Genomic DNA, 72,089 nt, shown 5'->3' on the forward strand with positions numbered 1-72,089 from the left:
CTTTGAAAAAGGACAAGTAAAGATTAACGTCAGGCAAATTTATAAGTTGAATTTGACCATTATGTTTGGGTTCATTGCCCATACGATTCTTAATGTTGGATTGCTGGTTATTAAATTTTGGATTGAGCGTTACTGATGAAGGTAAATCTATCTAAATTCATTGGCGTTACCGTAGGAAGTCATTTGTATTAAGGCGGAAAGCTTTTATTCCAAAATGTGTGCACGGTAAACGCTTTTACAACCATATAAATTAACTAAAAGAAGCATTCAATACTTCAAATACATCTTTGTGCTAGGATCATGAAATCACGATTTTATATCAAGCTTTAATTTAATTTACCCGTGCACTTAATTGTGGAAGCTCGTGTCATCATGAATGTTACATTTCATTTTGAAATGACGCAAAATTGCTGTAAGCCAATCAAAATAACGTATTTGTTGAAACTTTAATTCACTGAAATATAAGTATTTTGAAATGAAGGTTAATTTTAGAATGATGTTTTGTTTTACATTGTTTCGAAAGATCCGCCTTTAGGTTGCATTTTGTAAATACAGCTGTTTCTCAAAACACGCCTCCTTTGGGGAGATCTTGAATTTTCATAGAAAATTAATTTTGTTTACATACTGGTTCCCAGTTATGCTCTCTGTGTTCCATCTCACAGAGACATAACTTGGGAAAGTTATACCAGTAAATTTACATGTACATATTGTTTACATTGAAATCTGTGGTAACCGTTCATTCGAGGTAGGTGTAGTTAAGAAAATTAGTGTAAGTTTAAACTCTGAGAAGATCAGAGCATGTAAACGTTGAAAATATGCCGCACAGCCCTATATTTTGAGCCCCCAAGGGTGACTGGGGAATAGAAATATGGTCACTTGGTCTTCTTCCGACCGGCAGTAAAACGCTTGCCGAAGTGGGGCGTCCGTTTGGCTGTGCGGGATGTATCAAGTTCGCAGTCACGTCCGGTCAGATTGGGGACGTTAAATCCGATGCCTCGTGTAAAGAGAGTGCCACCCTCTTTGCACGTTGAGAACCCTTGCAACAACTCTTTGAGGGGTCCGTAGGTGGCCTGTTGCAAGGCAAAATTTCTGTCCCTATCCAATATACCCTCATTTTTCAGTGGCAGTCCAAATTTCCCCAACCATCATCCAAGATGGCCTCTATTGTGACAAGACCTACCTATTGTATTTATTGTGAACTTGTTCTCGTCCTGAATATGCATGAAATATTTGCCACTGGACGTTAAGCAACCAACAATCAATCAATCAATCAACCTATATTTTGACCTTTAAAAAAATGGTGGTGCATATGAACTTTCAATTGTAGGATAAGATTTTTTTCAAAACTTCATAGTCAAAATGGTACAGTTTTAGCCGTAAAAGGAGTTCCTATGGGAAATTGCCAATATTTACAGAAATGCAACCTATAATATGCAGAATAAATGCGATTTACGTAAGAATCATTTCGCTTTGAATCTAGGTGTGTACAGTAATATATGGATTTATATTCAGTCAGGGATGTCAAAAGATCTGAAATTAAACATGTTTTAAATACTCGATTTCTCGGTCCTGATACTCGCGAGTACTCAAGTACGCGAACAAATCTTTAACGTCGACACATGAAAAATCCTCTCGGAAGGAACGGACTATGCTGGTACTGCTAAAACACGTTTAGCGATTATAGATAAACCTGTGAATAATTTATAACATATAGAAGTCTAAGGATAAACTTCTATAAATTGTGATTAGATATTATTAGGTTTTTTCACTTTTTGCGGAAAGACCTTTCGTTTTTCTTCTGATTATTTTTTTTTCTTCTGTCGTCTGAGATGCTTTTTTGTCTTACAACATTTCGAATGGATTTTTGACCAATGATGTTGTACAGTAATGGGGGTTTCAAAACTCACCCTGTGTAACCGAACACTAATTCTTATAAGAGTTATCCCCCCGCGTCCCCTTTTTCTTGTAATCGCTATATCTCTAAAACTTAAAAGATTTTAAAAAACTGTTTTCACCAAATTGTTCGTCTACTCTTAAGAATCATTTGGTTAATTTTGACTGGAGTTATCGGAAGACATTTTATGGCAGTTATTTCCCTTTGAAAATTTAAGATAGACGATTTTTGATCAATTCATACGTTGTAAGTCGGAGAGGTCTACAGTCTTTTGATATGAAGTTCTTGGTCATTTTGAAGGAAATTGAGGTAAAGGTCAAAGGTCAAGATCATGTTATAAATCTAAAATTTTGCTTGTTATCGCTATTCAAAAGAAACTGTTACAGTAGATGATATAATGTGTTTTTCAAATAACTGTTTACAATAAGGCCTAACTGCAACCTATTTAAATCGAAGAGTTTTGATTAACCCTTATAGGAGTTTTCTCCCCTTATGTATTTAAAATCAGTATTTCTCCACAACCATACAAGTGATTGACCTGGGGTCTTTTGATTTGAGATCACTGACCTATGACCTCAAAATTGAGGTCAAGGTCAAAGGTCAATTTGACGTTCTAGATTTTGACCGTTGCTAAAAATTCTTTCTAGTTCATTATAAAACAATTAAGTCTACTGCATAAACTTATTAATCTTTTTTTTTATATATACAAGTTTGATTTACCACATAACATCAACACGGAGTGACATTTTCTAACATCGATTTTTAAATTGCATTCTTATTATCGAGGTGGAAAGACCTTCAATTGTTCTCTGAAGAATTGGTTTTTTATTTGTATTAGTATTACGCCGGATATTTCAATGGGATCCTGCATGTTTAACTTATATAAATAAGATGTGTTATTTGTGCCAATGAAACAACTCTCCCTCCAAGTCACAATGTATAAAATTTTAACAATTATAGGTCAAAGGTAAGGCCTTTAACACAGAGCTTTGGCTCTCATCGAACTGTAAAGGGCCAAAAATAAGTAGAGTAAAACAACGCCTACGCTGCATCCATCGCCCTATACCACTGAATATGAAAATATAGCGTTCAGTAGTCGATGTTATGTCTTTCCTCGTCGGCTTAATCTAGAATTGTAACACAGTAAATGATGTACACTAATAGTGTCAAGTAGATACTGTACAAGTTGTAATCATCGGGACGTAGACTTTTACATTTGTTATTAAAACTATGAAATGAATTTGTTGGCCAAAATTACTCGTCAAATGTGTCATAACTTGACCGCCCCTCACTAAGAGATGGTCAAGAAATGAAGTATACAGATGGGTGTGGTCCTAACTTGTACATCAACTAAACTTGATTACCAGATACTTTGACAGGTCTTTTAACTTGCGACTAGCGGTATTGTATGGAATCTTTCATTTCCTGTTTAACGAAAAAGCTTTACTAAAAGCATCTGACAATTTTGAATTAATAGTATATATATATATGTTGACTTTCCTTTCTCAATTTTATTGAAGAAAGGTATCATCTTTATTATGGAACGTACATTTGAAGAATAAAGTCATGTTCTGTTCGTTTCTTCTTAAGAAGTACAGAATAATTGCTCCTACAAAAGATTATTTTAAACCGATTGTCCTTAATAATTTACCCACAAACATTATATAACACTAACATACGACAAAATCATCAATAAATGCAAATTAACTGCAAATGAGACGTTCTTCACATTGTAAATTATCCCGCGATGAACAAAAATTTAAAACAGGAGATACAAATTAAGGAGCAGTCATACGGAAGCCGGTTAAGGTCTCAGTGAAAAAAATGTCGAAATTGCGATTTCCGTTCAATCAAAACAGAAATTTCGTTTTTGAGTTGATTTAATATAAGCATATGCTGTTCAATCTTAAAGCTATTAGAATGAAATTCAAAACAGTGTGGCTGTGGCCATTGATTGACACATTAAAATCATCCATTGACTGGGACAATTTACATGAACGTTTGTCTGTAACGACCACCGTTCACGACGTACCTACGATAGACATTTAAACTGTGGGGTCACCAAAGGTTTCTTTACGCCTTTAATTATAAAATAATTCAAAAAATTAATCAGGAATAACCTTTATGTTTTGATTTATATAATTGATATAAATCAAAACATCGTGTTATTTCTGATTAGTTTTTCGAATTACTTTATTAAGGTGTTGAGAACCTTTGGTGACCCCATAGTTTAAGTGTCTTTAAAAAGTACATAGTGAGCAGTCGTTGTTACATACAAACGTTCACCTAAATTGTCCCAGTCAATGGATGATTTTAATGTGTCAATCAATGGCCACAGCCATACTGTTTTGAATTTCATTCTATATAAGATGTTTAACACGTGATAAGTTTTTATGTTTTTAATCAATACAAATGATATTTGTTAGCTTATTATAAAGCAATGAAAGGCCAAAGCCGTAGGTTTTCAACCGTACAACATTATATATATATTTCACTTCCCCATCAATTTATAAAAATCTCATTAATTCAAGCTTATGGTCGACCACCCGGAATATCAATAATTTAAAATATTTAATACATATCTCTAGAGCTTATCAATTGTATTCAGATATATAATATTATATGTATTTTACATGTAAAAAGAATATAAAAAATAGACCTTCCCACGTGTTCTGATACTACACGTCTATCTTTAATCTCAAAGAAAGTTCTATCTGATTCTATAGATGATTAATGTTTGCTAAAAGTCCAGTGGCAAATATTTCATGCGTGTTCAGGACGATATAATTCGGAAGTATTCACTTATGCAGGCGCGTAGCTACGTTTACGTCAAAACGCCCGGGCGTACACTTAAATTTTCATGAAAAAATATTTTAATCTAATAAAATAAAAAGAACTGATTAAAAGCACGTTGGTACAGGCACTTGTCTCAGAAAAAAAAATTCCTATATACCTTTATATGTTATAGTAAGGTATATAAGAAGAAAAATTCTGAGACAAGTGCCTGTGATTATTACATACGACGGAATGATAGATATATGTTTAATTTTCCCATATTTTAGGGATAAAAGGATTTCTTTTTGCAGTTACATGTAACAAGTAGTTTCAGTCTGGGGTTAAAGTTTATTATACGTCAGTTTCTTTGGCAAATCTTCATCGAATTTTATGAAATTTTAGCAGAAGCTTTTTATGATTTTATGTCTGAAACAAAATATTAACCGAAAAAAAAAAACCCGAAAAGTTTTATTTTTTTTTTGCGTTCATTTTTCAGTATCATACTGACAAAGGGACTTATCTTTACGCAATTAACAGACGGTGTGGGATGTTTTTTTTTTAGATAAATTTATAAACCTTCATAGAGTGTCATGAAATTTTGGCAGAAGTTAATATTACAAATCAAAAACATGTTTATTTTTATTTCAATCCTATAATGGACTGATAAATGGATTCACGTTTTTAGGAAAGAAATCACCAGCGAGAACCAGGGTTCCACAGAATCCTTTGGAAATTCTAATATTGCACCTGAACATCTCCAATTTCATAAAATGTTGCTTTTGTCGATTGATTCTTTTATCCCATTGCTCCTTCTAACATATGTTAAAGTAATTACTGGTTTGGACTTTTTCTATAACAAATGACCATTAGATTCAAAATTAACACAACGAATAAATTAAACATAAACAAGAATGTGTCCATAGTACACAGATGTCCCACGCGCACTACTCGTTTTCTATAAAATTGAGAATGGAAATGGGGAATGTACCTAAGAGACAACAACCCGACCATAGAAAAAAACAACAGCAGAAGGTCACCAACAGGTCTTCAATGTAGCGAGAAATTCCTGCACCCGGAGGCGTCCCTCAGCTGGCCCCTAAACAAATATATAGTAGTTCATTGATAATGAACGCCATACTAATTTCCAAATTGTACACAAGAAACCAAAATTAAAATAATACAAGACTAACAAAGGCCAGAGGCTCCTGACTTGGGACAGGCGCAAAAATGCGGCGGGGTTAAACATGTTTGTGAGATCTCAACCCTCTCCCTATACCTCTAGCCAATGTAGAAAAGTAAACGCATAACAATACGCACATTAAAATTCAGTCCAAGAGAAGTCCGAGTCTGATGTCAGAAGATGTAACCAAAGAAAATAAACAAAATGACAATAATACATAAATATATATAACAACAGACTACTAGCAGTTGACTGACATGCCAGCTCCAGACTTCAATTACACTGTCTGAAAGATTATGATTTCATCATATGAACATCAGGCACAATCCTTCCCGTTAGGGGTTTAGTATCATACCATCATAACATATAAGAGAAGAACATAACCTGTGTCATGCCAACAACTGGTTTTTAAATAAATGTGTTTAGTTCCGATGCAAAGACCCTATAAGTGAATCAATATTAACGCCAAAATATGCAATCTTTAATGACCTGACAACAGTATCGTAACTATATCCCTTCTTAATAAGTCTATTCAAAGGTTTTGTTAGTTTTTGAGGTGAAAACTGACACCTTTGTGCTTTATAAAGAATATTTCCATAAAAAATTGGATGTGAAATACCTGAACGTATAAGAAGTCTGCATGTTGAGCTATATTTACGAATGATGTCCTTATACCGATGATAAACTTTAGTAAATGTTTTGACTAGTTTGTGATATCGAAAACCCTGGTGTAATAATTTTTCAGTAATACATAAATTTCTCTCGTTAAAATCTAAAACATTGTTACATACACGAGCGAATCGTACAAGTTGAGATATATAAACACCGTAAGATGGTGACAAGGGAACGTCACCATCTAAAAATGGATAATTAACGATAGGAAATGAAAAATCATCTCTTTTATCATAAATTTTAGTATTCAGCTTTCTGTTAGTGATATAGATATCAAGATCGAGGAAAGGAGAGTGGTCATTGTTAGTATTAGCTTTATTTAAAGTAAGTTCAGCAGGATAAATTTCTTTAATATACATACTGAAGTCGTTTATGTTTAGTGGACCGTTTCTTTGGGATCAAAACTCTAATTTGGTATTAAAATTAGAATGATCATATCATAGGGAACATATGTACTTAGTTACAAGTTGATTGGACTTGAACTTTCTCAGGAACTTTAGCAAAAAAAACCTTGACCACAAACTTTAGCCTGAGGCGGGACAGACGGACGGGTGGACAAACGGACGCACAGACCGAAAAAAAAACATAATGCCTCTAGACTGGGCGTAAAAATATACCATTTAGATTCTAAAGTATGTTACTATTGATGATTTTTTAATGACAGGAATGGTATCTCATACTCAAAAACTCGTTAGCTTTCAGGGGCTTCGCCCCCTCGAACCCACTACCAGTCGTTGTTTTGACCTGGATCCACTTGGGGGCCAAGTTAGGGCGTACACGTTAAAATGGCCTAGCTACGCCACTGTTAGATAGAGTGGTTATTAGTGAAACATAATAATACAGATGAACATTTGTTTCCTTTAGATAAATAAATTCATTTTTACATTAAACATTAAAATCTTAACTTGAATATTTAGCTTGTATATAACATGTATAATACACCATGCTGCACACGTTTCATTTATGGTTTGAGAACTTGATTTTCCTTCGAAACCCAGAATTGCATTTTACAATTGATTTTTTAGGTCTGGTTGTTGTCTTTTTCTAGGTTGAAGTGTATGTAAATCATCGTTTTATCTGTAGAAGGGTGATTTTTGTGGGGGTTGATCAGGCAACAAAATGGTTATTCCTGGTTGCTCTATTGTTTCACTTGTCAATGTTAGCATTCTTTTCTTTTTGATGAATGAGCCATACGATGACCAATGAGCCACATGGTGAACATTAAGCCATCTGGTGACCTATCTCCTCTAAAGGTCAAATCAAAAGGCTGCATGAATATAGATTCCAATGAATTTAAAAATTTACCAGTTTATTGAAACGAAATTGAACCAAATTGACTGTTAATAGTGAAATATTTTCTTTTCTTAAACCACTTTATAAATGCTTGAGATAAAAAGATATTATATTTTATTTTGTGTCGAATTCGTAGCTTATGTATGCCCCTTTTATGATTGTCACTAAAGTACATAATTATAGTCCGAAAAGCAACTATGGTAACATGTTTGTAGTTGAATTTTTATTGTGTAAAAATGCTTACATACATCTTAAGAATGCACCTCCCTCGTGCATAACTCTAATTTCTGGTCTGATATAATGTAGGTGCTAACTGGTTAAAAATATAGCCACAAACATCACTCAGTGAAGTAAGAAGAAATATACAAAATGGATGTTCAAACAAAATCTGAAATTATTATGTCAAAAAACGAAAAATGATCAAAACAAAAATAAGATTGAAAATGGAAATGAAACGACCATAGAGCAGACAACAGCCGAAGGCCACCAATGGATCTTCAATGCAGCGAGAAACTCCCGTATCCGGAGGCATCCTTCAGCTGGTCCCCAAACAAATAGGTATACTAGTTCAGTGATAATGAACGTCATACTAATTCCGAATTCGACACAAGAAGCTAAAATCAAAAATCATACAAGACTAACAAAGGTCACAGGCTCCTGACTTGGGACAGACGCAAAAATGCGGCGGGGTTAAACATGTTTTTTGAGAATAACAACATTATACAAAACACGACATAGAAAATTAAAGACTGAGCTAATCGAATCCCACGAAAACCTGGGTGACATCCAGTACTCCGGAAGATTAAGCAGAACTCGCTTGACATGCGACACCAGTGGCGTGCAAAAATCAAATGAAAAAAATACATTGTGTTCATTATGTATAAAAAAGAAAAGCACAAGTTCACATATATTTACGTTTTCTCTCTGATATAAGATATAACCATAGATTCTAAATTCAGTCAGGACTCTACTTCGTCAGAATTATCTCCCTATTACGCCAGTTCATTTTCACAATCGTAGAAATGGAAGCCATTGTAGGGATGACGCGCTACCAATTTTGCTCATGGAAATCGATAAATTTATCCACATTGCACCATTACGATCCTTATATGTCAGTTGTATTTTAAAAGACAAATGTATCAACTAGCTAATGAGCATCAGTTAATGATCTTGTCTGCATTGATTCAACTTAAAACTATTGTCTGATCGGTTGTCAGGTGGTATTTTCGAAAATTCATAAACATTTAAAAAAATTCTAATTAAAAATTTCGTGGAAGGGCAGACTAGATTTTTTTTAGTGTATAAAGACTATAAACCCTAGTTTTCACACACAAACAAATATATCTTTTCAAAGATATGCATTTTCATCATCCAACTTGAAAGACTGTCGTCAAGTACTTTCAGTACAAAAATAGCTATTCGAACACCCCTTCTCTGTTTTTGTGACTCATTAGATAGGTATTTCACTTGACCCATATATTTCATCTTTTAGTATTGTTATTTTTTTGTGTTATAAAGTCAAGCTGTAGCTTTGTTATATAAAAATAATAGAATCTGAAGCGAGACGATGTATGAAATAATCTTACTTTGTACGATATCAAGACAAAATATTCAACTCAAACACGCCCTAACATAAAAAGGTGCACTCGATTTTCTCTTTTCGATACAATTGTGACCCATTTTTTGGAATTTTTTCATGAGTCACATAATGGAAGGGCAGACACGAAAATTTTTGAACTAATTGATTGGTATGTTTTCCGTCCGTGGTATTGTTTTCAAAAAAAATCGGAGGTTATGCATTTTCTTCATCCAACTTGAAAGATACCCATGTCGTCGACTTGAAATCTTATTGTTCTGCTTAACTATGTACTAGATAAATTGGAAACTTATGCAAATGGTGTTTTTAAAATAAAACATCTCGTAATTGAGAAGAAAATTGTAATTTTGTTAGTTTCTATTAACTTTTAAAATTTTTGTCACTATAGTAAACAATACAGTACACATTTATCGCCTTCTCTAACAAAGAGCTTCGATTCTTTTGTTCTATTTCAACCGGGTTTCCGACTGACTTGAGAATATCAATCCTTTACATGCAGACTGTAGCCATCTTGATTGCCTCCGGGTTAAAGAAAAAAAAAACAACAAAAAACACGTGATATCTATAAACCACACAGTACCAAACATAAGCAGGAACTAACATAGTCGTCAAAATATCTTGTCAATCGTACGGTTATTTTACCCGAGAAGATAATGACAAACACACAGTTTTTTACAGTTTCACTAGTCTTAAAAGTAAAGCCCTGTTCTTTCTTAAGAGGCATAACTGATCGAACAGCGGTTCTTGAGTGTTGTCTCTTGAAAAAATTATACCATCAGGGACTATATTCTGGCACTCACTAAAGGTTTTCAACCGCTTATTTCTAATGTATATGATTCTGATTATTTTTTGTTTTAATCTTCTAATAAGACTTGAAAGTGATATTGGCATAAAATAGTCATGCCCTTTTTCTCTATTTGAAATATAGTCATGATTTAATCAAATTAAGGATCTCACTATACATATCCTTGATCAAGTCATTTAGTAAATTAGATTAAAGGAAAATCAGAATTGTACTTTTAGAATTCAACAAGGCTTCCATTCTTTGACAGCGATATGATTATTACGCTGGTGATATTGCACCAAGCATAAGAGTCACCGTTTAAAAGTACATAGTTTCATGTTAATGTCAATTACATTCAAAGTAAACCTTATAAGTCAAAGACATTTAAATCCTTATAACTGATGGCCATGTTTTAATAACATCTATAACATAATACAAGCAAACTTTTATACTGAAACTCTAAACAGTATTTATTTTGGAATATTGGAAAATCGACAAAATCGTGGTTAATATCAAAATTGAAGTATTGTGCTTTGCTGCAACTCTAAGTGTAATAAAAATGCTCTCAATACTTAAGTAATTTCTTTATTACGCAGGTATAGGGAATATCATATGGCTTTTTCAGCTCGAGGTTGCCTGATGCAGTATGATTGGAGTTGATTGCTTTACACATCAAGTTCAATTTAGTTATGTTTACTACTAAATATGATAGATATATATACAATGTACATGTATATATAGAGAGTATATATGATTCGTCTAGACATCAGCCCAAAAATATAAGATCCCTCGCCGGGATTCAAACTCATGCTACTGAGATATCGTGACACCAAATCGCCTTGCACTGTATCCGACACGCTAGACCACTCGGCCACCTAGGAGAGAGTATATATAAAATTCATAAGGGTTCCGCTGAACCCAGTGAATCGCTAACTTTTGCTGTTAGTCGAAGGCTCAACAATAATGGGGGGAAATATTTTTTTTTTAAATCCTCTAGATACTATCATTTGATTGTAAAAAAATTCTGTCCAAGCTAAGTAAAAATCCAGAATAATTTATGAATCAAAAAAAATGTTTTAAAAAATTTAACTGCAGACCATATGTAGAAATGTAATGTTAACTGGAAGAAAAATTAAGTCAATTTATAAGTTATATACGGAAAGCAGGAAACATTTTTTTACAAAATTTCCTTTTAGATAATAGCTTTTGATCATACACAAGTTTCTGTCTAAGTTTGTTAGAAATCCAGGATATTTTAAGAAAGTTATTAGAACTTCAAAAACTTCAACCACGGAGTGGATATTTGTGGACGCTGCCGACGACGGAATGTAGGATCGCTATGTTTTGCTTTTTGTGACAAAAGTCGCAGGCTCGACAATAAAAAAAAACACACAGCCCGCATTTAACACTAGTACATATAGGCCATAATGACTGTACAGCTAAAACAAGTAAAAGATATGTCCTTGTGAGATGAACCTTACTTAGCCTTTTAGTAGCAAATTTACCTGACGATATCTGGATATGGGTATTTAGTCAGATCTTAACACGTACTTGTGATTTGTTTAAAACCGGTTTTAACTAAGAAATGTCGAAATGTTCAGAACTTAATTAAATCTGTTTTTGGGTAAGATAGTGCAAGCATACGATTTTTATTGCGTCTTACACTTTGAGAAGCGAATAATCTTTAGCTACTTTATTCAAATATTGTGTAAAAACGTTAATTATGAGCTATTAAAGTCAAGTGGCTCAAGCATTTTACTGGAATAATTTTTAAAAAATGCAAAGAAATATTTTAACAGTGGGTTAGATTTCATTAGTCTTTACTATCTATAGATTAACAACTTTGGTTATATTTATAATTTAGAATCATCATTGAAGGTGGAGCGCGATTGCACAGTTAATTAATTATATTGATGTGCAATTTGTATGCAAGAGTGACATTCCGTTGTATTATGTGCCATTTCGAAAACGTTATGCGAGTATTGTCTCCCTTTAACAGGTTCATTATTTTATAATTAAGTTTAGGTTTCTGATATAAATTTGAATAGTTACAAAATGTATCAATTCAATATATTTCAGTTTTTGTTATTGGTGTATCAAAAACATTGATGTACGAATATAATTTCATAAATTTGAAACGTTTAAAATGATTACATACCAATATAAAGAACCGTTCATCATTTTTGAAAAATACTCTGATTGATAACGTATAATCTACCTTCCTTTCAAGATAGATTGATTGGGATATGAACCAGAGTTATCTAAAGGTAATCACAGAGTGGGACTAGTAAGCAATTTTTAATTGTATTATGAATTTTTATTACAATAGATGAATATGCTACTTTTAGTACAGAAAAATGTTAATAATAATGGCACAAAATTTTAAATAACACGTAATCAGATCAATTTTTATATAAGTTCATCATTGTATTATCTAAAATGATATCATAATTATTTGTAATTATTATTCATAAACATGATATTATCCATAGTTAATCAAATACTTCAGTCATTCTTGAGATGCTTTGTTTCTAAAATATACATTTGTTTGTACAATATCACACGCGTTGTTCATTGAGGCTCTAGAAGGTCTGCTCAAATACAAAAGAATAAAATTGAAAATGGAAATGGGGAATGTGTAAAAGAGACAATAACACGACCATATAAAAGACAATAGCAGATGGTCACCAATACGTCTTCAATCCAGCGAGAAATTCCCGCACCGGAGGCGTCCTTCAGCTGGCCCCTAAATAAATATATATACTAGTTCAGTGACAATGAACGCCATACTAAACTCCAAGTTATACACAAGAAACTAAAGTTAATAATAATACAAGACTAACAAAGGCCAAAGGCTCCTGACTTGGGACAGGCGCAAAAAAAAAAACTGCGGGGTTAAATATGTTTATGAGATCTCAACCCTCCCCCTATACCCTTTAGCCAATGTAGAAAAGTAAACGCATAACAATACGCACATTAGAATTCAGTTCCATAGAAGTCCGAGTCTGATGTCAGAAGATGTAACAAAAGAAACTAAACAAAATGACAATAATACATAAATAACAACATACTACTAGCAATTGACTGGCATGCCAGATCAAGACTTTAATTACACTGATTGAAAGATTATGTCTTTATCATATGAATATCAGGCACAATCCCTCCCGTTAGGGGTTTAGTATCATACCATCATAATGAGAAGAACACAACCTGTGTCATGCCAACAACTGGTTTTCGATGCAAAGACCCTATAAGTGAATCAATATTAAAGCCGAAATATGCAATCTTTAATGACCTGACAACAGTAACGTAAATATGTTCATTATTAATAAGTCTATTTAAAGGTTTAATAGCTTCTGAGGTGAATACTGACATTTTTGTGCTTTATAAAGAATATAACCATAAAAGATTGGATGTGAAATACCTGAACGTATAAGAAGTCTGCTTGTAGGGTAATATTTACGAATGACGTCCTTGTACCGATGATAAAATTTAGTAAATGTTTTGACTAGTTAGTGATATCGAAATAATAACTATAAACTTACAAAAAACAGAAATTGAGGAATAAATGAGCGTCGAAAGTGCCAAAGGGACACAAATGTATTTATTGGGCTTTGAGCTTTCGTGGTAAAGATAAATTAAAACAGTGCATCGGACGCATGGAATTTATAAAGTGACGTTTTCAGTTTTTAGAAAAATGAAAGATTTTTAAAAATTCTTACACAATCTAAATAGTATTCCGTACTTTTAGAACTGAAAGTTGTCATACCTATGGATACATATGGATCTTCAGAACGCTGACACTGTTGTACCATTAGTCTATATTCTGTCTCACTTCATCATCGCTGTATTTGATTGTACGTTTCTTACTTCGAAATCATGCATTAACGGTTGGTTGGCCTAAAAAAAATTAATCTTTGTTTAAACTTTTTGCTGTTATAACTTCTTCAAGGAGGCTGTTCCATATGTCCACGAATCTGTTGATGAAAAAATTCTTTCTCAGATCCAGATGTCTTCGTTATTTCTTCGGTTTCATTGAGTGGCCTCTTGTCGATTAAGTTGTGTTGTGCAACTATAGTCAACCGCTTGTTACTCTCTTGTCGTGTAATCCTGTCCACAACTTATAGGCTTCTATCATGTCACCTCGCAAACGGCGGAAACAAAGGGTTGGAAGCTTAATTGAGTTTTCGCAGGCGGTCTTTATGTGGTCGGTCTCGCATTATAGGCAACTGTTTACATACTCCAGATTCGGACTTACAAGTGCCTTTAATTAGTAATGTAAATGTGCTATTGTCTATGTGGACAAAGGAACGGCGAGATAGACAAATAATCTGATTAGATTTATTAATTTGATTTTGAATATGATTTGCAAATGATCGAAACTTTTCTCTTATTCGAACAGTGCGCATTTGGCAAAGGAAAATACTGCAGTCAATTAAGGAAATGTAGGCTAAATTTAAACTATTATGAAAGATTTATAGACTGGCTTTTTAATCTATGGTAAATTAAATGCTTCATAATCTAGACCCCCGAATAATCGTGTCCAGTATAACGTAAGGTTAATTATACTCCTTCATTTAAACATTTAATGCCAATGAAGGGGATAAAGATCTTAAAACGACTTGAACAATAAACATCAACAAGTTATTTAAGTAATTGTAGTACCTAAGATTTATTTATTTAATCAAGGAGTATGTCTTTAATTAAATGTAAAGATATAGGTCACGGGGTTTTGTTTTAAATGTCAAGTTTAAAATAATACATGCATTGACAATTGCATTTAAAATTATTTACGGCATTTCCAAAAGATTTTGGAAAAGTTCAGCTAGTATGTATTTTTCATGATAAATAAGGATGCAACGTTTTATTATAATGTAAAAATTCGTCTCGCCAGAAACGAAAAACTAATAGTGGGTTGATTCAATTAGTGTTTTAAGGGAGTCTGTGTAATTTACTACGTAAACAATGAATGAAGGAAGATTAGGAGCTGTGAAAAGACAAGAAAACAGTAATCGGAAGTACATGGTTATTATGAACGATGTTGCTAAATATAGAAAAGATGCTCTAAAACATTACTTTGACCAAGAAAAGAAAGAAGAACAACAAAGGAACGAAAGATCAGCTGGACGTGTACGTAAGAAAGCTGTTCAGTCAATGGTCCTCGAAAAATGTCTAAAAATGAGTCGAGAAGACACTTTAACTTCGCCTACTGGAAATCTATTCGGACACTATAACGGTCGCCCGATTGCATCGTTTTCTACGGATGTTGAAAAGTACATTGCAAGTAAAGATCCAAAAGTACGAAAAGAAAGAGAAATGGACTTCTTAATGAAGAAATATAAAGAAACTGGAAAAATACTTGAAGAAGATCAGATGAAACATAAAGTGAAAAAGTATTTTCAATCACGATGGGGTGTGCATTACAAATCGGAAGACAAGGAGAAAGGTGAGTCCGAGGTAGTAGAACAACCTCAAATTAGATTTAAGGATGATAAGCTGCCGGATATATTTTCTTTTTACAAGACAAACATGCAAACTCGAGTTGTAGGAAAAGCTGCTGAGAGAAGAGTGTCGAGTAGAATTGAAGTTCGAGATGAAAGTGGACAATATGTTCCTTTGGAGTCCAATAATACATTGAAAGGCCGACGTAGAAGCATGTTTCCAGCTGTAGACAATTCGCCACGGCGTCAAAGTACGATAAGAAGACCCAGCCAATTACCACAAATGTCAATGCAACAATCATCAAGACGACGAAGTGAACTAACACAATTTCCAAGTCAGACTTTACGCAAGAGGAGTATGCTTCCTCCAATTTCTTAATTGGAAAATTCCGAAATTTGCTGGTTACGTTATTTTTTTTCTTGTTGTGTTACATAGATTTAAAAAAAAAAATGACGGTGAGGAGTATGAATTAAGACAGGGTATGTTTCCCTTAACCTTTAATTTTCGAATTAATTAAGTAATACAATTATTCAAAGCAATAACAAAAAATATGTAATTTTTTTTTATGTCATGTTTTTTCAAGTATCGATCGATCGATAAACTTGTATGTTATAATATTTCAAAGTATTAGACCGTGTTCCTTTACACTTTGTTTTGCCTTAACTCGAATTCAATTTTTCAAAAGTATACATAAAGCCAGTCGGAAAAAGACTACGGGTAACATCTAAACTCAAATGATCACGCAGTCAGATTCATGCCGCCAATTTTACTATGGCATAAAATCATTATCGGAACATTATATAAACTACACATCAGTAGATTATTTTTGAAACTTCACCTAAATGATATTTAGGATATACATATGACTAAAAATTCCCTTTTAATCGTTTTCATTGTTTAAAAGATTTCTTAGTACACAAACATTTCTTGTTTGTATCTTAGACCATCAAAATTTAGGAGTAAAGGACACACGCGGACGCAGACCAAAAGGTCTTTTATTTATCATTACAATTTGTTAGTTTTACATGATTCTTGAACCATCAAAATTTAGCAACAAACGGACACATGATGACGCAGGCAAAACATCTCTTCATTTATCATCACAGATTGTTATTTTTATTTGCATATGAATTTAAAAATATAATAACTAATAAGTTCGTCTAATCTTTTCAAGCTTACATGTATCAGATCGCATACAATATATCAAATATATTATATAATTTTTTATTTTTTTATATTAAAATTATTAGTTTTTCATGTTGCTCCAAAGAGACAGTTCTCTTCATGATGATCGCTATATATTGATATACTATCTTTATCTAGTGATTTCTCGGCGAAAGCTAAATGTGCAAGTTCAAAGGGATTAATCAAAAATAAAAGCAATTTCCATTATTTATCTCATTGCAGTAGACAAAGTTAAAAATGTGAAGGTCACTTGGTTCATTTTGTTATAAATTTTCAAAAAAAAAAACAACATTCGGTTCCATGATAAACGTGGTAAATAATTATGGCATTATACTGTTTCAAACCATGGTTGAATTAGTTTTAAAACTAGTGTGGTGTTAATATATTTGTAATGTTTTTGTATGACTTGCTATTATGTTTGAATATACAGGAACTCATAAAAAATGTACTAATGATGTGTTCTTTTAATTATGTATTTCATTTAGATGAGAATTGTAAAAATAATATGATATAGAAGTGGCATTTATCAGTTTAACGAAATTCAATTGAAAACTAGTGTCATATTCATAAGTTTACATAAACCTTGACAAAATATGCACTCGCTAAACATGCGTCTACAGTTTGTCGTTCATCGTTTGTTAGAACAAACGATACATTTCTTTCTAACTTCACCCTGATTAAACGATGTATTTGTTTTAACGTTTGTAAAGAGTCTGTTTATCAACAACATGTGCATGCATTATTGAAAGTTCAAACAGGGGCAAGAAACACTAATTCTAATTTGACGTGCTTCTTTCGCTTTGTAAAGAAACCCAAGCTCTAAATCCAATAAAATTTGTTTGCACATGCGTATATTGACTTCCTAGAATAATGAATTTTATCAAATTATCATGCACTTGATATATTTCCTTAACTTTAATAAAAACAACACTCTTAAATGGTGCACATGATGTTACTTATTCATTTATTATGACTGTAATGTGTTGCATTCCGAAATTGACATATTTGAACTTGATACGACAACCGTTCATGCTGGCTGTTCAAACTCCTCCCTCTGAAAAATCATAGTACCAGCCGTTTGCTTCGTTACAAACAAAAAGGGAGGTTCATGGCAGAGCCTACACAAACGCTTTTACACTTATACTTATCGGATATAGAAATTACCTTAATTGTCCTATTCAGAATCGAAATAATTAAACGATGTATTTGTTTCTACTTTTGCAGCGTTTAGAAAACAACAACAAACGCCGCACAATGTTTACAAAATTTTGGTTAGAAAGAAATGCACTCTAGGTACAAGTCATGCACTTTCCGAAGAAAATTAAGGGTGTATTTAATTTTCCTTTTTCATTTTCGTTAAGTTTGATAGCTCTTTGCTTACCATATTGTTTTACATGATATTATAAATATACGGAATTATTGGTGCATGACACATGTGATATATAAGTTTTAACAAATATAGCTTATTATTAATTTAATTTGACCTTACTATAATGATTTGGAATGTTTATATTTATAATGTTTTAATACTTGTATTGAAAACCGTAATCACGACATTATACTGTAAATTGATGTGATAATTTATCAATTTATTTCAAATGCATGCATACATTTCAAACTGTATTGTAGGAGTCTCGGTAGTCGAAATACTAGTACTGTATCACTATCCTGAGGTTGTGATACAGTATTAGTAGTACCAAAATAGCACAATAGTACTGAAAGTGGCGTTAACCAACAATCAATCAATTAAAGAATATCATAGATGCACCTATGTTGTCCTTGCTTTTGGTACCCAAGATGAAAATGAATATTCGAATAATATACAAAAAAGACGTTAGAGTAGCAACTATTGTTCAAACGTAAAGTTCATCAAGGATTTCGGACCACCTAAGACTGAAAACTTGATTGTTTTGATACAATTTTCCATGTTTCTAATTTTGACAATAGTAACTTTTTCTTTTTCGGTGGGCATCTACCTTCTCTTTATTCAAAACCATTCAGGAGCGGATCCAGCCATTTCTAAAAAGGGGAGTTTCCAACCCAGGAGTAAGGAGGGGTTCAAACTATATGTTCCCATTCAAATGCATTGATCGTCCAAAAAGGGTAGTTTCAATCCCCGGACCCCTCTCCCCCATTGGTACACCACTGCCATTGATCCGCCATAGATGGTAAATGCTAAAAATTTAAACATCTTTTTGTATATGACGGAGCCAGGTATAATGTCTTTTGGCAAACATATGCAATGTACATTGTAATACTTATAAAATTAAATAAAAACAAGTTATATTGACTACATTTATAAATCATAAATTAGGCCATTGCTTTAATGCATGTCTTTATGTCTCTGCTTGATATTTGTCTCATTGACAATCAAACCACATTCGCTTACTAAGCACTTGAGACCTGCAGTTGTTTACATTTTGTCTCTGCTGTGTAGTTGTCTCATTGGCAATCATACCACATCTCTTGACGTGAGACCTAGAGTGGTTTACAATCCCGTCCTTTGGGCTCTACGTGATAGTTCTCTCATTAACAAGAATGCTACTTCTCCTTATTTTCATACAATGCGTAATACCTCACATGATAAACAGATCACATATAATGTACACTGCCTCACAAGACAAACAGTTGACATAATTTTTCTTTACTGTCTCATCATCTATAGTAGAAACATGCTTTGCTTAGGTTTAGGTAATAAACGTTTTATAACGTTTAGATATAGAGCGTCACTGGTGAGTCTTATGTAGACGAAACACGCGTCTGGCGTATTAAATTATTATCCTGGTATCGTCACCACGAAATGGTTGACCGTTATGGAATAACCGTTTCACAGATGATATCGGATATGTTCCTTATGTCGTTACTACAATACCCAACACGACGGATGCCACATGGGAAGCAGGATCATTTGAGATCACCCCCAGTTTGTGGTGGGGTTCGTGTTGTTTTATAGTCTTTAGTTTTCTATGTTTTGTCTTCTGTACTGTTATTTGTCTGTTTGTCTTTTTATTTTTAGCCATGTCAGTTTTTTTTCAATCTATGAGTTTGACTGTCTCTCTGGTATCTTTCGTCCACCTATGATAACTTTTTAGATCATAAATTGTAAACTACACTGGTACATACAGATACTGCGTTGGTTTTGTCAAAAACTGCATTGTTTCAAAGACAGAGCGACATAACTCTATTTTTATCAAAGTATCATCCACATTAAAAAATAGTTGCAATACAAGCTCACATGAAATTAATAATTTATACATTTGGATGGTTCGAAGCGCTTTTCAGGATTTACCTTTAAGTTAATAATCAGGTACGTTTTAAAAAACAAAGCAATTAGAAGCCAATAATGCATAGTGTTTACTGTAGAACCTTCATTGTTGAAAATGGTCTCATAAGAACAAAATTCATTTCTGAAATCATAAATTTGTCAACAGGTGTACATTATTAGGCGTTAAACAGAGCATATATATATGTGTATGATTGCCAATTAAACGACTATCAACATAGGTACTAGGATTTAATTAACTAACGGATACTGCGAAACTGAATAAAACGCATTCGATTGAGAAAGCCATTACACTGAACGAATAATTTGATCTATGACACAATGTAAATATAAAATTAATAAGATATGGGTTAAGATGTTAAATAATACAAGAGAGTCAACAATAACCTTAGACAAAATGCCACTCAATAAGTAAAACTTACACAGGTAAATAAAACTAATTTTGCTGTAAGGTGTACAACAGTCATTGAGTATGGAAATATTTTTTACAATATAGAATACTTTACACGGTCAATCATCAGTATTTTTATTTTTGAGCTAGTCTAACACTTTTGCATTTTGTGGAAAGCTGCAGAAAATGCCAAAATAGCATCTTTATATTTATTTTGTCAACAACATTTGCCAAGTGAGAGGTTTAGCTAGCTTTAAAACTAGGAATAATCCACCATTTTCTACATCAAAAAATGCATGCACCAAGTCAGGAATATGACTGTTGTTATCCATTCGTTTGATATGTTTGAGCTTTTGATTTTACCGTTTGATTAGGGACTTTCGGTTTTGAATTTTCCTCGGAGATCAGTATTTTGTGATTTTACTTTTCGATATGAGCTAAGACTTTTTCCAAAAAGATATGTTTCGACAAAAAGTGTTTTACAAATATACAAATGCTTGTGAAATGTCCTTCTATAAAGACTTTGCTGATATCTTTTTAAACAAAAAATGTCATCGTATATGACCATTCGTGATCAAGTATGGCAATGTCGACATGCATATTACGTTATTAGTGATCGTACATACGATTATATCAACCTGTTTATCAATCGGTAAAACTCGGTTGACTCTGCATACGGAATCGGCCGAGTTGTGACGAATGCCTGTTCATTTATCAGTAAACTTGACATCATCATGATCATTAATGACAATTTTATTTTTACAATCACAGCAGCTTCAACAATGCACTTACCTGATCACTTGCTATTTAATTATCTTGTAAAATATGTGTTAATTTTTCTTATGAAATACCACTCGCTCTTGTGCTATTAAACATACACAACTGAATATGATACGTTAAATACAAAGAATGTCTTTGTTGTGGGTACTTTATGATTCCTGAAAAATAACAAAACAAGTGAAAAGTGAAATAAAAAAATACCAAAATTAAAACGAAAAGTGCCTAATCAAATGGCCAAACCAAAAGCTCAAACACATCAAACAAATGGATAACAACTGTCATGTTCCTGACTTCGAATACAACTGATCATATAGCTAGTCAAACTCACTAGTGAATCATTCGTCTTCGACGGAGCCACGTAATTTACAAAGGTTTATTTTCACCGTGTATATTAAAAAATATTTGAAAGATAAAATCCCCAGATGTATGCCATTTTTTAAACAATTATTCCCTGCCTGCATTACTATTTTGATTGACAGCGAAAAATAAAAGCGATTATTTGCTGAGAAAAAAGTGTACGACAAAAGAGGTAAACGTAAAGAAAATAACAACATAACATAAATCCCTTCTATGAAAAAGAAAGCACTGAACATACAAAAGGTGTGTGCCAAATATGTTGCCCATTTAGAAATATCTTTGCACGGGGGTTGACCGTCCATCAGACAGTCTTCAGAATTACGAGGCAAAGGATAAAAAAAACATTGAAAGTATTTAGTTTATCGATTATGTAATTCAGTCAGTAAAGAACAGGGACAATCAAAAATATAAAACGTCCATGGAAAGACGAAAAGAAAAGAAACTAGTCCTCAAACACAACCAAGGAAACTAAAACTTGCCAAAAAAAACAACACCAAAATTCGTGGAGAAAACAAGGTGCATCAGAAGGTTGATTCATAATTCGCTTGTAGCACCCCGTAATCATTCCATTAAAATTTACATTCGGTGGTGTGACACATTTCATATTTTATAATGTCAACGTAATCATGATGTCAACATAATCATAAGGACGTTCGAAAAACATTTCTTGGGAATGACTTTAACATGAGGAAGTGTTCTAGTAAGTAACAACCTTCAATCAAAGGTTAAAACTCACTCGAGTAAAGTTGTATTGTTTTGAAGTTTTGGTTGATCTGTTATGCTACGTTTTTATTAATTTTTGGATTTCGTATCATGCTATTTGCTAATGAATTTCTGAATGATTGTTTATTCGTACGTTTTGCTTTTACCTTTGATAATTCAATTTAGAAATAATTTAGCTTTGGTATGATTACGACATGGGATCATCTCCTGTTTTAAGGAGTAGTCGTTTTGCTCAATTTTAGATAAATAAGAATAAAGGAATATGACAGCTGTTATCAAATAGTCTGTTTTTATTTAAGTAGGCGTTTGTTTTTGTTGCAATTTAGTGTTCCTGTTGTTCTTTTGTATTCCTCTTATAGTTGGCGTTTCCCTCGGTTTGTAACTCGAATTTGTTTTCTCTTAATCTAATAGACTTTTGAACACCAGTATACTACTGTTGGCTTATACTCATTTGTAGTGTTTTGTTGGCTGTTGTCTTTTTCTGATTTTTGTTTTGTTGGGTCTGTTTTCAATTTGTGTGATTGTCCCTTAATATTTTCTACTATTAAGACGTATGGGATCAGAGGAACAACATTTGCTTAAATTTCAATTCTGCAGTTTTTTTTTTTTTTATTTTTCTCGAGCTAAGTTAACAATATGAATTTTAGCCGTTCAGTTCAGGGCCATTGTGATTTCATCATCTAAAGTGCATTTGCTTTTGAGATCTAGATCACTTGTCAAAACCTGATACGTGATTTTCACATTAAACAAAGTATTACGCAAAATTTAACTTTAAGTAGGTACATGTATATTCAAATAGTCTAGATATGTTATTTCAATTTCAATTTGATGAAAGAACAAAATTATTAAAAAAAAGTATGAAACTGATTACATGTTCACGGCACGTGTCAATAATAACTATCTGAGACATGACGTTTCTTATCTCTGCATTTAACCAGACAAAACTGATAACCTCTATACTATCGTTCTTCAGTCTTTCTTGTAGATCAGAGTAAGTACAGTTTAAATTCTTTCAATGGTGAAAATGTGGAATGATTATTTTTTTTCCCAACGGTTTACAATACTTTTTAAACAAACTGCAACTTCAAGTTATTCGGACATGCATATGTATCAAATAATACAACACAAACAAGTCATGTAATATATAATATGTTTTTCCTGTATTCCTCACAAGAATGAATTATATGAATATTTTAAAGGATTGTACTTGTTTATTTGATATAATGAATTTATCATGTCTCCTTTTGCATTTACTTTACGCGTAGTTCAGGTCCGATTCCTTAACCATAGTTCAAATGTATGAAAATAAATTGTAGGCTTTTCAAAAGTGTTTCGTTCTAACCAAAATATTGATAATAAATACAATAGTTTGCATGAAGTTGGTAGTCTACATAATGACTTTTTCAAAAAGGGATTAATTGTAAGCTAAATGTATGCTATAACTCATACTCATTTTCTTGCAAAGTTAAGATACACCTATGTATACATTGACGAATTAACATATTTTATTTTGAGATGCTTTAATAACTTAATCAAGCTATTTCTACGAAAACTACTTAATCATATTACAATATACATCTTTATCATTATTATTTTAATGATTTACGTTAATATTTCCTACATAATGTTGATCAAATCCAATACAACATTTTCCAGATCTTAAGGAACATATAGCAAGATGATTAAAGTGCTTTGTCTTGCGTTAATGGTATGCAGTAGTCTGGCTGTTCCACTGTGAGTAATATGACATTACATGTCAAAAATACTGTAGCAAATACAATAATCCGGCTAAACGGTACAACAATGAACATTTAGACAACGAATGTCTCTTCGCTGATGCTTGAGGCCAAATTATTTAAAAGAAAAACGCGAACGGAAATGTTGCAAAGCTGATCTAATCGAAGAGGTATGATTTGGGCCCTTCAATGGCAAAAAAGGAAATTATTCAAGCTTTCCAAATGTTTGTAATTTGTAAACAAAAATGCACAGGTTGATATTATATGGACATTTGAGTGCAGATAGGTTACTTGTCGATATGATGTCATAATGCCGTATTGTATGCACATGATTTTGAACCGTAGTAAAAAGGAGAGGCCGACCTGTAAAAATAGTAGAAAAAATATAGTTGAGACGAACACATGTGTGTGTATATTAAGTTTTTTTTATACGCCAAGAAGTACATTTTTTCACACCATTAACAGATACAATGAATCTACTCAAGAGCTTTTTTTACAACTTTACATTGACAAAGATGCGCACAAGATTGAATGAGTGTATCGTATTTCAAAGACATTTTTTGTAAGATAATTGTAAAATATCGTCATACCAATTCAAGATTTGGTAATAGGAAATTATTTCCAAGCCGTGATACCAGTTGAATTTTGCTAACAAGAAATCCACGTCTTCAAGGACAATGCAAAACATATACCCCCACGACACTAACTAAAATGGAAATCCTGGATAATCAAAAGTCTGTTCTATGTTCCTTTGGAATTTTAACCATAGTCCATCACTGTATTGGATATAAAGTGTCCTTTCAAATAACGTTATATTGCTTGGTCTTCCAAGTGATCAAAGAAACCTCTTTCTAGATTATAAACATCAATTGTATCAGCAATCAAAGCCGGGCTTCAAGTGTCGTTAAACTACATATTCCAAAGGTTGCGTGAATCAGATGTAGATACTAATTCCAAAGATCTTTTAAAGTACATACAATATTAATAAAACATTGACTTTTCTATACTTTACACAAGCATTCTCCATTCATAACTAAAACATTTTAAAAGACAAGTCTAAAGTGTTGGTCCGTAGATACAAGTATCTTATCTTAGGGATGGTAGAATCCAGACTCTCATTTAATCAAATAAATCTTTGAAACCGACATTATCGAGATGCTTGCTTTCTTTCTTTCTTATGTAGAAGCTTCCTATCTTAGGAACACCCTTTACTGGGTTAAAGGGAATATTTACATAAGTGGGTAAATTGTAGATTTCTTTTAAGATGCTTTATTTCTTGATTGACAACATATGTTTAACCTTTGGAGAACGTATGTGCCTGTCCCAAGTCAGGAGCCTGTAATTCAGTGGTTGTTGTTTGTTTATGTGTTACATATTTGTTTTTCGTTCTTTTTTTTTACATAAATAAGGCCGTTAGTTTGTGGTATGGGTTTTGCTCATTGTTGAAGGCCGTACGGTGACCTATAGTTGTTAATGTCAGTGTCATTTTGGTCTTTTGTGGATAGTTGTCTCATTGGCAATCATACCACATCTTCTTTTTTGTAGTCATATTTTCAACTAACCATTGGCTTTCCCATTGAAACCAACAGTGTCCTTCTTACTTTCGACTTGTTCTATTATTCATATACAGATGACTTAATACATGAACGTCTTAGGAAGAAAGAAAAAAATAGCAGTATCCTCTGACTTTATATAGATATCACTTTTTTTTAAATAATTCAAAATTTGGAGACAATTTTGAATGCATTCATTCCATCGCACTTGAGATTGAGGACACAACGTTAACCGATACAGTCAAGTCTGTCTTGTTTTTGTCTCTCTCTTGTAGAATATATCTTTCACGGATATGTCGTATCTAGAATGCCGCTGTCTTTTCCCCCGATCGTATCACTTATAAAAAAGACTGATCACCGATTTTGTACCATTTACAACAAATCGGACGCAGACACAAGTTTTTGTGAACTGTTATGTGTTTTCGTAGTTTACCTGTTGTAATGAACTTTTATATTATTTATGTATGTATTTCTCTGTACTTATCGTTCTTGTGTGAACACTGAAACCCCACCATATTCATTATGTGTCTATCCTATACCAGAATTTAGTAATAATTTGTTGGTGTTTTTAGATGTCTGTCAAAACTGTTTTTCGTTCTTTGAAGTATCAACATTCAGGTTGTTCATTTACTCTTTTGATTTTTTTCGTTTAGTAAAACGGGATAATTTTATTCCTTAACGGTGTATATTTTTGTTTTTGTTCAAGGTTGTATGGTAACCGATAACTGCTGTATACCGGTTTGGTTCTCCGTTTACAGTTTTCTCATTGTCATTGCATCGCATCTTTAATTATCATGTTGCATTCAGTAGAAGTAGAAAAAATAGATATTTTTAAAGATTTGAAAATGACGAATGGTTATATATCATCATGATTAATATCATCATAAATGTAAGGATCGAAATTAGTTAAGCCAGACGCGCATTTTGTGTACAAATGACTCATCAGTGACGCTCCGATTTTCATAAATTTGTTCATCAATCTATACGCTATCTTACCTAAGTAAATATCCGTTTAATGACTTAATTCAAATGTTATGTTAACAGAACAAGTACTTCAGTTCCTCATTCTACTATGAGCGTACAGAATGCAGTAGCAAAATTACAACACATTGTGAAACAGGAAGTTGCTGTTTTGTGGCAAAGTGCTGACACAAATAAAGATGGGAAATTTACTGCCTCAGATATGGATGTAATTTTCACTGACTACGATCATGACAGTACGTTCATTATGTGTTATTTTTTTAATTAAAAGTATATCCATATAGTAGGAATATTTCAAATAAAAGTATTCGAAGTTCCTTTATTATAAATACTTTTTCAGTAGGAACAATATTTAGGAAGTAATAAGCAATAAGATAAACTCAAATTGAAATGCTTACTTTTGTCAAAAAATTGCGATCGAACACGATTCCATGTTAGTATGAACCTTTAACACTGAATGAAAAACATTTATATTACACTTTATTTTACAGATAAGATAGAGTTATCGCACTTTGTTCACACATTTTTTGGCAAGGCTATTTATTTGTCAGAAAAAGTTTTTCATAAGCCTCAAAAAGAACATTAAACATATTTGATTCAATAATTTCGGGAAAAAAATAAACAGTCAATATCAATGCATCTAGGACAAAACCTCGGCATAATAAAAAAAAAAAGAACAAAGCGAAACATTGCACGGAAAACAAAGGATTCAGCAATACTCTAATTTTGAACATTTTTGTAATTCTCAATTGAAAAAAGACGTATTTTAACCTCATCAACCAGATCATGCAAGCTAACGGAAATATTCTAATTCATATATGTACTTTTTTAATAGACGATAGTGTAATTACGAAAGCAGAATTCATTGGGAGATTTGCTCACAATCAACCAGAGATGAATACCATAGCACAGGGTCTGTTTCTTACATTTGATGTCAACAGAGATGACACTATAACTCATCATGACCTTGATCTGTTTTATCAAAGAATGGATACTGATCGTAAGTTAATTTTATTGTAATAGAAGTAAAAAAAATACTACTGTTGCTTTTTTTTATTGATATTGTCATATTTATTGATAAGTTTACAAAACCTTGAAATGTTCAAAAAACCTCCAGATTCCCCCTCCCCCAGAAATTGATTATATTAGCTGTAGTTGTCAAAACCTTTCGAAAGTTATGGGTCATTAATTCTCTCCAACTTCGCTCTTGATTTGGATATGTTTCCTGTTTGATTTAAGCTTCACATATGTGTTTTTGTAGACAAAATACTGGCGAACAAACAGTTATATTCTCGGATTTTATGATAGAAAAAAAGTTTCCTGGTATTTTTTAATCATTATTATTATTTCTTTTACGAGAATGGACGTTTTGTAGTTACCCAGGAAACGTATATTTTATTTACATCGTATCTCCCGCAAAAGCACCCAAACTGTCAATTATTTATCTAAGTTTGATCTTGGACTAATATATTGAAGTAATAGTTCAAGGTATGATTAAATACCTCTACATTTAATTTGTAATTCTTTTATTTGTTTCAACCGCATTTTTCACTATAAAAGCTTTTGTGTTTTTATTTTGCAGATAGCAACAATGTAAATCAGTCAGAATTCACGAAGTATTTCACAGAAGTAAGTAAGAGTTCATGATCAAGGGTTTAAAATGATTTATTCATACAAATTGCCGGCATAATCATTTCGGAACATATCCCCAGAAGACAATGACGATTTATTCACATCTAGAATAACATATAGAGATAAAAAGGAACAAGTTATATAGACGCATACATGCATGATGCAAGGTATAATCTTGAAATAGCGGTTTTTCAGATTAATTGTCATAAATGAATTGTAGAGATCCGAAGTGTCAAGATAGTTGTTTAACTGCAATATCACCGTAGTGTAAACAGAAAGTTTTTCTGCACTATCAGACAAATATTTGATGAGTTTCCAAATTGCTCGTATCGTTTATCGTTTATAAATTATTGAGTAAATATTTGATTATTCATTTCAAATATTCATCTATTTTGTCAACTTTCTATTGAAAATGTTTCGTATCTTCTAGAATGTATTTCCGTTTTTGCAGAGTATCTAGCAACAATAAACAAGTTCTTCAATTTATTAGTGATTAACGTGTATTATATTGATATATTTTAATATTTATGTTTTTATTTATCGTTATAGGTGATGACTTTACTGTTTGTTATTCAATTACAAGGAGGAAACACTCCCGTTACAACAACGGCTTCTGGATAGAGCAACAAAACGCAGAATTTATTAAAGTTTTTCACCTGTTTCTATCAAGTTGTACCATTTTCTTGTATAAATTTATCATATTGTTCCAATCATCTGCCCCTAGTCATCTGAGACACAATTATTATGTTTTCATAGTCAAACTGTATGATAGCATATAACTGACACAATTTAAATTTGTAACGTTTCCATTATTGGGAGAACATATTTTCTTACTCGTGAGTGTTATAATAAGATATCTTAAAATTTATTTATGTCTTAAAACAACCACAATTTTTCAATTGTTGTCTCCTCTGGTAACATTGAGATTTTGCGACAATAAAAATGATTATTTCTGAATTAAGAATATCCTATATAAAGAATAGATTCCAATATAAACTAAGTTTTCAACTCACTCAGCCAAATTTGACCTATGATGGATTTGAGTATTATCTAAAGACCATTTTGATCAAAGAACTTTTCAACCGTTTGATTCTTATACATCATTGTCGTTCAAATATTCGGCTTTAGGCAATGCAGATAAATACAGATAGTGCATCGGACGCATGTAATTTATACAGTGTAGTTTTACCTTTTTATATTGATTTAACCCGTATGTTGGGTGATGTTCGTAGAGCAGAACACGTTACCTTATTGACACCCACAGTCGCGTCGCAATTGGAGTTCTCGGGATTAACCAAATTGTTAATTTTTTTATCACCATTATTTGTATCATCTGAATGGATTTATATTCTTTCATAAATCATATATAACAGATATTGGTAAATACATGAAGAATAAAATGAAAATAACATTTTATTAATTGTATTCATCAGGAACGTTCAAAGTTAACTTTTCATGAGTGGAGCAGAAACATTAGTTTCTGACTAGTTCCTAAAAAAGGAAGTATGATAAGAGTCATTATTTTACAATGCAATTGCATATAAGTCTACTTGTTCAAGCCTTTTAAGACAATAAATTTTTGGGATATTGCAGAATCTAAATTCTCAGTGCCTAAAACTGTTGTGAAAGATTTGCATGTTGTTCTTCGATTGGAAATTAAAAATGCAGTTAAATGATCTCAATCCAAATTATTTTGGAACTTCAATCAAAACAAAGAAACTAATTTTTTTTGGAGAATTCCGGAATTCCAAAAAACGGAGCGAGCCATGGTGCGTCACCAAATTAAGCGTCTCATGCTATGCAAGTACCACTCACACTGCGAATTTCTCAATAGAAAATAAGACACAATTGACAAATATACAGATACATGTATGTCTAATATTAGGGATTCCAATTACATGACACATGTTGAAAATGGAATGAAATTTTGATCGTGTCATCACCTTGAATATATAAGTGTTTTTAAAGTTGCGAAATTAACTAAATGTATCCCTCTTAAACACACTTATATTTGATATTGTATATAATTAAATGTTTTATGCCATATCTATTCTTATCTAATTAGTATGTTATGTGTACTTTAATAGGTCATGGTCTTTCATTTCAAAGCTAGTAGAGTCGTATATCTTAACGTTATATGTCAAAGTTGGTGACACGATATACGATTCAGCAATATTTTTTTATGAAAATTTTAAAAATGCTTCGAAAAGAACATAAATAAAACATTCTATCTTTTCGTATTCATAAATGGGATACAGAATTTCATTCAAAAGCTGCTCGAGTTGTCTATCTTTACGTTATACAGTAAGGTGGGCAAAACACAATCTGCTCGACTAATAGTTTTCCAAATCTAAACGATTGTCACATTTGTGTACGGTTTTTATGGTTTAAGCTGTTTGGGTCTTTGTATCGGAAATATCAATTATTTACTCTTAAACCAGTTGCTCGTATGAAACGGGTAATGTTTGTCTTATAAATATTATGATGGTATAATACTAAACTCATTACGGGAGGGATTGCGCTTGATTTTCATATGATGAAGACATAATCTTTCAATCCGTTTAACTGATGTCTTGAGCTGGCAGGTCAGTAACTGTTAGTATTCCTTTGTTAATGTATGTATCATTGTCATTTTGCTTAGTTTCTTTTTTTTATCTATTCAGGTATCGAACTCAAACGTCTTTTACACTGCGTTTTACATTTGCCAAAACCAGCTGCATTTTTGCGCTTGTCATAGCCAGGAGCCTCTGGCACTTTGTTAATATTATTTATTTTTTTACGTAAACTTAAAACGTATCAATGAAAAGAATGTTAATGGCGCCGTTTTGTTAACATTTCAATTGACTGTATCATTGTATTAACGTAAATGTCCTCAATTGGAACGAAATACCGAAGGACTGTAGACCATCACTTAGCAACATATATCTGTGGACATGGGGGAAAATGTGAAATTCTACAACAGTAGCGGCAACAACGGTTGTAATGGTATTCGTCTTTTAACTTTCTGCACCTGAATAAATGTATTTTAAATGTTTTCAACTGTACTCATTGGTGTTATAGCAGTCATTATGAAAGTGATTATATATATATATATATATATATATATATATATATATATATATATATATATATATATATATATATATATATATATATATATATATATATATATATATATATATATATACTTTATGTTATCCACCTCTCCATTCTAAACTTAATGTCAAGACATAAAATGTGGGCTAACCCGTTGACAACTGCCTAAATTCAAGTTAATACAATTTAACAACTACTATTTTCGATATTTCATATCGTTGACTTAGTCGGCCTTTACTAAGAAAAACTCCTTTCTTGAGTTTTGTTTTGCCAACAATAGTCATAATGGTACTAATTTAAGCGATATAATTTATTGATAATCAATTAAGAATTATTGGTTCCTCTTTTTTATAAATCACTCTCTTCGTGTTAGCTGTTTTATTCATACCACACTCTTGCATCAAAGATTTTCAACTGCGAACACGACTTTAAATGATGACTTCAAAACAACATCTTATTGCAAATGTACACATTTCCAAGTTATATATAATACGGCTGGCTACTTCTGAACATTTCATACACATAAAATATATATACCAAAAGGTCGAAACACTAGATGCAAAGATTAAAAACATAACATTTCATTTCATATCCTGTCAAAGATTATGCCAGACAAAGAACTTTTAGAAATAAAGGCTCAACGAAATAACGAAAATACATGCCACTTTTATCTTTATAGACCGCAATGTTGGCAGACACCTAAAAATAACTCCATAAAACACAAATCATAAACACTTTCATGTTGTGTTTACATTATTATATATTAAATGATTGATTAAGGTATTAAGTATTGAAATTCAGTTTTATACTAACGACAGTGACAAATGAGAAAAACCAGGAACACTTATTTGAATGTTTTAGGTACTTTCGGAATTTCATGAGCTTAATTTTCCTTAAAAATAACTGTACCAAAACAATAGTTGTTGGAAAAATATTAAAATGATATTCTGCTAAATGTTATATCCAAGCTACCGACACAACTTGACTTGATGCATACTGTAAACTACCTTCATGAATAATTGTTGATATGATTCAAATAGATTCTGTGAAATCCCAGTTGTTTTCGTACCGTATTAATATGTCCTCTTCTTCTGTATAGTATTAAAGTAGAAATTTAAAAACTCAAGTTAAGTCTTGAAAAAAAATATCCTTCCAACTATTGGTAAATAAACATAAGCAATCTTATTTTGGATGAAAAACAAACATTGTTCAAGGAAACAAAAGTACTTTGAAAATGATATCATCAAGATGCTTTCATTTCTTACTGCAAAAAATATTTGATATGTTCTGATGAACATGTTTGTCAACATCGGTATGGGAATCAATTGTTTTCTGTTTCCTTGTTGGCTATTTATCTTATTCGTACGATTCCTTCCATGCTAAGAAACCTTGAATAATATTTAAGTGTATGTTCCACTATACAAATGACCTCGTATAAAATAATTTACAGTTTTGACAAACACTGGTCGTATATGTTCCATTCAATCTAAAATAAAGGGTACCACGGATACAATAAAGTCTACTTGATACCATGATCATGACTTACTACAGTGAAAAATCGAACGTTAAGATCAGTATAAAAGTTATCGAAACCTTTCAACTCTTTTTTTATCACAGAGTTATTAAAAAGTCTTTTGTAGAGAAAATCTAGCGTCTGCCCAATAATTCTCTATACCTGGTATCTCACTGTTGGTTTAGTATTCCAAAGCATGTAGTTCTAATTTTGCAGTTACAAGAAAAAGTTATTTTCAAGTGATAATATTCTTATTGTTTTCTTTTATTTGTTATGCAATGTTTTCAAGTGTTTCATATCTAATCAATATAAATAATGTCCTGATGACAATGTATACAACATATACACCCGCGACACTTACCATGCAGGATGTCCTGAACAATTACAAGTTTCATCTATTTTGACATATAATTTAAACCGCATATTTGCAAAACACAACAATCAAAACATGCCAAAAAAGAACAGATTGTCTTTTTTTCTCAATCATTTAGGCCTTCGATACAGGCAGCCATTGCCTTCGGTAGTGACAAATCAATTGCAAAGACACAGTACATACCACATAATTTAATTATTAAACATGTCGTAAAAATTCAACCTTCGAGCTTTTTTAGAGAATGACGTAATGAATGAAATTAATATGTATACATTTAGATAATGAGTGAATCCGATCTGGATGATATGTGCGAGTACATACATTCAAAATGTCATTATCATTTGCAATCTTTTTCAAGCATTTTACCTGTTTATCCTTTACAAAGATATGCCAAAATCCAAACTTAAAGACAAATGGACCTTTAAATGCGTATTCTACTGAAAAGATAATGTTCTCTCACTAAATAATTCAATGTTTGGTTACTATGTTGAACACATCTATCCAATCAAAATTGAGATAAAGGATACAAATAAACTCATCACAGATACCAAGATTGAAATTTTATATTTACGCCAAACGCGCGTTTCGTCTACAAAAGACTCATCAGTGACGATCGAACGTACAACGGATGTAGTTAAGGACTGGCTCATAGATTGACTTACATCTAGAAATTGGCAATGCTGGTCGGCTGAAAAGAAAACTTTACGACAAAATAGATGATGTAAGCTTTCAATTGTTAAAAATGTCATTTCTATATAACATTCCAGAAGCTCCTGCATATGGAGTATATATCTCCCAGTTGTTTTAACCTTGTAGTTTTGATGATTCTTTTCAGATATGTCTTCTTTAATAACCTGGGTAGAAATATTGAACTTTCTTAGTCAGCTTTATCCATGAACAACTTTAGATAATTCTGTTACTCAACGTAATCCATGCATAACTTAAAATGTTATTTAAGTCTCAGACTAATAGACAATCGACTGTCATACAAGTGAGCAGTTTAGCTTAGCTATAAAGTCAGGTTTAATTCACCATTTTCTACGTAATAAAATTCCTGTACCAAGTCAGGCAAATAACATTTATTTCAATTCCTTTGATGTGAAATTGAGAATTGAAATAGGAAATGTGTCATAGAGATAACAAACCGACCAAAGAGCAAAAACAGCTGAAGGCCACCACTTGGTCTTCAACACAGCGAGAAAATCCCACACCCGTAGGTGTGCTTCAGCTGGCCCTACGCAATGTGTACTAGTTCAGTGATAATGAACGTCATACTAAACTCCGAAATATATAAATGAACAAAACTAAAAAAACGATGTGCTTGAGATTTTGATTTTGCCATTTGATAATGTACTTTTCAGTTTGAGTTTTCCTTAGAGTTCAGCATTCTTGTTTTTTTCCTTTTTTTAATCATAGATAAAAAAAAAAAGATAACCCGTTAAGGGTTTTGGATATAATAGATCTTAGATTAGTGTTTGTATGGCTTAATATACTGGACTCTTAACAATGTAAGGAAGAACACTTATCATAATCCCAACTACAACTTGATACTATTTATATTTAAGATGTACCTTCTGATTGTTTATTTGAAACAGAGTAGACCTAGGAATAAATAAATGTGATATAACTATTGAAACATGAAAACTTCTTTAATGGCGCTTTAAATTATTAATAACGAAGTAATGACCCATAATTTATGCCTAATGTGTGTTGTTACGTCAGTTTTGGTCCAATTTCGACAACAAAAATAGCAGTGTTTAGCATAAATTCAGCTGCAACTCCTGATCCAGAAAATGTTTGTGTTCAGTGATATATTATAATCATTGTTTTTTCCTATGGAGTAATTATATTAAATTGTAGGTTGCAAACAAGGTTTTCTTGATGCTTTTATGTTTAAAAATGCACAATTTGTTCAAAAGGTGCTGACGTTGGAGCCTAATATATAATGTACTTTTAAAAAGGAGAAGGTTCACGAAGGGTTAAGTTGGCCCTAATTTTTTTATGTTTTTAAAATCGGGCCATTTAACATAGAAATACATGTGATAATACTATTAAGACAAAAATATTTTTTCTGGCACTTTTCTTTACAATTTATGGAGCTTTGACCACTTAAATAAATATCATAAAAAAATATGCATTATAAGGTAAATTTTAGTACTTTTTTCCATAAATTTAATTGTTTTTGGCATACTTAATATTGGCCGCCATCTACGATCCAAAAAAATATATTGATGCATTCTGTATCAAAATTGGAATCTTTTGGTTACAACACATTTTGGGTCGTAGGTGGCGGCCAAGGTATTATTATAGCTTTTAGGTCTGCAAATTTCACAATATCATCATATTTTGACAAAATGTCCAAAATAGACTTACTTTAAAGAATAGTATGTACTTTTTTGAAAAGAGCTGATATATTTAGCAATAAGACTTTTGCAATAGACCTATTTAACGAACCAAATTGAGACTGTTTGGTGTTTTAAGATAAAATTGATATTGTATGCCATTTTGTGCTATAAATGTGAACCTCTTGTCCTTTACCGATAAGTAATGCTTCTGAAATATATTCATTTTATAAACAAAACATAATCTTTTGGTGTTAAATGATACATTTGAAATGTAAGGCCTTATATGGCAAATTTAAAAGATATCAATTATAAACTAAACATTTCCAGATACTTTCATCTTGTCCCATGAATCATATTTCTATTTTGGATTCATGTGAGATCACCCCCAGTTTAACTGAGTTTCGTGTTGCTTAGTCTTTTGTTTTCCATGTTGTGTTTTGTGAACTATTGGTTGTCTTTATTTTTCTTTTTTAACCATGTCAGTTTATTTTTGACCTATGAGTTTGAATGTCCCCCTGGCACTTTTCACCCTCTTTTGTACTTTGTTAGCGTCTTCAAATCAAGTTCAATTTGAGAATGATTTTTGCCAACATTCCAACAGAGAGCATATTATTTAAGTACCACCATAGGATGATTTAGAATAGACCTATTCTTTCCCTATCATGGTGTGATCATAAATTTATAATATAAGAAGATTATTTTAGTACTTTATGATATAAAGACTTCAACTACTGAGGTAAACTATTTTTATAACCCTCTATGACACAACAAGTGTTCAAAGAACAAGAAAATAAAAGTGAAATAAAATTAAAGATATTTTTGGTTTTATTGTGCTCGTATTGTGGTCCTATAAGTATGTAGCTGACCAATTCATTGTATGTGTTCTTCACACTATTTCTTAGCAACGTTGTTGAAAGACCTTTTGTACATTGAAGACGAGTTTCGTCTTGAATGACTGCTATCATGGTATTTAAGTTAAAATCGTGAAGTATTTTTTGCAATTCAACAAAACGAACTAGCAATGTAGTGGAGGACTAACTAACTGACCGGTAAGTAATCTCAATTTCTTTACGTTTTTCTTTTTAGTTTAAAGAAGCGACTAATATTTGAATTTCAATATGATAACAACTATTCGGTGTATTTCAACATTTGTCCTGTCCACTCCATTGATTCAAAACTCTTTAATATATGTTTAATATAACGGTATAATCTTTTCCCGTCTGTTCAAGGTAGGAAAAAGTACTTGTTCCGACGTGATTTCTAATTAACATGTTAAGTTATTCGTGTACTACTGTGTTTCTCATATATGTAATGTATTTAACTATTTGAACGCCTTGCACTGAGTTGACAACTGAAATTTTAATAGGACATCCGTCTTAACTCGAGATTTTTCTTGACATGAACAGATATAAAATGTTCAAATAATACATAAAGCTGAATAAGATGTCCTGAATGCCTATCCTAGTTATACATACAACGACACGGCAGTTTTAGTTATGGCACGATTGGTATAATTTTTTCTATACAATTTTTCTTCGTGCTATATAGTTTTATTATCACAAGAAAATATTAATTTCATTCGGCCGGTGACAATCTTGAAAATAATGTTGGATAAGAAAGATTTGAAGACATTACATTTACTTTACCCACGAGATGCACAAATGTTTTGGTCTCTTGATATTTCCCTAGGAAGTGCGTTTTGCAAGTCTTAACCTTTCTGCTTAGATTGGTAGTATCTACGATTTGGAGGTTGTGTATTTTTCTGGTTCTTACATAAGACAGTGCAGATCTTTTAACAAATCTCTTCAAATCGACAAGACGCTTTAAAAAAAATGAGAAAAAAACTGGCAAGATATTTTCCAAATTACATGTCTTTCGATTTCTTTTATGATATTTTTGAAGAAAGAGAATGATTTTAAGCAGATTATACATTGTAAGCATAACAGATTTGATTTTGCTATAATAGTATAAATGCAAAAGGCAATACATATCTAGTTTGCTTTATATAAGGGAGCTACCATTTGATTTTTATGGAGGGGGGGGGGGCTATGATGAACAATATTGTCCTGCATTTTTTTAGCTGTAATCTCTGTCCTGCCTCTGTTCGGTCCTGCCTTTTTTTTTAGTTTATCCTGATTTTTTTTACCTTAATTGTCGTTCTGACTTTTTTTTGTAAGTGTCTCATCCTGCCTTTTTTTTTACTAAAAACTCTTGTCCTGCCTATTTTTTTCAAATTTCATCCTAGACCCCCCCCCTAAAAATTAAATGGTAGCTCCCTAATGTATCATCCATATGGAAATTTCATATTAAATCCATCAGACCATCTGGTCTTCGTATGAATATTTATATCTCCTATGAAAAAGGGACGAACGATACCAAAGGGACAGCCAAACTCATAAATCTAAAACAAACTGACAACGCCATGGCTATAAATGAAAAAGACAAACAGACAAACAATAGTACACATGACACAACATAGAAAACTAAAGAATAAACAACACGAACCCCACCAAAAACTAGGGATGATCTCAGGTGCTCCGGAAGGGTAAGCAGATCCTGCTCCACATGTGGCACCCGTTGTGTTGATTATGCGATAACAAATCCGGTAAATAGTCTAATTCGGTAGGTCACATAGGGATGAATGTACTTTGGTTGCATATTATATCCTACAGTAATCGAGCAAATAAAAATGAAAATTCTACATAGGCGTGTAAAATTGACTAAACTACTAACTTCCTTACAGGGCATTTAGTCATGTGTTAAATATATATGTAATGATGAATTGTCAGTGTGTGGGTTGTTGGAATGCTTTGTTTTGCAAAAAAATATGTGTGATGTCATTTAACATAATACATGAGTTGAATGTACATAAAGAAGGCAATGGATATTTTATGCAGCAATTCATTATGCGTCAGATGTATGCTGCTCTGTGAGCACACATTTATAGTTTTAATAATGCAAAATCTATCAATATTTATTTTATAATATTTTTTTTTAAAAAGGTCGTTTTCCCTGAAATTTCTAAATGAAGTTTGATATTGTACGCTACATCTATTTATTTCAGACACGTCCGGGGACCCTAAATACTTGGTCGCGCGAGCACGCCTGATAAAAGTTTACTGAAACACGTGTCGTTCGCATGTATATCAGCATCAAAATACGGGCTTTTTCAATTCTTCAAAACTCCATTTTGGTTTTCAAAATATATATATATATATGATTTTATTACAGGAATTTTAATGTAAATAAAGAAAGGTTTCATAAAGATATCACAAGTTCAATGGTGTCACCAGACATAATAACTGGTGTTACGCATGATAATGATTGCATATCAGGAGGGGCTTACCCTGTCTAAGTAGATTAGGAATTTATGCGATTCCGACCATTTACTCCTAAACTTTTCTGTTTGTACCGGATTTGGTATTATCTTACCTGACATCAGAATGTTTCCATCAAAAGTATAAAACAATGTATCACTACATATTCATTAACATTGAATTTTAGTAACCGCAAAAAATAACATTTAAAATACATGTATTTAGATAAACACATAACAAAAAACCACATGATGACGTTAAAAGTGAACATAGTCACTCTACCTATCCTTATATTGAATTAGCCCAACAGGCATGGGTAAAAGATAACCATTTAAGATGGACCATTCATACTTTTTGTAATAAGCTAAAACTAAAATTATCAAAATTCAGCAATTATCATATTTTATCCGTTACTAGATGTATACTGTATGTATTTTTCTTTTAGCTAATAAATGGAATGAAAAAAAAATTAAAATGTATTTTTTGCATCCGTCTGCTTTGACTTCCTCAAAAGACCACTTTCGAGTTCATCCGTCACCGGAAAAACGCGCTTTTAAGACGTCATTCACCAGAATGATGAGTGTCAATTTTGAGAATTAAATTTGCCGAATAATTCGTATAATATAGAATTATAGTTTTCCAACCACTCGCTCAACATACACCTTTTCGCTAATCCCGGCTGACCCGGCCGCTTGAACTTTTGACGTCAACAACAATCACTTTTCCATTGTGGCGTCAGATATTTTGTTTTGTGACGTCAAAATTTTACGGGAACCTGTGTGATATCCAGTAATGGTGGACAAATAGCGATAAGGTGTAGTGGAATGGAAGTGACGACGCCCTTAAACGCACAAATGACGTTCACTTAAACCAGAGTTTTTGATGGAAATGCATCGAACTCGAAAGTTGTCTATTAAATGTTGAATGGTTTTGAATTTATATGAATGGGAATTTTTAAAGCAAAAACCGAAAACTCCGAATATTTTCTGTGCATTTTAAAACCAATTCCTAATCGAAATGACTACTTGTAACTGCCACGTTGATTTTAACAAATAATTAAAACTATAAAGCAAAAACTATCTTTATGGAAGATTGAATATGTAGTTAAGTGAAACGACTAATATGTAATTTATGGGGCATATCTTCTGTAACTTCCACGAGAAGCACTTTGACACCAGTCGCCTAATGGTATAAGATATAACTGATTGGTAAACGGACATCAAATTTAGACTAGAATAATAAATTATTCAAGCACACTATTTATATATGTATATTTAGATATGGAAATCACGTCCGTGCAAATGTGAAAAAAATATGCGTTGTTTTTTTCATAAATACGGCATCGTCCTGAACATGCATGAAATATCGGCCACTGGACTTTAAGCAACTTATAATTAATCAATTATTACAGCAAATATCATTAATTTGACATAGTGTGCATACAATAATCAATTCTAGACATGAAGTAGCATACAATAATCAATTCTACTGAGTGTGTTGTTCTATAGAACTACACTGAACAAACAAATTACTGAACCATGTTACTGGATCCATCGCTTCACGCATGGTCTGGTATTTCTTGTCTACCACTGAGTCAGTTTTATCTATAAATTGATCTCACAATTATAGAATTCAAGTAAATTTTATTACTCTAACAAAACAAATATAACATTGGAATAGTAATGGAAAAATATTTGTCTTCATTCAAAATTCATACAAATAAAAATTATAGTTTTAAAAACGTTGTCACATTCAGAAAGCGCTATACGAAAGGACTCAACACAATGTGGATACACAAGGGAGTTTTGTTTTACTTACATAAATGATGATATATATACCAAAAAATATAAAAGGAATAACAAATATATTTGACAGTATACAGATAACAGACCATACCAACTGCCTGTCTGTGTTAGTTGCTCTCTGGTGGAGAGTTGTCTCACTGGCTAATATTCCAAATATACCAAATCTCCTTTTTTATTAAAAAAAAAAAATACATCAAGACTTGGAACAGACACCGGGCACACTTTGGTGGGATTAAATCAGTTTCACGTGCACACAACCCTATCCCTTTGACAATTCAAATCGCACGCTTTGAGGTAAAATGCACATTACGTACAGTCAAGCAACCAACACAACTACTAAAAACAAAATAATTTAATTAATTTACAAAAGTTTTATTCATGTATTTTTAATATGTTATTATTCATTTTAATTTTTTTTTCAAATATATTGCAAAACACCGCTGACATAAAATTGAACCTCAAACAAGGTACTAATTCAATCGTTCGTACATAAATACATACCTTATCATATTTATGATTTACATTATGAATCATAAAGAAAAGCATTAATGGAATATGTAACTAGTTAAAGCGGCGTACAAAAAAGTGGATGTTTTCTTAAGCAAAATGACTGTTTTTGCTTTAATCTTTTACAAATTTTGAGTTGTATGAAGAGTTGTCTCATTGGCACGCATGCCACATCTTTTTATATCTATGTGTATGTATAAATGCAGAACAAGTTCGTCTCAAAAAGTCATTGAGCTTGGTTTGTTTATTGATTATTCATTCATTATTTGTGTGTTTATATAGTTTGTTAAGATTATAACCGAATTTTGAGAACATACAGTGTTTTGTATCGAATGAAGTTAAATATATATATACGAGACAAAAATGCCTTTCGGATCTGCTCTATTTCTAAATATGTTTCTAAATCTTGATGCCTTGTCAAATGAATGCCATCAAAATTTTGATCTGAGAATTTAAAGAAAGACACTATAAATGACATACAGCAGCATCCGGAATGGCAACCCATTTAATTTGTTTCAGTAATAAGCTGACTATACTGGTTTCTGCTCTTTAGTCGGGTTGTTGTATTTTGACATATTCCCCGTATCCATTCCCAATTTTAATATTAAGCTGAATAATATTGAAGGCCGTACTTTGACCTATAATAGTTAAAAATAAAAATACGTTATACAAATTATGACTTGGATTGGGAGTTGTCCCATTGGCACTCATACCACATCTTCTTTTTATTCATATTGCATGCCTTTACAAGTTGAAATGTACTTATGTTTAAAGTCTATATCATTCCAAGTTTAGTCATGTCAAGTCAGCTCCATTCCTTCACCGTAGATTTGGTTCTGGCAGACGACAATGATAATGTGATTACTTTTCTATACTGCTTAATTTGCATATTTGTTGAGAGGTAACTAAGCAACGGAGCAGGTAAGGGTGAAAAATGTCCTAATGACTTTTCTATCTGACAATTCAATACAATAAAAAGAATTATTTATTCCAATATAAAAGAGACAACTGTTTCACATTCAGTAAAACTTTAATCCAACGATTCTCCTGCCGTTGGTGAATTTGGGACAAATCAAACTTAATCTTTAAAGTATCTGATCATTCAGACGTAAAAATATGAATATATTTGATACGGTTTATAATTTCTGCAAAGAGAAAGTGAAACCCCGCCTGTTTTATATCTTTGATAGAGACATAGCTAACAGGGACATGTTATTTTTACCTGACAGGTAAAAGCAATAGATGAAAGGTGTAGATACATTGCCGCCATGATTACATCCGTCATCTGACGCGGATCCCTTTGTCATTTGAAACGGTGTAGTATAGCTTGATGAATACACAACTTTTACTTCATTATGGCCAATAATGGTCATTTGTAATGTGATACAGAAAATCATACGACGGGCCGCCGAATGGACAATTTCAATTAAATTGACTTAAATAAGTGGAAGGATGGCGAGATTGAAGTTTCTAGCTGGTTCAGAAATTCAATTTAGATATGGTCGGATTAAGTCAACTTTTCTAGACATGATTCAGTTTGTTTGGTATAATCATTTTTTACACATCTACATGTATATATGATGATTTAGGATAATAATGGCTATTAATACTGGATGACATTTTGGAGCGGATACATTGTATCTCTTTTGAAATTGTCTCGTTTTGGTAAGTATCATCTCTTATGACAAATAGTAACCAAAAGAAGCGCGAATTTTTTTTCTTTACGAAATGAAAACCAAGTGTTACAGTTAAGTACAATCTTGTTCTTTGTTCCTTGGTGGATATTTGTCTCGTCGACAGTCATATCAAAGCTTACTTTTTTTATATAAATATTTAGTCCGTAAACATTTAATTTGTTTCCCCATTTATGAAAACTCGTATTACTGAAGTCCGAGCACAAGCCACGTGTTTTGGGATTAATTTGGGAATAGTTTTTATCTACATTTATATCTGTAAGACGTTCTCTGATCTAGCGCGGAAAGTAGACTTAATACGTGAGAGTAGGCAGAATATTATTGTACTGAAAATTAAGAAGTACCGTAAGATATTATATTTTTACTCAATTGATATTCAAATACCGTTAAAAGATGATTTTTCGCCACAATTTAAAAAAAAAGCATTTTAACCTAATAAAGTTGTTGTAATAAGTGATATTGGAGGTTTGTTTTGACTTTTTGAATTAATTCAAAGTATTTCCATTCCTATCCAATGTATCTTTTAAGAATAGGACCACGTGCAACACATTAAACATACTAGTATGTGAAGTGCTGAATAGACTAAAATAAGTGTAGTATATTCCTACGTTTAAACATTTAGTTTAATTGACCTTTGATTGTCCCAAATAGATCTTTCATATAAATTTAGTGTAGGTTTTATTTGTATTGTAACTTCAAGGCATACAATAATTTTCTAACATTTATAATGATATGTTATCAAGAAATAGAACAGATGATACTGCCCTAGGCAAAATATATATACTTCTTCCAGTACATCACATAACTGGCAATAAAACTGATGGACAGTGGTCATTGTACTATGATTACCATACATAATTGAATTCGCACATTTGTTTATATTAACTAGATACAAATCACATGATCTTGACCACAATTGTGTTTTGCTCACTTCAGGTATTTAATCTACATCCATTCAAAACGTCCATGGACGTCTCAAATAACCGAATAGGACACAATTTTACCAAAAAAAATCGCCCGTAGACATATGAGTTTGACTTTAGTTAACATTTGTATCAGTTAAATTCCTATTTTTATAAAGTAATATTAGTTCAGGGTTCTTGAATGGATTTTACCAGAATACATTGAAAGACTAGTTTTTTCTTAATATTTAAAATTTCTGCTTTGCGTCTATATATGAAGCCATTTTGAAAATACCCAAAACCTTCATTCATCTCATTTTCGTTTGTCTTCGGATTTCTTTCGCCTTTTCCTACATTTTCTTAACATTTTAATTTTAGTTTTTTATGATGACCTTACTTTAAGTTTTGTACTATTGATGTCATGCAAATGTAACAACAAAAAAAGAAATACCACCAATTTGTGTTAAACATTTAGAAAATATGTTTAATTCCATATTCCATTTGATTTTCCCTCCTGTACGCAACAACATCAAAATAACAACTTGTAACTGTCAAATGGAGAAAAAAATGATAATAACTTATGCATAAAAATGATAATAACTTATGCATAAAAATTTGGCATTTATTATGAATCATTATTCATGTGTTTTACAAGGACATATTAATATGTACTGAGTTCATAATTTTATGTCATATTTCCCCTCATTACAAATCTATTGTTTTTGTCATTTTTTAAATAAAATATCAAAACGTTTTGAGTTTCAAGTCAAAATTTGTATACTAAAATTTCTATATGAAATGGAAACCTCGTAAGTGAAAGGAAATGGAAGCGAAAAATGCTGAAAGCGCATAATTTAAAAAAAATATTGTTAGTAAAAATTTGAATAATATGTATTTTATAAAGGTTAAGGTACTATATCAATTCACACATCTCCTACTTTACATTTAAGATTCACAGGTGTAGATGGGATAGATTGATTAGTTCAATAAAACATTTCCACTTTGATGATAATATAGAATGTAGAGACGGCCTACCGCTATTAACTCACGTTTACAGTGTATCCACTGATGTATGGAGTATGTATATTAGTATAAAGATCAAAAGTACTTTGAATAAAGTTATTCCAATTTTAATAGAAAATTTTGATAATGTATTTTGTTATTGGGTTGAGAAAAATTGAATTCATTTGCGTGAACGTGTCAAATCATATCGAAATTTTTCATGAAACAAATATATTGTGGGAAGACTTCGTTTATTTATTTTGTATTTAGCTTGCTGATGTGTTCCAATTATTTTTTTTTTTCTTAAAGGATGAAAAATAGTGTTTTTTAGTATTTTTACAAAAGCAGTTATTACTTCATCATGTTCATACGTGAAATTAAAAACATTCACTTAAAACTGTTCCTCAAAATATCCAAATCGATGACCTTTTTTCATTATTTCCTTTGTTTTTTTTTTTAATTTAGTTCTGAGCCAGATGCAAATCAACTGTATACTTAGTGTTCAGCCATTTCGGATTCCTTTAGATTTATTATAAAGATGTGGAGTAAACGTAAATTAGACAGAAACCTAAAACAAAAGTCTGGATACATCTGCATATCTTCAAGGATAGATAAGTACCTCAGTACAATATCCAAGGCTCTAAATAGACATAAATTGCTAAGGAAAAAAATGAAACTTTAGAGTTACAGTTTTTCCACGCAAATTTTTTTCTAAAGGACAATATATAATGTGCTTATTGTTTGGTTAAACTATCAACCACTCCATCCCGTGAAACAAAATGGGTCAGTGAAAGACAGTTCCTTACAACAATGCACAGCTCTGGATAGGTTCTGAACTCCGAATTTGTAAAAATAGACCATTATAGATCAAAGTACGACCTTCAAATACATTTACTGACATTAATTTATAAGTACTAAATCTGCTCATGTACAATACATGTACAAGTATATTATCATATCATCAACAGAATGTAAATTACTTTCCATTATCCGTTGTAATTCTTGTTTAAACCCGATAGCCTACTGTTCATTTTTTACATTCTTTTGACTATTGCACATATGCTGCGTTTGCTTTTATACAATAATAATTCCCATTGTTGTACTGGATATCATTCAAAACTTTGCACTTGAAACTGGGCTGAACACTTCCCGAAAACATGTTAAATTCATCGTCTCTGTTTGAAATGTCGTTTATTAAATGCATACAAGAAATGTTTTGGTGCACTCCCTGTGACCTTAAATGACACTAGCATGCTTCCATAGATACACAATGCTTGAGGGGCTATGACAATGTATGATATGAAAGCTTTGTTTATCTGATCATTATTTGATTTGTACATTTGGCAATCTTCCAAATCAGTTCAGTACTAGGACCTTACAGGTGATAGTCATGTGTAGATACACATGTAAATACTTTTTTTGTCTGACAATCCAATGTTCCCTGCATTAGGATACATGAGCTAAATGAATAAATGAAAGGAGAAAATGATATCTTATTGAAGCAACATAACCATTTATTAGATGCTCATCTGCGTAACAGGTGGTGACTACACAACCGGAAATGTTCAGACTGCCGACTAATCCGAATGAGTGTGCCATATGCATTTCATGCTCCGAAAATTTTGTATTGCTTTATTTTATTCTTAATCAAAACTGGTACTCGTAGCACAATTTACAAATTAAATTTCATGGTTTCTTTAAAAAAAACACATATAGAAGCTTTTGATTTAAAAGCAACCCAATGACACAAAACACAAAAAAAAATCTAAAGGTCAATATACGGTCTTCAATGGGAGGCAAATGTAATATAGCAAGCTCTTAGAAGTCACCATTCCAGAGGACTGTGATTAGATTTTAGAAAATTTCAATATCGGACATCTATACCAAGTTTCCTAAATCAAAGATAACCATTAACGGGGTTTCTGACTTGAGACTAGTACATTCAAATGTGCCGGGGTTTACAACTGTTTTCCACAACTTTCTCTTTTAAAGATGTTTCTTTTCAATTGAAAACTCAAATAACGTCAATATTGTCAAAGAACAAAAGTAAAGCTTATTCTTTCTATCCTTTTAACAAACTGCAAAACAAAAAGATATATCATTTGTTTCTTTTTTTATAATCTTCCATAAAATATGATTCATGGTGTATAATATCGTCACAATTTTTAAAAGAAACGTTTTGCACAACTTTTTGGAATTTTGGGTCCTCAATGCTCTTCAACGTTAATCTTGTTTGGCTTTATAATTATTTTGATCTGAACATCACTGATGAGTCGTAGACGAAACGCGCGTCTGGCGTATTAAATTATAACCCTAGTACCTTTGATAAATACTTGCCATTATTTCTTGAATAGCATTTGAATTTCATTCTACATTAAGAATTATTTCGAGTCATCAAGTATAAAAGGTAGTCGTACAGAGTTACATTTTTAAAAAAAGCCTACAAAAAAGTCTTAACATCCTTATCCGAGCTTTTGACAAATGAGTACAAATTCATCTTTGTCAGTTAAACAACATAAGTAATACATTAAAGACCAGTTGTGTGAAAAATTAAAGTATAATAAAGTTTATCATTTACTTTATCTGTTTTAATATAAGACGTTAAGTGAAGACGTTTTAATGTATTCATCATATTTCAAAGAAAAGTCAAAAACTCCTGCGAAGAATCTGTACCTTCTATCATATTATACCGTTTTACTAAATATTCATGAAAAGGCAATAAAATTCGGTTTGCATTTTTTTAGAAAAAAGCTCGTAAGTATAAAACCCCACAAAAAACCATCGCCACTGGTAAATGTAAGTTGACAAAAATTGTTGTCTGATGTAGACCAATCTACTTCTGTTTTACATGGCTTTAATTTATACATTATTGATACATTTTGCATTTTTTCCCCTGTAATACCATTTGCATTACTTCCCTCTTTAACCTATTATACAATGTATTACAATAAGGCGATGTTGTATAACCATCGAAACAACTTTCTACCCAGAATACATGTATATTATAAAATCACAAAGGACTAGTTAGCTACAATGCATACTAGAAATGTATCATAAAAGTTTTTTTCTTCTTTTTGAAATAATTTTGTCTTTGGCTTCTGTTTTTTTGTTCCATGGACTAACGCTATTTGAATGGTTTCCGGTACTAACAACTATTTATTGTATTGATATCCATTTATTTTTATCGTGCATATGTAATATCTGCTTATCCAAGGCAGCTAGCTAAGGTCCACATGCAAGATCGACAGATTTGTTCATACATTGGTCCCCATTTTGAATACAAATATAATTCAACGAGATCATATTTTGAGTTCAATATTTGTAAAACAATAGTGAGGTGATTTTGCTTCAAAATGTTTAAACAGAAGTGATAAAAAACTGTTTTCAAAGAAATTGCATAAAAAGAAGAGACATTTTAGATTTTTTTTTAAAATATCTGATACTCATTCAAACTATTAAACAAAATCAGAATTGTATGAGTTCATTCATTACTCGCTTAACACAGCATCGGATTGAACGTCCCCATACTTACTTGACGTGGCTATGTACTTGTACATCACGCACAGCCAAATTGACGACCAACCTTAGCAAGTTTTTGATTACCGATCGGAAGATGACCAAAGTGACCATACTTTCATTCCCCAGTCAACCATGGAGGCATTTTATCAGTAATTCTCTGAGTAAAAATTCTGGTCATGATCACAACTCGACAAAAAAAAATTAACGAAATTTATAAGGATTAGTTTTATTTTAATTCATTATATCCACTTCCATCGAAATTCAAACATATAAATTTTGGAAGCCTAGCAAGAACCATGTTTCATTGAATTGATTTGATTGTGTAAAATGAGTTTTATAAACACCAAAAAAAAAAAAAAAAATTATACGGAACAATTCCATAATTCTGTAAAGTTTAAATTAGAGTGATGCTACCAATGGTCTTGTGATAAAACAATGTAGTAGGCTGCCATTCAGGATCATATTTCGGATTTGCATATTAAATTATTGAGTTATAAAAGTTATTCAACATTTATCATTTTCCGTTGCAATACTAGTAAGTAGCTGCGAAAGGGAGAAGACTGCACAAGTTTGTTTAACTTGTGTTTCTTTTTTTTTTATATATATATATATATCTTAGCAAATACAAAATGTTTAAATATCTGTGACTGTGAAACAGGATGTTTTTTTGGAAATACTCTGGTAATTATCGTTCATAAACCATTAAACCTGCTATTTATATATTTATTTTAAGTTTTTGACTTTCTTTCAACGATACAAAATTTAAAGATACTTAACCTGAAAAAAATGGCAAAAGTACAGGAAACATACTCTTGTTTCTCAAAAACTTATGTATGTACATATATATATACATGTAACCCTATAATGTTGTATCTGTAAACTCGGAAAGGGCGAATTTTCAAAGGTTCTGTTTGATGTCGGGGATTTAACCAGCAGACAATCAAATTCATATCTTTCACTTCAGTGAACTGGGTATAAAGATATGCTTTAATGACTAATTTATTTGTTATATGAATCAAACAATTTTGTAGTTAAAATTATAAATATAGATAACATTCTCTCCTCATATTTCAATTGACTTCTACATAAAAGGTGTTGTGTTGAAGCATAAAATATATCGCTTCCATCACAACTTTCAGGTGAATTTTATAAAAGTTGAAAGGTCAGATATCACATTTGTCAAGTTTGTGAGAGGAACCCATTAGCACATTGCTGTTTATGTATTTCTTTTAATAAAACACTTTACATGAGCTAAAGAAATCTAGCATAGATGTTAGGAGCATTACATAACTTTAGATTATTTACGGTTTAAGATGAATGAAAGAGTTCAATGCTTTGAACTTCTGTGCGTGGGAAGTCTTTTGATATAATAAAGATTGCACTGAATGTGGCCAGAAGTCCTTGAAAAAAGGAAACATTTTGACTTTACCACAGGGATATCCTTTATATAATATTAAGTAATGAGACCCATAGTTATGTTTATAATTAATTATGTATGTATGAAGTTTTATACATCTAATTCTAAAATAAAAACAAACTAAAGAGTTATAAAGACCCCATCAATAATACAAACCGGAAACGGTATATTTGTTACGTTTGTAATGTTGTGTATTGTGTCTATCGCATTAATGTTGTATGTACAACCAAAAAAGCTTTTATTTTTGTCATATATTGTACTTTTAAAACACAATAAAGTCGATAGTCAATGTGCATATTTATATCTAGCATATATGTACTATCAATAAATATCATAAAAGTGGCCTTCATTGGGGCCTTGTAACACTATGCATGAATCATTACAAACATATTTGATACTTAACTAGTTATAATAATATTCATATATCATTTATGTTTCATGTGAGTGAATACTAATTCTTAATTATATTTTTTAAAATATTTCAACTTTGATGTTATGAATGAAAAAAAAAGCTTGACATTTGTGCGTTTACATCGGAGTAATTTTAGTAGTAAAATAAAAAATAAAAAAACTCTTCATCTCATTGACATATTAATAAAAACAGCAGAAATAATAAAAATTAAGATGTGTGCCAATGTAGGCACATTATTGTGAATTCTGAGTAAATTTACAAGATGCTTCTGTAAAGGAAAATATGTATCATATTAATAGTAAAATTATTGTTATCATTAAGAATTTCATTAATTAATGTATTTATTTGACGAATGAAGTTCCATTGCACATCCATGCTACACAATAATTCAATATTTGATTGGCACAGAATTCCTGACCCGGATACGCACTAGACGGAAAAAATAAGACGGAAATTTGACTTCAAAGTCAGTTGTCAGGCAATGATTGTCCAAACGCAATTCTTGTGCTATTTGATCCAAGAACTGTGTCTGGACATCAGTGCTTGTGACGTCATCAACAATATCCAGACACTAATCACCAGACGACCGATATGTCAACACAACACAAACAGGAGTACAAATAACGATTGAATTACGCCATCTTGGTTTCCATCGGACAGATTAAATGTGTAATTTTTCAGGTGATACTAGACGTTGTTTCATATGTTCTTTTGTTATTTTTTCAGTTATGATTATTGTAGTTAAACAATCTGTATTATATTATTTATGAGTAGACGAAATAACTTTTGTAATCGCTGACGTATATCTTTTCCATCGTTAACGTATGATTAATTTATTACGATAAAAGTGATGCCAGTCGAATGCTTATGGAATTTTTTATTGATCCACTCAAACCATCTACCATATCAAAACACTTTCATTCATTCATGGGAATATAGTGTACCAACAAACACGAAGATTGTACTCATTCATTTCTTCAAATTCACTTTTGTCGTCCGTTTTATATTAATTTAACGTTTGTTAAAATAATTGTTTTGCTAATGCCGTTTTTGGCAAAGTTTTTTTTCCAAATGGAAATTGCTAAGATTTAGTGTCTTCAGGTAAAAAAGAACACATAGTAGTCAGTTAATGTCTGAAAATGTATAAGGGTCAGTTGGTGTCTGCAAATGTATAAGAATATAAGAAAACATCACATATCAACACTTTGGATGGAGAGTTGTCTCATTGGCACTCACACCACATCTTCCTATATCTACTCAAAAGAGATGGTACATGTATTTAGCAGACTTAAAACACTACTTAACAAACACTTGGCATCACTTCTGCCCTGTTTTAACAAAAACTGGGACTTTAAAATTTAAAACAATAATGACTCTAAGTATCTTAGACTGTAATATTTAAATACTTTTGCATATTTATAATTCTGCATTTGATTATAAGTTTTAACAATTATTGACCATTCAAACTTAACAAAAGTAAAGTGTACAGTTCAGTTTTTTATAACTATTCTTTCTGACATGTGCCAGATGTATTAAAATACATTCATATTCATGTAAATGATGACAACAGTTTACATAATTTGACATAAGTTTTTTTTTATTTTTAACAAAATGTGCCTTTTCACTTTTCACTAAAACATTCACAATATTTGTCAGCTTAATAACCACAAAAAAAGCATCATGCACTTAACTTGCCCCCTTAATCATGTATAACTCTTCATATGAACCAGAACAAACCTTATTCTAACTGTAGTAATTGACTATTTTGTAAGAAAACTGTCATGAAATAAAACAACTATTCAGCGTACTAGTAACTGTAATAAGAAATATATGATAGATCAAACTATCCACAAAACACTTCTATTATGTATCCAAAATCCCAAACTTTTGGTGGTGTATGCACAATTTTAAAACTGTAGCAAATGTTGACCTAGATCCAAGATTAAGCTGATATTAACCAATTATGTAAACAGGTCAATTGCAATATTTATGGTGCAATGACACAGTGATAAATGTCGTTGTAAGAAACACACAAAGACGACTATAAGCTGATATAAGATGAACATATTATGGTCTGTGTTTGCAAGTGACTTTCGATAGTTTTGACAGTCGGTCACAGTTGTTCACAGTACTTAAATGACTACCACTTATATTGACAATGGCTTTTTTGTATACAGTTTTTTCATCACAACATATTTACAGATGTTTATAATATTAAGGCTTTGATAATTCAATATTACGTAAATGAAACAATTTGTTTTACAATTTCAAACACCATATTTTTCTGGTCTGCATATCAGATATACGAAGGGTTTCAGTTTTTGCAGTTTAAATGTCGCATCATAAAGTAAAAAGTTGTGTTCCATCTTTGTAATTACTGTCAGATATTTAAGTAGGCTTGTTTACTTAAAATAAACATGTTAACCTCAGATATATTTTTAAGTTTATGACTTAAATCTCTAATACATCATCTCAAACAGAATTTGGGAGTGTCTTATTGTTTTCAGACTGAACAACAAATAGCTTTTATCATTTATGCACATCTTTTGTTTTAGGACATTTTGAACAAATACAGATTGGTTTGGTTTAGGCATATAATGATTTAAAACAAACAGACACATTATTTACATTCATGAACTCCAACATTCCGAACACAATTTTGATATAACTTTCACGATACCAGTTTAAAGCATCAAATATGCATTCCGATAACTAGTGTCCCTTTTTTGATACTCCAGGACAAACTATTTGACAACTCAAAACTTAATACAATCTTTAAAGATCAGATAGTAGCAAAAAGAACAAAAAAGCAAAACATCAATAGGATTTGAACATATTTTCTTGGCATTAATAACTCGATATGCAATCCATATCTGTATGTTATTATGTGACCTTAAATTGTATAATTAGTTTAATAAATAGATTCATAAAAAAAACTTCAACGTGACAGGTACGAAAATTTAATGTATAACATGCCTTTTTTAAATGAATGATTCAAAATTGACATTTAGTTTTAAGTATAGGTGAGTATAAAGCCGCACCCCTTACCTCCTAAAAGGCAACATATCTAAACCGTAAACGATTGATCATGTATCCACCCTCCACCAAGCTAAACGTTGTATAATCGTACAGGCATTTGCTCTCAATATCTCTACTACAATTCTTCTTTGAACATAAACTTATACTGCGTCTACTTTTAATCACAACATTACACACTATATATGAATTTCGTATTGGATTATACATGCACAAAAAGTGGTACCAACCCTACAGAGGCACGAAGAGACATGTGCCCCATGTAAATACTCTTTGCATTTACATGAAGTGAGGTCGACATACTACTTTAGATATAGACTATACACTGATGTCCTGCAATATTTAAGATTTTATATCTGTCTCTGAAAATTCAGAAAAAATATAAATTGCATCAAACTAACGTTAAATTTTGAAAACTAAAATTAACAGATGCATAGATAGTAAAACAGCAAGAAACATCCATTACTTGTCATACGATTGCAATATTTTGGCTGGTAACAAGTGTGTATTTCCAGGAAAATGATTTACTAATACTAGGTAGACGATAGAGAACAGTTTAGACGGATAACAGTTTAAAACTAATGTCTCTAGTAAGTTGAATTACAGAGACGATTAACTATTTGACCACTATAGAACTTATTCTAGTTGGTCTTCTTTATAACCTTGTAGTGATTTCGTATGGTTAAAGTTAAAAGTCCTAAATTTCAATTTTTTGTATCATGATAATGCGGTTAAATCAGCCATAAAATTGACACATTTAGACTGATATTGTGTATTTATAATATGATTTCTCAGTAATAAATACACTCATCATAGATACCATAATTCATATTTTAAACTAAAAAGTCCTAACGTCAAACGATAATCAAAATTTGGTTCAACTGATCCCCATTTATCTTTTTTCACATGTTTCGTAATTTCAAAGCGAAGCTATGCTTTAAGCAAAGGTAATGGCCACTTATGCTTAAGCCTTGTGAATTTCTTTTGTTTTTGAAAACTTCTTGTGTCAACAAACTTTACCACATGTACATACATCATCAGTGTCTATTTTTTAACTGTTTGGCAATGACCTTGTTTGGTTAGCATTAAAACATCCTATATTAAGCATTGGTGCATTCTAATCATTATGAATAATAAAACTTCACGATGTTCATTTACTAAAGAACAAAACATATTTATTCAAATGCAAATGAATTTTTAACAAATCAACTGAAGGTGCACATTTTTATATGTAAGCTTTAATTTGTATAATTTAAATATAATAATCATCTTGTTCTGTTCGTAAATTTACTATGAAGAGTTACATGTTGGATAAATGATATGCATTACAATTGTTATTGTTTTGTGTACAATATAAACTAAACTCTTATGCATTAAGATTTATTACTGTTGTTGTTATAATATACACAAATATTACGTGTTGTTATTGTTTAGCTTTTATATTGTGAAAACAACATTTCCTTAGACGTAGCAAATTATCCATATTATCAAATTTAGAACAGTATGTTAAGGTAATGAGAAAATATGCCCTTATTTAAGAAGTAAAAAAACATTCAAAGAAAATAATATGACAACGCCATGGCAAGAAAACTAAAGGACCATTAGAAAAAAAAACCAGTTGACAAAATGCAACATAGAAAACTTTAGACTGAGCAAAATTAGCCCCACCAAAAACCAGGGTGGAATCATATATATGAAACTCACATATACCAATTTTTGTTGTATCAGCCATTATTATTTTCACCTCATTGTTTAATGTTTCAAAAACATTGGGCAGGGGAACAAAAAGCCTTATGTTTTTCTTTATTTGTCTTTAAATATGAAACATATAATCATTTTTGAAACGACCAGATCTCTCCTTGAAGTCTTTAAAAAGAGCAAAATATGATAAAAATTAATGTAGCTCCGGCAATCATATATATGATTTAATCAATAATACCTGTATGATTTAACCAAGAATTCTTTTATTCCAGGGGAGTAATAGGTAAATTCAATAAGCTTTAGTGCTGCATCATATACCCATCATCTACCTTTACACATCAGGTTATAACCTTATTATTATATGTTTATAGAACAGCGGTATACTGCTGTTGCTTTTATTTATACTCCTTTTTCCTCTTTATTGATTATTTTAGTTATCATAATGTCTCTTCCTGCAAATTTTGAAAGTTGTAATCAAAGACATGCGCAACAATATCATGTTGTTCCGATGACTCTTTCAAATTTTCAAAAGGCCCCTTTTATAAAACTGTTTTATAAAAAAAAACATGGACATATTCATGCATGGTTTCACTTCTTAATGTAGCATCACTGTGTTGTCATTCATGTCTGTATTTAATACTATTAAATCGGAATCGAAATGCTTTCATAATAAGCTTATCATAGATATTCGATTTGTTTCACTCCATAAGGCTGATTAAGGTTGAATGGAATGCTGTTTCATTGAAGAATGAATCGGTTTCAAACACATCCTTACTTCTTTGGAAACAGGAAGTGGAGCCTAAAATAAGTAGACAAACATAAATTATTCGACGAAAGACTCCGAAATAAATTAAAAGCAAAAAGACAAGAGGCCCAAGACCACAATTAATGACCCCGCTTTTCGTTGTCCACGAATATAGTTCCTTTCAATTAGAGTGTATTTTTCCTTAATTTTTTTTCTTGCCCTTCCTTACTCATTTCGTAGATTTTTTTGGTGGAAATGAAAGAAGAGAGGTGAAATAAATTTTTGAATGTTGTATTTAAACTGATTTTAATATGGAATTTACAGTTTTCGGAACATCCCTTGACTTGTCAATAGGGGTATGGATGTGTATTAGTTAAAGTTGTAAAAGTGATTTCTTCAATCTTTCTGAATTTTGGATATATATTTGGACTATTACTATAAATTACACACACAAAAAAATTGACAAAAGTGCATGATGCAATTATTTTAATGATACAAAACGTTATAAAGAACTGATAAAGAAATTAATTGTGGTGTGTGGCCTAAGAGGTGCATTTTAGCAAATTTTGAATGTTACTTTGACAACTTCTCAGAATGATTTATTGGTATTAATTTGTCAAACTGCATGAGAAGGAAGGATTTTCACTTTTTTTTATAGAAATTTTGTAAAAAAGTCACTTTTCAGCTTATATGCCCAAAATGTAGCTTTTTCACTTTTTTCAATATTTTTGAAAAAACCAGCATGCCTACTTTCTCTCTGACAGTTTTTTCTGATATATATATGTGTTTGTGGTATTTATGTCAGTTGCTTTACTCATTTGTGAACACAAAAAAGTAGATAAAAACATAAAAACAGTGCAAAATGTGCTGTTTTAATAGCCTAATTAGTTATCAAAGGTACCAGGATTATAATTTAGTACGTCTAAGTCTAAGTCTAACGGTCAGCACGCAACAGGTGAAATGTGAAGTTCTATGCACTTAAAAGTTGTATTCCTTTAAACAGATTGCACTGAATCTATATCAAAAACACTTATTACTGGTTGTTTAACCTTTTTATGTTTCACAGAATACCTTCATTTTCTTCTGTTGGATAGCTAGTTGTTAAAATATTGGCCTTTTGAGGCTGAAATTTCATTCAGGTTTTAAACAGTAAAGTTAATAAACTTTGCATCAGACCATACTATCTACATATATAGTTGAAAGTGACAGTCTTGTTACATCCAGGTTCCATGTTTTATTATATTTAAGCAAAGATTTGAGCAAAAAGAAGCATATCTCCATCTCCCATATCATTTATATGCTTTTTAATATGCAAATGTGGGGAACGGCCTAAATTGACAACCTGTTTTTTTAAGCTTGATATTGCTGAAGACCATTTTATCCACATGTGTTATGCTATTTGAAACTTAAATTTCCATTAAAAGTACATTTATAACATGTTAAAGTTTTTTTGATAACTTAACAACTTCAGAAAATTGTGGTAAGTGAAAAATATTACATTTCATATAAGGCCTCACTTCAATTGAAAACCTCTATTTTTTGCCTCAGGCTCATATACAATTAACTTCTAGCCATTTTCTATAAGTCTGATACATAACGTATGCTATCTGTTGCTTTTAATAGATGATAACTTATACATAGAGACATTAAAAAGTGTAAGTTTTTGTATCTTTTGGTTTTTAGAAGATCAAATTTGATAGTTGAAATTGTTCTAATTCAAAGCCACAATTCAGCACCCAAAGTTCGGATATAAAAAATGCCACAGTTTTTTTTATTTGGTTTCATATGGCTTTGACACTTTGTAAACTGTTTTATAATACACTAAGCTTAAATCATGCCAAGTGTTATTAGAATTGGTCAAGTTTTATGCCCCTAATAGGCCCAAGATCACAACGAATATCTTTTAATTAGAGTGTATTTTTCCTTGTGTTTTTTTCTTTCCCTTCCTTACTCATTTCTTAGATTTTTTGGGGTGGAAATGAAAGAAGAGAGGTGAAATAAATTTTTGGATGTTGTATTTGAACTGATTTTGATATAGAATGAGTGATTAGGTCAAGTGCAAAAAGGTGATATTTACAGTTTTCGGAACATCTCTTGACTTGTCAATAGGGGTATGGATGTGTATTGGCTAAATTTGTAAAAGTGATTTTTTCAGTCTTTCTGAATTTTGGATATATATTTGGACTAGTACTATACATTACACACACAAAACAAGTGACAAGAGTGCATTGTGCATTTTTTTAATGATACAAAACGTTATAAAGGACTGATAAAGAATTAATTGTGATCAGTGGCCAAGAGACGAGGAACAATTCATATACACAATGTTAGATTGCTCAACACTTATAAATAATAACACCTATTTCTGGTGTGATTTGTGTTGCTCAGTCTTCAGTTTTCTATGTTGTGTTTCTTGTACTTTTGTTTGTAATTTGATCCTTTTTTTACAAAGGCGTTGTTAGTTTATGGTTAAACTGACGAGTTTTATTGTCCCTCTAGCAATTTCCCCAAAATACATTAACAAAATTTTCATTAGAAATTCTGTGTTATTGCTAGAAAATGTTCTGTTTAAACAATATGGAAATTTAAAAAAGGGGTCATCGGAATCGTTATTGCAGTAAACATCTCGAATTCTTAATGCTACACATCATATTTGTCGATGATCAAATTGAATGTATTGCAAGGAGCTCTGTATCCAAATACAATTTCATCAAATGTCTCCCCATTACATACGTTTATTTATATTTTAAAAGTATAAAATAAGATGCTGAGTACATAACAATAACACAGGTTTTAAAAATATTGCGGGAGTAAATACAATGAATACTTAAACTATGGCATTATATTTGCCTACGGGTATATTAAATATGTAAAAAAAAGTTAAAAATAAAGAATTCTTCTGCTATCGGTATGAGAGTGACTGTTTGTCATGGAGTCATAGAGTCATGGATTGATAAACATATTCTTTATTTTCCATTACTCGAAACTGCTGTAATGGTGTAGGAATGAATAAGCCTGTTTGGTCACGCATAGTTAGTCTGGCAACATTCAAATACTTAGAGGACCTGACCCCATCTACTTATGATTCATATCTATTTGAAAATAACACATCATTTGTATTACTTTTTCATTCATTATCTTATGTTATCTGAATAAGCGTATGAATAAATATCAATGATTACGTAATTTTTACGTCTGGTATTTTTGTCACTGTGGTAATGTTGAATTTTAAATCGATCGAGTTTCTAATGAAATTCCTAATTTCATCAAAGGTTTTCAGGTGATTATTTCAAAAATTCCATATACTGAAGAAGAGACCAAATACCTACTATAACTACTAATGAAATAATATAGTATTTTTAAAATCAAAGTTTTGCATTAAAACCTTTTATTGTCAAAACCCCGTCATTAATTCAGGACCACATACCAATGATTACAATGAAAATGCATTGCCTTTTCACAACGAGGGTTGTATGCAAACCACTTTTACGGACCTGATAAAATGATAAATGGTAATAATAAACGTTCTTAAAAAGTCTTTTTTGCAGATATCAAGGCGATAAGAAAATCGGAAAAAATCATTTGAATTGTGTTTTTCTGACTTTGTACGCACACAAATACCCCCAAAATCGGCCTTAAATGCAGTTTAATCTTATCAAAATAGATGTTAGGTGTGTTTATTATTAATGTTCTGAATCACAAACCCGACAAGCTTTCATTTAAACTATTACAACTGAAATTTCCATTAGAAATAAAATGTTTAGCATGGGTGTACTGAAAATTCGACATTTTTTGAAAATGACCCATATACGCATACAACTTTAATTTAAACTTGCATGGAATTTAAATAGCTGTGAGGGGACAGATTGCCATCATTGATTGACGATCAACTACCTTGAATGACAAGCTCTTACCTGCACGAAGTTTGACAAGCTGTGAAGGGATTACCATTATCGAAAGATAAGCATTTCCCTTGAATGACAGATTCTAACTTAAACGACTTCTAAACAGCTGTGAAGGCATGATCACCATCGATAGTGAAGTATCAACGTTATATTTAAAAAAAAGAAGCTTTTACTAGTACGTATTTTGAATAGCTGTGGACAATTTACCATTATCGGTAGATTATAAGCAGCAACATTAAGTGACAAGCTCAAACTTGAAAGATGCTCGACTAGTCGTGTATCGATAGACCTTTAATGGCGTCCCAAGTCAGGAGTCTGTAATCCCGGCCTGTTATTCAGTGGTTTTCGTTTGTTTATGTGTTACAATTTTGTTTTTCTTTCATTTTTTTTACATAAATTATGCCGTTAGTTTTCTCGTTTGAATTGTTTTACATTGTCATTTCGTAGCCTTTTATAGCTGACTATGCGGTATGGGCTTTGCTCATTGTTGAAGGCCGTACTGTGACCTATAATTGTTAATTTCTGTGTCATTTGGGTCTCTTGTGGACAGTTGTCTCATTGGCAATCATACCACACCTCCTTTTCATATCAATCTTTCTTTTATTGTAACGTGTCGGTACGTTGAATTTAGAATAAATGGATATCATTGTCATGTATTTATCTAATAATTTCAGCATACGATTTAAATAAAATGTCAATTCTAGATATTTTTTTATATGTATATACAGCTTGGAGAAGGAAATAATTTGTATTGGTATATTTCTTAATGCTGAGAGGTTTACATATGAATTTTTAAAAATCACCATAAACAAAAATTACAATGGGATAATATATTCTTGAAATAAAAAATGTGTATTATAATAGGCCCCGCTCCGTCTATCTTCCAAAACTACATACTGCTGGCTACAACAAATGTATATCATCACTATTAGAGTTTTAGGCAAACCATGTTTACTGCACCTATTTAAGTTTTTTTTCTTAAAATGTAAAAGAAACAGCGCAAGAAAATAAAAGGAACGTAAAACAATATAAAAATTAATGACAGAAACAAAAACCACGAACTGACCAAACTTACTTCTAAAAATTACCGTCATCGGTGGCAAAGCATCAACCTTGCTTTAAAATAAAAGTAGTCTGAAAAGTTGTGGAATGATTACCATCATCGATGGATATGCCTTTACTTACACCATGTTTTAAAAAAGGTGTTTACTGATTACCACCATCGATTGAAAAGCATTTACATTGCATCAAAAGCTCAAAATAGTAACGATTAAATAGTATACATTTGTGGGGTCTTATCTATTGATGGTGTAGGTAAATACATACTATGATATTCATCTATTTTAAGTTCAACATGTCGACAAATGACAAAATAGAAGACTGAAACTCAATCAAGTAACAAAACGATGTAAAAGCATTAACGATGCATCACAAGCTCGAAATGGTAAAAATCTAAATTGTGGATATAATCAATAGAGACGATCATATTTTGAACGCTCACTCTGTTAGCGCTTACGGACTGTATGCGCATTTCGCACCTTTCATTACATGATAGAGAACATGTTCTTCATTATATAAATTTTAACAATTACATTTTTGAACCTTTCAAAACGGTAAAAGATTTGTTTATGATAAGTGATACCTTTAAAACATTGAAAAAATTGCAATTCGTCAATTTATTTATTTAATAGTGATAAAAACAAATTATCTTGTAAAAGAGCTTGCAATCTTATTGCAGATATATATTCATTTGAATGTCAAAATTTACATTTTTTACTAATAATATCCAATTAAATTACATTTTTTGTATAATCAAATAAGGGTAACATTCGACAACATCTTCGTAAAGATGATCGGTGACAAAAAGCTTATGAGATAAGACTCTTGCTTATAGTTTTGCCCTTTGATATATATATAAAAAAGACTTGTAATAATGACTTTTGTTATTTTAATATATTTAGATAAAAAAAGGTAGAATTTCAATCACAACCATTGATGTTGGTTCAAAAGAAATAAAAAATCAACTACAATTCAATTGATAAAGAAATGACTGTTAAGCTTTTTTCATTTTAAAATTCAAATAAATACACTTTCTGTATTGAATGCTAAAAGCGTAATGAGTTTCTTTGTCATTTGTACAAATGACCACTGGTTCTTTCATGTCTTGCCCTATAGCAAGTGTGTATGGGGAGAACAACCTTTATATCTAAGTAATGATCATAAGTTAACGAACATGATAAATAAATATTGTAGGAGTTTGCTTGAGTTTCCGGTAAATGTCTTTTTTATTTTAATATTTCATACATAAAATAATTATGTATGTGTTTTTGTTGCTGCTGAATTTTTTCGTCCTTTTACAATTGAAATACTTTCTGTCCATGGAAAAACTACGACAACATTAGACATGTCGTCATAGGCTGATATTAAAAGCCATTTAAGTGTGTTTTATAATGAACTCCTTTGATTCGCATAAAAATTATAGATCATGCAGATCAATCTTATCAAAGCATACTTATAGTAAAAGATTTACAAAAGTTGAAAACAACGAACGTTTGGATATAAAATCAAACAGTTTGTCAAATTGAACTTAGGAAACACAGCTACTGATCTCGTTTTCAGATTATTCATTAAAACAATTTAAATATAGTGATTGAGGACGACAACAGATTGTTTTGAAAGGTTAAATTATCCTTTGTTCAGTATAAAATACCTAATGTTGTTACTGCAGTAAAGACTTTTAGGATTGCAAAAAGGTTTATTTTTTTTCTGAATAAGAGCATTTTCTATGTTGTGATGTTATACTATTGTTTCAGAAAAAGGAAGAAGGTTTGGTACCATTAAATGTTATTCCCACTGCAAATGTTTGCACCTGTCCTAAGTCAGGAATCTGATATACAGTAGTTGTCGTTTGTTTATGTAATTTATTCGTGTTTCTCGTTTCTCGCTTTTTTATATAGATTAGACCGTTGGTTTTCCGTTTTGAATGGTTTTACACTAGTAATTTTGAAGCCCTTTATATCTTGTTGTTCTGTGTGAGCCAAGGCTCTGTGTTAAAGGCCGTACCTTGACCTATAATGGTTTACTTAAATAAATTGTTATTTGAATGGAGAGTTGTCTCATTGGCACTCATATCACATCTCCCTTTATGTAATTATTTAAAAGATTGTTTTTTACTAGCAAGTGTATTATAGAATAACACTCTGTGAATGTTATATATATAAGACCCTGTGTAAACTTGCTTCTATAGATAAACGCTTTTGTTGAACGAACTATAAGGATTTCATTTAACATTTGGTAAATTTCTATAGAATACCAAACTGAACAAAATCGATACTTTTCAAAAGATTATTTCTGATGTTTTCTTCTGAGTTGATGTCTACATAATGTTTAATTGAACGAAAAATGTTTATCCAATCACCAGAATGGATTGTTTATTGAATACACAGTATTTTCCTATTTTGTAGCCATCGTAGTTTTCTAGTTCTTTGCAATATAAAAGAGGAATGCATAGATATTATTTAAAAATACAGATATTTGAACTACGTCAAATATAATCGACCTTTTGCAAGTGCACGTGTACATGTACATGTATAAGACTTTGGTTGGTGTTTTTGGAACATTAAAATGTGAAAAGGAAAATGAGTTTGGTAGAGTTCTTATAAACAACTTCTTCAAACCGTCACAGACTTTCCATTGAGATTGTTAAACATGAAATTGGTTAATAGGTATTTTGCTATACATTTGTATATGGTCGAATCCCATCCGATTTGTGTTTACATATTCGGTCTTCTGTTAAAATTGCTTTCATTTGACATCGTATCTAGAGAATACATACTTAATATTGTGATTGCAGATAATAAAACTGTATATGTAAGGGGACACATTATGTCATACACATTTGAAAAGATGTTATTTTCAGATCAACACATTAGTCGAAAATAGGTTTAGTTCCCTGTGAAAGATGCGTGTACGTGGTAACCTTAAACTGTCGATTGTCTTAATGGTTACTCTCTTATAAGTCCAGCGGCTACAATCATATTTCAGACGAATTGGGCACATCCTGCTATAAGCATGAAATTTGACATAAACCTTCCTCAACTTTTACTCTTTAAATTCATATAGGAGTCATTTGAAAAAAAAATGTCTCACTTCCGGTACAATTCAAAATGGTGGACATCATACTTAAAACAGCCAAATATCAAAGTCTAGTACGTGAAAAGGTTTTATAATCATGCTACTATCGTAAAAGTTGGTACAAACCTTTGTTATGTACTACTTTTGGATAGATTGTATAGATAAGATGTCTTCAAAAACCTTACTTCCGGTAAAATCTATTATGGCGGACATTAAACCAAAACAGGACTATTTTTTAGAAAGGGTAATTGAAATATGTTTTGACGTACTTCTGCATTACTTATATTGTGCAGGAACCTTTCTTAGATGCTTCTCACGCATAAAAAAAATATACGACAAAGTCACCTACTTCCGGTAATGTCCAATATGGCGGACATAAAAATATCATTTCTTTATTTTGATATTTAAGTTTTTTCAAAATGTGAAAAAAAGGATGTTTTTTTGTGCAAGTCATTAAACTTTTGGCCTCAAAATCACTAATTCTCTATCATGTTTAAAATGTTTTAATACAAAGTTAACACTTCCGGTAAAAAAAAACCAGGCACTGGTTTCTATCAATGGGAAGACCCATTATAGACGTATAATGTAGTGGGTCGTCTCATGGATAGATAGAAACTAGTGCCACAATCATACAAAGCAGTGCACAGGAGACCCGATTTTCCACATTTAGAACGACCGCTGCATCCTTTTTCATCCATAATATATAAAGCTCCTCACAAAATGATGAGGCCTCAGAAAAAGTTTATTAAAAGGGTTCCCATGGATCCTCTTTGTCCCTTCGCCGTCCATTAGGGCCTTGACTGGTCACTTCATGTGATTTTGTTTCATGTAGAAATATTTCCAAAAGGAGATAACGATACCAAATGGCAAGACAAAACTGTTTCGTAATGACAATTCTTTGTTTTCCGTGTTTTCTTTTTTTTTTGTACATACTGTTGTTCTGTTATTTGGGTTTTATTCTCATGTTTTTCGTTTTGCCCTTGGATTGTCTGTGTTTCTCAACATATTTGTTTGTATTGCATCACAAAATATTCTTCTACTTTTGACACCATTTATAGATTAACATTTAACAATTATTTCGTACGATCACGAGAAAATTAGTCAGGAATGCATTCATTTTGGTTTTTTTGCTATTTTACGAAATTACGAATTGTTTCACCTAGAAAACAATAGGTGACAACTTATACTTCTATTGATTTGTTCATTACCCAGTAATCACTTTTTTTAAATTTTAATCTATGTCATTACATATTTTAATTCGACCTTTCTTATGAGACACTGAAAAACGATGGTTGATATCCCAGTGCAAAATAATATTTATGCTATCTAACATTATACAGTAAAGTTAGAAAGTATGAGGAAGTAGTAGAAAAAGATGTCTACATATTTCAACTACAATAGACAAACTTCTAATGACATCTTGTTTTGGCAGCAGGGTTTACTTTATCATCATTTAATGTATGTACATCGGTTATTTGTCAGTTATTACGTATTGATCACGACGGACAAGACTGTTTTCCGGGTTCAGTTATTCATGCTATAAGTACTTGATAATTTTCTTATATTAACAATGCTAATCAAGTTGTTTAATTGGTTGTTTCCTTTGTTAAACTAAACAACAAATGAGTAACGAGAACCAAGTGTACAAAATAGGAAATAAACATTTTAAGTAACACAGAAGGCAGCGTATATATACTAATTAAAAATTAAAAAATCATTTAGGTTACTAGAAGTTTAATGAACGTATTTTGTCTTCTAGTCATATTACACTTAATAATTCATTGATCTAAACCTTGGACAGTTTATACAGCAATTCAATGCAAAGAAAAACACGATTATTGTCTATAATCAAACACCAGTATAAGAAAGCTACAACATTAAGTAGAAGAAAACATTTTTTAAACCAAACATATGGTTGCCACTTGCACATAACGGTATGAACAAAGATAAAAATAAAGGTTACGTTAAATAAGGCTTTTTAAACTAATTTACCTCCTACTAGCATATAATCTATACAATGAAATATTCAACGGCATGGTTCCTTCTTGGACATAATAAACATACAATGCATAATAGATTGAATAAACGAATTAATTTTTTATGATTTTTTTTTCATTACAGAACATAATTTAGACTACAAGCTGCAAAAGTATTTACATGAATATCATGCCAGGCATATGAAACAATTCACTAATGATCGAATCCATCATTATACATTACAGTGTCACTGTATTTGTTGGAGGCCTCTCATAAATTGTTATTGCCTGCAGTGTTGTATACGTTCATAATAATTAAAACTTGATGAATGTTACTTTATATATTTATGTGAAACAATAAGTTATGCAAAATCAAATATATTAAATTCCGAGTTAAAGTCATATTTTTACTTCCAGCACTGACACACAACAGAGGGATTACGTTTTCGACATTACATTATGAATTTTGAAACAACATAAATGCAAAGGTTTGATAAGAACATCCGGTTTGATCCTTTTAGTTCAAAAATAGCAATAGTACAAAAGAGAGACAAAAAATACAAGAGGGAAATTCAAATTCACAAGTCGAAGGTAAACTGATAACGCAATGGCTAAAATAGGAAGACTACCAGAAACACAATAGTACACAAAACACAACATACAAAACTAAAGATTGAGCAACACGAACCCTACCAAAAACTGGGCAGTGAGCTCAGGTGCATTTGCTCTGGGAGGGTAAGCTGATCTTGCACCATATGGGGTTTCCGTCCTGTTGCTCATGTTAGTACAAACTCTGTATGTAATTAGTTTCATTCGGTTGGTCACATTCGTGAAAAGTGGACGGGATTGTAGTTACGATATTTCGAACATATTTATCATCATCTGCGAAACGGATATTTCATGACGGTTAACCAACTCGTGATGGCCGTCCATAAAACATACGAAGGGATTATTTCAAGTACACCGCTTTTGGAACTCTTTGTTAAATAGGTTCCTTGTGAGCAAATAATGATATGAAATACAAGCTCTTGAATATCTTATCAACTGAGAGAGATATAATATACTCTGCATGCAGGCGATGCTGGAATGTTGCTATATAGGAATGGAATATTCCCAATGGGGGAGCTTAAATCATCTTTGTCTCAAAGGTTTGTTTTCAACTGACCCTCGTTTTTCCAAATTTCTATATGTAAGCCAAGATAGTAGACAGACTTAACTGTATCTGTTGTATCCTTCATCTCAAGTTCGTTCGGATTAACGCGTTTAACATAGTCATCAATTTTGAATTATTTGGTGAGAGAACACCATTTATAATGAGGAAAGTAATGTTAAACAGCTTATTTCTTTTCTTTCCTCCTGAGAAGTATTTGTATAAGGTTAGGCTCATTTGAATGAGAAACAGGTCGGCAAAAGAGGGACACAGTTTGTTCCAATTGGAATGCCGATTGTTTGTTAAAAAAAAAACAAATAATACCATTCAGATATTTAAACGACATTTGTGTTTAAAAGTTTTTAATATCGATAAATTTGTCTAAATTAGTAACATGGACTACAGCTTCAAACTTGTTCTATTAATATTCTACTCTATACTGCAAGATGTATGTAAAGTGTAAAATATCTTTCCAATACTTAAAATGTACATATCGTTTTAGCCTCGTCAATGATTCATCAAATTATCATAATTCTAGAAAACATGATTAATTTTACTATTTTAGCAATTTAGGGCGCCAAACAAGCTCATATCATACCTGCTACTACTGTGTTGTTGATTTTGCACGGGTAATTGATCGAACTCAAAATTACTTCCCAAAAATGTTGGGTTTTTTTATATACCGTTGTACAGTTTCTTGACAATCGACGTGGATATATACGTTGTTATACCGTTAATTTTATTGTTACGACAATGTTTAAAGAGTTTGTATGGTATTTAATAAGAGTGATGTTACCATTCATTTTTCAAATCTACATTTAAGTTTCTATTGTTAATAATATGATTAAATCTCTAACTTTATGGGGGATACATCCTTCATACTTGCTAAGTCTGTTTTCGTTGTCTATAGCAACCATCCAGACATGATTATTGACAATCACAGCCAATAATATTTTCCTTATTTTGTTTCAATATTGACAAAACATTTTTATTGAAAATGAATATCTAAAACGTAAACTCATTCGAGCTTAAGTCTCATAAAGTACAATTTTATTGAACAAAAGACAGATATGGTGAGTTCTGTTGGTGTGTCAAGCGTGGGAGTTAACCTTCAAGGGTAATAAATTCTTTGATATAGAATTAGAAATTTAGAAACGATTTGCAAATAGAACATAGAACAATTTTAATATTTGAAAATTAGAACAGCTCTATTCTATTGAAAGATCTGTGATTCAATCATACAAAGAGAAAGACTAAAGATAAAAGGGAGTGGCCGTGGAGAATAGTGATACACACTAGTGATATGATGAAAAGCAATTCGCATTTGAACTTATATACGACTCACGAAAATCCATTCCTTTTCAGAAGTAACTTCATCCAAAAACTATATTTAAAATCCGTATTCGACTGAGAAAAATTTGAGTCATGTTTTTTTTTCGTGAACATTCGTTTTTAAATGATCGTCACTTTCAACATTCAGAAACAGATAAAGTTGTTAATTTCTGTGTCATTTTGGTCTCTTGTGGCGTGTTGTCTCATTGGCAATCATACCACATCTTTTTTTTATATATAAAGATAGAATGTTTATACAGCTTGTATTGCAAACATAACCCCATGAAAACAAACCCAAATGATTCGTACTCTATTAAGCAGAATTTTCTAAATATCGGTTGTTTTGATTAAATTGATACATCCCATGGACATACTGCATACTTATTTAGAAATATGAACCTCGGAGTAAACATGGGGAAGAAACAAATACAAGAAATATAGGATAATAATGTGCTTCATGTATCTTCAGATGAATCAACAAACGTTATATTTGAATAGTCACTTTAACTGTAATAAGAAAACGTACTTCATTTTAATTGAATATGTTTCCAAGATGAATTGATTGCCATTTTGCCATACGAATTCAATAAAATGCTGAAAGTGAAAAACGTTTAAATGTGAAATTATTTTTTTAAAGAGTATTATAAAAGTAATATGTACATATTAGATATATAAACATTTCCTGAGAAGAAATTATCATATTGGTTGAACATGTCTATTCCTTAGGTGTTCTAGCTGAACGAGTTCGACATACACATGCATATATAATCGTCATGTCTAAAGTGCATACACTAGCGATGTTTATTCTCATGACGTTTTGTAATGTTACCGAAATTTACAGTAAAGCTCCGCTGGACATTATGCAGTCCTTTGTATCAGAAGTATTCTGTGAAAGAACATCGCAACGAGGTTAAAAGGGATGTTATCGTAATTCATATGTTCTCCTTCTGTGGGTTTGTATAAATTCTGCTTCATACATTATATTTCAACAAGTAAAGTTGAACCATAATACCCCATCGTTATACAGGCAAAATGCATGGTTTTAAACTTTTTTTCATCTATTTCAAAGGTAAACCATGCATCACAGGCTTTTTGATCGTAACCTTAAGGTCCATAAAGTATTTCATGTAAAACAAGAATTATCCTTGTAGCATTTTATAGTAATTTTTCATGTTGAAAATGTATATTTACATGTAAATTATTAGAAAGCTGTTCCTCTGGTTAGAGGCAGCTCTCAAATTATTCACATATTGTGTCTTCTGTATTTAAAATAACGATACAAACCTGTACCAAGTCATTCTGCATCTAATTCAACAGTAAAACAGAAGTATTATTTGATATAATTAGCACTATTCTTATTCACATTATTATTAAAAAGATTGAATTTTGAGATATCTTTTATACATATATTTGGAAATTTTTCGATAACTGTAATATTAAAAAAAATATGTGGTATGATTGTCAATGAGATAACTGTTACAAGTTCTTTAAGAGAAATTATAGGGAATATATAAAGGAATATAAGATACGTGTATTTATCTTCAGTATTTTTTACTTAGTTTGTTCATGTCTACAATTTTATGCAAAATACATGTACTAGTCATTCCTGGAAACCAGTACTGTAGGTTACAGATTTTATTCGCGTGTATATGGAATTAGTCACATTATTTACCTTCTGTGTTTGATTAATTTGATATCTCAACAGTAAAAACATTTTGCACAATAGACAGGTAATCAGCCTTAAACAATAGTAATACATCAAAAGAATTAATCAGAGGTTCAAACAGGAATTAAAAAACACCCACACAGCAGTCAATAATTCATATTTAAGGATTTTATTAATTTTTGTCCGAAAATACATACCCAGTATACAAGCAATTTGATAACTTATAATAAATAAAAAGAGGACTTTTTAAAAAGGTAATCTCTGGTTAAACACTTTGAAACAGGATGTCAAGTTATCCCTTTTGATCCTCAATTTTTTTTTTAGCTGATGTGTCTCGACGCATTATTTTGATGTTGCGTACTTCTCATTTGGTGATTGGCAACACCTTCATAAGAATTTCTATTATTTTTACTTTATAAGGGAGTTCACGTTCAATGAAAAATGTTAAATTTTCTATAATCTCACCATTAAACCGTTACATTTTATTCTTTCATTTTCTCTAAGCGATAAATTCAGGTCGTTTTTCGTTGATTACTTCGTTTTTAATAACATTCAATTGAAACATACACATAAACGGAGAATAAAATCCCTCACCTTATAGAAAAATCCATTCCAACGACAGCTTATTAGCATAATGCGGATATAATAAAATTGTATTTAGTTATGATATGTGAATGCACTATCCATTACTGGCGAAATAACTATACAATAAAGAGCGGAATTGATGTTTTTTTGTAAAAAAAGAAATGATTGGGTCGGTATCCATGTGACAGGAATGAATTTCTTTCCAGAACTTTTATATAGAAAAGCCATGGGATCCTTTTGTTAACAATACTAAACCTATAATTCGGGAAAAAGGCAGAGAGAAGTCAAGTATTTTTTTAATCTATTAAAACCGCGAAACCCAACAATAATTGTATCATATATCAATATATATATGATACACTTTATATAGTTGGTACTACCAGTAAATCTTTGGCATACATAGTTTTTACAAGGTTGTAAATAATTAGCCAATACATAAACAGCAGCTTCCATTTTATATTGAAAAAAATGTATAATACCCTAGTTTCACTTTACTACTTGCTAAAATTCGAAAATATTCCGATCGTTCAAAAATATGTATTACACAAATCGAAAGATCTGTTAAAGTACATACAGCCTAAGTCTTAAAACTTGAACAAATTCTAAACAATTGCATACCATTTACACAAGTCCTCTTTATTTTAAACATAAAGACATATAGAAAACAAACAAAGAAGAAGTGCATACATTTTGGAGGGACGAATCACAAATAGTCAAATCCATTCTGATTGATAGTTTCCCTGCGTTTTTCATGATTTAAACCTTTCTAAACTACTGTCACCTACCATAAGATTGATGCTTGAATGGTTTGATTGTCCAAAAAAAAATGTTACGATTAAAGGGCTTTTGTTCAGTAAAAATATTACTGAGTGTGGATTCGCAAGGTTTGTGCTGCATGCATAACACAAGAAGCTTACCATGTCGACAAATCCGGGTTCTTTTATAGTTCATTCTCTTTTCTTCGTTTTTGTTTCGTTTTGTTTTTATCTTTATTTGCAACTTTTAAAATTGATTTACTAGATTTGATAAAATTCCTACCTTCTCTTTCCTAAAAGTTTTAATATTTATCAAAGGTTTAATACGCCAGACGCGCGTTTCTTCTACTTATAATTAGACTTATCTTTGACGCTCAGATCAAAATAATTTTGAAGCCAAACAAGTTCAAAGTTGACAACATTGAGGACCCAAAATTCCAAAACAGTTGTGCCAAATATGGCTAAGGTTATCTATGCCTGGGATAAAAAATCCTTAGGTGTTTTTTTTAAATCAAAGTTTTGAAAACAGGAAATTTATAAAATGACCATATAGTTTATATTCATGTCAACACCGAAAAGCTGACTACTGGGCTGGTTATATTCTCGGTGACGAAACGTTCACCAACAGTGGCAGTGACCCAGTGGTGTAAATAGTTATCAAAGGTACCAGGTTAAATAATTTAATACACCAGACGCGGGTTTCGTCTACATAAGACTCATCAGTAACGATAAGATCAAAATAGTTATAAAGCAAAACAAGTACAAAGTTGACGAGCATTGAGGACCCAAAATTCCAAAACAGATCGTCGATATCCCTGTGAACGCCAACTGTATAATATTTTTTCCCGATTAGTTCACATCCAGATATTGTCAATGAGAATAAGATTTACTTGATTTAAAAATTTTGAACTGTCCATTGTGTCAATTTTATGTAGCAACACTTA

At 31.4% G+C, this 72,089-nt stretch overlaps 1 protein-coding gene across 1 annotated transcript; it reads left to right on the plus strand.

The window, feature by feature from the left end:
- The first annotated feature begins 23,280 nt into the window (after positions 1–23,280).
- On the plus strand, positions 23,281–28,923 carry LOC143062917 (uncharacterized). The gene is made up of 6 exons (XM_076234743.1): positions 23,281–23,347; positions 24,013–24,090; positions 26,690–26,862; positions 27,462–27,626; positions 28,209–28,255; positions 28,808–28,923. Exons 2-6 carry the CDS (start codon positions 24,035–24,037, stop codon positions 28,877–28,879), a joined length of 513 nt encoding a protein of 170 aa, XP_076090858.1. The 5' UTR covers positions 23,281–23,347; positions 24,013–24,034; the 3' UTR covers positions 28,880–28,923.
- The last annotated feature ends 43,166 nt before the right edge of the window (positions 28,924–72,089 follow it).

This window comes from Mytilus galloprovincialis, chromosome 2, assembly GCF_965363235.1.
Source record: "Mytilus galloprovincialis chromosome 2, xbMytGall1.hap1.1, whole genome shotgun sequence".
Lineage (NCBI taxonomy): Eukaryota > Metazoa > Mollusca > Bivalvia > Mytilida > Mytilidae > Mytilus > Mytilus galloprovincialis.

Bases quoted from the DNA above. Each gene is read 5' to 3' on its own strand.
- LOC143062917 (XM_076234743.1), top strand. From the start codon at position 24,035: ATGATTAAAGTGCTTTGTCTTGCGTTAATGGTATGCAGTAGTCTGGCT. The intron at 26,863-27,461 runs GTACGTTCATTA...CTTTTTTAATAG, and splicing joins CACTGACTACGATCATGACA to ACGATAGTGTAATTACGAAA. The intron at 27,627-28,208 runs GTAAGTTAATTT...TTTATTTTGCAG, and splicing joins TCAAAGAATGGATACTGATC to ATAGCAACAATGTAAATCAG.